The 70781-nt window shown below is 48.3% G+C and overlaps 1 protein-coding gene and 2 long non-coding RNA genes across 6 annotated transcripts in view; 1 reads left to right on the plus strand and 2 right to left on the minus strand.

Annotated features, from left to right (window-relative positions):
- Window positions 1-6751, minus strand: part of LOC132230247 (uncharacterized) — a 6891-nt gene extending 140 nt beyond the window's left edge. The window contains exons 1-3 of the long non-coding RNA XR_009451837.1: window positions 6695-6751; window positions 1541-1721; window positions 1-857 (exon numbers count right to left, since the gene is read on the minus strand). The exon at window positions 1-857 is cut by the window's left edge and continues 140 nt beyond it. This is a non-coding gene — a long non-coding RNA (uncharacterized LOC132230247). The remainder of the gene's footprint in view (window positions 858-1540; window positions 1722-6694) is intronic.
- A 4573-nt stretch (window positions 6752-11324) lies between these two features.
- On the minus strand, window positions 11325-39016 carry LOC132230246 (uncharacterized). 4 transcript variants are annotated; one of them, XR_009451836.1, is made up of 8 exons: window positions 37971-39016; window positions 33836-33911; window positions 27555-27651; window positions 25920-26169; window positions 24465-24546; window positions 18757-18862; window positions 12443-12602; window positions 11325-11396 (listed from the first exon to the last, which is right to left on the minus strand). It is a non-coding gene; the product is annotated as an uncharacterized LOC132230246 (long non-coding RNA). The 4 variants fall into 4 exon arrangements; XR_009451835.1 differs by lacking the exons at window positions 11325-11396; window positions 12443-12602; window positions 18757-18862 and having other exon boundaries at window positions 23877-24546; XR_009451833.1 differs by lacking the exons at window positions 11325-11396; window positions 12443-12602; window positions 18757-18862; window positions 24465-24546 and having other exon boundaries at window positions 25627-26169.
- A 155-nt stretch (window positions 39017-39171) lies between these two features.
- Window positions 39172-41679, plus strand: HES1 (hes family bHLH transcription factor 1). The gene is made up of 4 exons (XM_059687423.1): window positions 39172-39515; window positions 39651-39746; window positions 39987-40074; window positions 40755-41679. The coding sequence occupies exons 1-4, from the start codon at window positions 39408-39410 to the stop codon at window positions 41303-41305; spliced, it is 843 nt and encodes a 280-aa protein (XP_059543406.1). The 5' UTR covers window positions 39172-39407; the 3' UTR covers window positions 41306-41679.
- Window positions 41680-70781: the final 29102 nt, after the last annotated feature.

Here is a 70781-nt window from a genome sequence, read left to right on the forward strand (position 1 = left end):
CCAAAGCAGATAAATGAGGTTCTAAACTTAGGATAATAAGGCTTAACAGTGAGGCGCTTTTTAAAAAGTGAATCATTTCTCAGTTCTCCTTTGCTAATCTCTCTTGGTAACATTAATTATGAGTTTGTGCAGCGTGCCCCAAGGCGAGCTCGGCTTTCCCAGGACAATTAAAGTTACTTAATTATTAAAAACTGTGTGTGCTGCTGCCCAGAGAGAAAGAGGCCGCCGGGCCCAGCTCCCCAGCCCCCCTCAGGAGTGACCGGACGCTCTGTGGGAACTCGGCTGCCTTCCCTCGCCATTGTAATTCTTTCAATATAATCTATGAAAATCCCCTCTCGGCCCCTCCCACCTGCGGGAATGATTTAGAGGCTGCTCCCCCGGCTGCCCAGTGCAGCCTGCTGGCTCCTCAAGGCCTGGGGCTGGCCTCCGGCTTCTCCAGGCCAGTGCCTGGGCCCCGGAGGCCAGGGGAGAGGACGGGAGCTCTGCCTGGTGATCACGCTGGAGCAAGGACCTCTGGCTGAGGGACATGGGAAAACGCTGAGCCCTTGGCTTTGAGTGGGTTCCTTGCTCCCATTCTTTCCCTAAAAACCGGTGAAGGAGAAGGAGGGGGTGCCACGGTCAGGATGCATTTACAGCAGGCATTACCGAGGGCAGACGCCAATTTAGAACAGCCTTTTTCTCTGGATGATTCTTTGGTTGTGGGAGTGAAGAAACTGCAGGGGCTCCTGTCTCTGCTATCAACACCCAGAGAGACCTCGGCCCAGTCGCTCCTGCATTCTGAGCTCTGGCTTCCTCGTCTGAGGCTTCCTATGATCCCAGCCTCTGAGTCCTGATAGTTTGATGAGCCCAATACTTGCCTAGAAAAGAAAAATTACGTTTTCCATTTTACTTCCTACTCTCCTTCATTCATTCATTCATTCATTCGGCAAGCACCCAGTCTGTGCCAGACGCTGTTCTAGCTCTGGGGATAGAGGAGAGAACAAACCACAGAGGAGCCTCAGCTCTCCTGGTGGCAACTATTCGAATCCCAGTCATCATCCGGACACAGGCGGACACCAGGACAGAGAAGGGAGGAGGCCGGTCCCAAGGCCTCCCAGAAAGTCACTGTGAGACTCGGGGGCTTCCAGCACGCTGCTGGCCATCTGTCTGTTTTACTCTGCTTCGCTCCTTCTGCTCTGTTTAGCGCCTTCCCACCCCAGCTTCCCCCCGGGCTCCAAGTCTCCAAGGAAGCCTATAGTCCCACACAAATATGCTGGCCACGACCGTGACCCTCCCACATCATTTTACATTTGTGAGTAGCCACATTTTTTAAAGGTAATTTTAAAAACAGCTGACATTTATTTTCACATGTTTTATTTAACCAGTGTATTTAAACATCATAATTTCAACTTGTAACAAACATCTAGCTTATTCATTACTAAGATATTTTAGATTTTCAAAATGAAATCGTCAACATCCAGCGAGCGCTTGGCAGACGGTGCATCTCAGTGTGGCTAGCCATGTGTCAAGTGCTCAACAGCCACGCGAGACTAGTGGCTACTTCACCGGACAGCACAGGTGTGAGGTGCCTCCCATCGCTAAGTCTCCATCAGTCCATAGTACTCAATCCGATCCAGGAACAGGAGTGTGGGTTTGCGCACACAGCATGGCAAGGGGAAGGCTGGAGCGTGGCTTCTTAGATATAGTGAGCATTTGCCCCATTATGCTGACACTAAGGAATACTATATAGCCAAGGAAAACAAAACAAGGATACTCTTTTATAGACTCCCATGGAAAGAGTGCCAAGATATATATTAGGTAAAAAGGCAAGACACAGTGTCCAGTGTATGGAATTCTACCACGGCAGGGAAGTATGTATTTGGTTGTATGTGCATCAACTATCTGCAGAAGGGTTTGAAAACCAAAAACATCGATAGGGAGAACTGGATGAATGGGAGGCCGAGGTGGGAGGGGGACTTTTACCTCATGTATGGTTATACTTTTTGAACTTTGAAATCTGTGGATGTATTACTTATTCAAAAATTAAAATCAAAATGCTTCGGTGAATGGGCACACAAGGCCTGACCAGCACAGCACTTGCCCCCATTCCCCATGGCAGGGCGTCAGGGGGAGCAAACGCAGGTCTCTGCTGGTACTGCTGCTCCAAGATAGGAGGAGGCAGGCTTGGCAGAGGCCCAGGGCAGGAAGACGTGATACCAAGTGACTTTAAAGGGCTCTTTTGTTTCTGGAAAGGCAGCGGTTTCCACTCGGCACCCCTGCCCCCCTCTCATGCCTGCTGTCCCTGGGATCCCTCCACCACCTGCTGTAAGGGCATCATTTCTCCCCAGAAGAGCATCTGGGCTTGAGGTGGGGGGGGGGGGGCACTGGCTGGGAAGGGATGTCATCCTCTCTTCCCAAAGGATGTCATTCATTCCAGATGTCATTTCCAGAGGCATGATGCCACCCTGCCAGCTGCCTCTAAATCTTGGCATCTCCAGCCTGAGTATGACACAGAGCAATGGAACTAAGACAGCAGAGCGCGAGCGTGTCCGCGCATGGGAGTGTCCACTGGTGCACATCTGTGGCCCATGCCCTGGCATCCACTCACTCATTCATTCATCCCTTCGACAAGTCTTAGCTGGGCATTTGTTGCACTCCAGTCTCTGTGTTAGACCCTTGGGACAGAGCCAGGACCAAGACAGCTGAGGTCCTGCCCTCATGGAGCTCATAGTCCAGCAGGAGCACAGGCATTACATTCAAAACAATTCATTCCTACTTGTTGTGAAAAGTGGCAGGAAAAGTACCTGAAATTGGGGCGCACAATCCAGTCTGGGAGGCCAGGTAAGGCTCCTCAAGAAGTAGCTTTTAAACAGAGTCTAAGAAATATATTAACTTAGAGATGTGACAAGTAGGTCTTCCATGGACAGGGACCCCACTGGTAACTTGCTCTGTGTCTTGAATAAACCACATTAAAACCCTGTATATTTTTTACCCAGATGATCCACTATTGTTAAAATTTACCCCATTTTCTTTATCAATTGTTCTCTCTCTCTCTCTCTCTCTCTCTCTCTCTCTCTCTCTCTCTCTCTTTTTCACACACACACACACACACACACACACACACACACACACACGCACAATTTCTTTCTGAGCAATTTGATGGTACCTAACAGACATCATAGCCCCACAGGAGGATAATCCTGTGCCCTTTCCTCCCAGGGCAGTTACTGAGGAGCACATGAGAGCCTGCGTGAGCAAACCTTGGGCACATGGAATAAAATCTCTATTATCTTCTTTGGACTTAGAAATAAAAAGTAAAGTGTTTTCCCAGAGAACTGCCCAGAGTCTCACTTCCTCCAGCTGACAGCCTGCTCTTCAGCCAGGCCTGGGTGTGTGGAGATGTCGGGGCAGTGGTCAGCTGGCTCAGGGAACTCCCTAGGCAGCTGTGGCTGGCACAGACCATGCTCGCCCACCCCAGGGAAGGGCTCCTTCTCCTTGATGAAATGGAACCGAGCCAGCACAGAAACCCTCTCCTGGCCGGTTGGCCCTGCATTCAGGAGCACAATGGTGTTGGTCCTCTCAGCGGGTTTAGAGAGCCATTCCCTTAATGAGAACGATAAATTCACAAGAAAAGGCTGGTTGCCAAGCACAAGCAAGGGAAGTGCTCTGCGGGCCTCTGGCCCCAGGGGACCACCCCTCTGAGCGTGGGACCGGCACAATCAACTCCCAGCACAGACCAGGCCCAGGCCTACGGAGTCAGACGCCTGGGCTCAGGGCCTGGCAGTGTGTTTATTTTTAAAGCTTCCCAGGTGACGATCTGCCAGTTGAACAACCACTGGCCTAGATACCTTCCGAGGTCCTTCCAGCGCTGAGATCCTTTGATGGTGTGACTGGGAGAAGAGACTGGAGTAGAAGGGTTGCAGACTCAGCTAAAGGGCATGCATTCCTCCCTTGCCCCCCAGGAATGGCCTGAGGACACTTTCTCCAGAGTAGAAACCTCAGGCGCTTTGCTGTGAATCTTGGAAGGGAAACGTGTGCCCCAAGTTGTATGCAAGGATGTCTCCCGCTTCTCTTATCCTTGGTTCACCTGAGCCATCCCTGATGGAGGCAGAGTTCTGTCCTCCAAACTCAAGTTCTCCCTGGAGCAGGGAGGGGGAGTAGGAAGCAGAATAAAATCAGTGCCGCAGCCAGTTCTGCTCTAGCTTCCCTGGCACAAGCTGGCTGCTGGCGTGGGCCACTCAAGGAAGCACAGCTGTGGGCAAGGCCAGGTGCAGTCGGGCGGCCTCTGGGTGAGCCCCAGGGCCCAGCTGCCCCCGCCCCCTGCAAGTCAGGGAATAACACAGGCTGGTCCTGACTCATTCAGCCCCTCTCACAGCAGGCCTGGGACTTCCCCTCTGGCTGCCCTGCAAGCTTCTCCCCCCTCCTCCACCTCTACTCTGTGTGGCTAGCTTATTTTCTTTTACTCTAGTTACCCACACCCCTCCATGGGGTCACTCTGCCCCACGCTGGGGGCTTCTTCTTGAGTTCCTAGGCAAACATGGGGCCCTGGGGCCCTGCAACCTTATCCCTCCTATCATTAAACCTCGAAGCTCCCAGGGACAAAAATTGTGTCCAGGTCAGTTCCCTTCCCCAGTACTGAGCACTGCCCTGGGCAGATCGCAGGCACTAAGGACACAAGAAGGGAAGGAGAGAAAGGCAAAGAGGGAAGGAAGGAGGGAGAAAGGAAGGAAGGCTGTAATAAATTGGCAATAAAATCCAGTTCTTAATTGACCAACTGCATCAGATCTCTCCCCAGGGCCCGTTCCAGGAAAGTTCCTTAGTCAAACCCAGTTCAGAACCACCACCCCTCCCATCCTCATCACTCCAGGTCTTTTCATGTGAGGAAAGAGTGTGAACTAAGCTAAGAGTGTGAACTAAATGGATTTCAAAAAGGTTTGCCAGATATAAGCCGCCGCCCACATAGCACACAGAATGAATAACTGACTGATTGAAAAAATAAACATCTCTGACGGTCCAAATCTGGCTTACTCTTCAAGACCTGGAGGCAAAAGCCACCTCCACAATAAAGGCTTCCTGGATTTATCCAACTGGAAGCAATCTCTCCCTCCTCTAAAACTGCACAGCACCTCACCCATCCTTCTTTGGCTGACGGGCTACCGTCCCCTGACTTGTGAGATAACCATTTTGTAGGCATGACTGTGTGATAGAAAGGAACCAGAAAAGGCTTTGCAATCAGACCATCCCAGGTTCAAATCCCACATCTCCCTCTTATTAGCTATGCAAATGTGAAGGAGGTGCTTAATCCTTCTCATGCTCAGTTTCTTCATTGTAAAACCAGAATAGTAACTATATGCAGGGTTGTTGGGGGTGAAGGACGGTTCACAATGTGGTAGAAATCAACAGAGTTGACACTATTTCCATCTTTCCTTTCTTTAAGGCCCAGAGAGGGATTTCACTTCTCTACCCCTCCTTGAAGTTACCTGGTAGGTGTGGCAATGTGACATCCAGGCAAATATGAACAGAAGTATGAGTGTCACCTCCAGGATGAATCATTTAGAGACGGGTGCACAGCTCTCTGGGCTCTCTCCCCCTGCTACAGTGAATCATAAGGGCTCATGCTGAACGGTGACATCATAAGATGGTGGAGCACCCCTCAAGTTGTCAACCACGAGCAGACCCTTCTCTAAAGAGCTACACTGAGACAGTCAAAAATAAACTGGTACTGCTTCCAGCCACTGAGATTTGGGGGTTGTTTGTTACCACAGCATTACCTGATCTATCCTGACTAACACAAGACATAATGTCTCCAGGACCCTTGGCATGGCTCTAATACATACGAAGTGCTTAATAAATACGTCAAGATTAAAGAAATAGACACATGTTTGAGGAAATGAACAAATGAATGAACTAGTAAATATTCCCAGCCTGGTGCTGCTGTCTCTGCAAAGTTTGTGACAACTCTCTTGGCTCCTTTACAGTGAACAAACGCCTTATGCAAATGCTGCTGGTGGCTGGGTTACTGCCTGGGCAATGGGAATGGCAGCCCTTTAGAATGTGTTTTTCCCTCCTTACCCAGGGGAGCCATGTCACCTATGCAGCTCCACATATCTCCCTGGGCCCTACACTATCACCTCTAACTGGGATGGCGAGGGGGTTCAGGGCAGGGTCCTTGGTCTAGGCGTGTCTGCCATGGGAGATCCCATCTGGAGTCAGATAACCCTTGAGCACTCCTTCGGCCTCCTTACCACCTGTGAGGCGCATTGCATCTGGAAGAGGAGTCTGAGGAGAGGGGTCCGATGGAACCCATGGCTGTGGTTCTGCAGTCCTAGAACCAGACAGTCCTTTGAAGGGGGCTGCTTAGCACAACCAGGACTGATCCAGGGACCATACACAGACCTCACCCCAGAATGGGGCTGAGAACTATGTCAGGTCAAGTGCACCAGCCATGTAGCCTACCAACCATTTCCACATCAGTATCTGCTGCGGTCCAGCCAGCAACTTGGTTACCTAGATTAGAATCATTATTGTGCCCATTTTACAGAGTAGGAAACTAAGGCCCCAAGCAGGGAGATGAATGTTTTGCAACAATCCATAGCATCTAGAGGAGGTGGATTCATTCACCGATGTCAGGAGCTTGCTCAGGACTTGCCCTCTGCCCTCTGGAGGGGAGGCTAGAGCCCTTTTTGATTTCATGTTACTTTAAGGACATCCTTACTGCAGGCAAACAGCGTGTTCACCCCCCAAATCCTCAAAGATTGCTTCCCAGAGCTATAAAAAATACAAAGAAGAGAGAGAAAGAGGGAGGGAGGGAGAGAGAAAGGAAATGTCAATCCAGAAACCACAGCAGCCAGGAGTGGGGAGATGGGGAGAGCATTCTCCTAAAGCCCTGGGCTCTGGACCCCACTGAAACGGGAGGTGTGTGCACCAGAGGCAGCAGAAGTAATGCATGGGTGTGTGATCAGTCACTTGCTAGTGGATTCCAGGCCATGGCTGGGAACTAGCAAGAGTTAAGTCCGACGACAAGGCGACTGGAGCTAGAGAGCAGTCACCAGGTCAGGTGGTGGCAGGGTGGGTGCTAAGAACAGGTCCAGAAAGCCCAAGGGTACAGGAGCTTCTTCTCCTGGGATGGGGTGTGGTCTGAGGACAGGCGTGGTGGCCACACAGGCTCTGCAGGGTGGGGCATTTCTGGCTGCAGCTTCCTTTTCTGGCTGATGAAGAGCTGACATGAGGTTCCTTGCGTGCCCAGCTCTGACACTGAAATGCTGTTCATGAACTGAAAGCCCTCAAGTCTCCATGTCCAGCCCACTCGGGCCGATCACATCCAGCTTCCCAGCAAACCAGCCAGCACCGCCCTGTCACTGCACCGCCGTTCAGTCCTCACCGCCAGCAAGGGGCACAGCCCAGTTCTGCGGTACTGATGGGGAGACTGAGGCAGGGCATGGTAAAAGCACTTTCCTGAGCACTGCGGTTTTTCAGGGGAGAAGTCCACGTTTGAGTCCAGTCCTACCTGGCTGCAATCCTCAGGCTATTTCTCTGCCACGTGCTGCTCTCAAGCTCACAGTGAAGATTCACCCAGAGCTCCACGCCTGGGTTTTGTCTCTCTTTTTTTTTTAAGTTGACTGCCTGTGCTAACAGAACTAAAAGGGACCAGAGATAAGGGGAGGCTCTATCTCTTCCCTCTGCCCCAAGAGAATAAACACTGGTACCGAGGGCAGTGGTGCAGAACGCCATTTGCCCCAATGTCCTTGCCAGAGACAAACAGATAACCCTTATTTGCAAGTTTGGTTAAATATTTAACTCGCCACCAAGGGCGCTGTCCCGTACAACCAAGACAAAGTCCTTGCCTATCGCTGGGGACCTCAGAACTGAGAAGAGAAGCCTGAGTATCTAGATCGGTCTTTCCTGCCACGCCCAGGAGCCCTGCACAGGGCCTCCCTCGCCATCAGGAGTGGCAATCAGGCACCACACGCAGACACTGGCGGCCCAGACCAGCAAGCCAGAGCTCAGCCCTCATGCCACCGGAACGTCTCCTGACCTACCGGCGAACTCGGTGTACACCCTGGGCCTGCCCTGCTCCGTGCCTGCTTCTGCACACACCCACACGGTGTCACCCACTCTCACTCCTGTCTCCTAGCTGTGGCCAGGCAGAGCTGAGACAGAACCTCCACTCCCTTTCTGCTTCCCATGGGAGTCGCCTCTTCCAGGTGCATGAAGGTTTCTGCTCTCTGGGCCTCAGGGTATCTCTACTCTGCAGACTGCTCCCTGACTGAGAGCCACGTGGCCCTTGGCTGTGACCACTATTGTTGTGGACACAGTGGGTTGGCAGCAAGGAGCAGGGCAATGACAGGTCTCAGTGGTGCCGGAGGAGGGCATTGACCATTTCCTAATTGTGCTGACATCTCCATGCTCGGTTACCATAGGTGCCACTTGCCTCTCCAGCGGGGTGGGGAAAACAATGATATAGCTGGAAACCTACTTCCCTTTCTTAACTGACCCCACTACTCAGTGTTACATTAAAATCTTATGAAGTAAGACATTGAGGTTGGCCATAAACCTCACCCGTTAGAGCAGTGGTTCTCAACCTTCCTAATGCCGCAACCCTTTAATACAGTTCCTCATGTTGGGGTGACCCCCAACCATAAAATTATTTTTGTTGCTACTTCATAACTGTAATTTTGCTACTGTTATGACTCGTAATGTAAATATCTGATATGCAGGATGAATTTTCATTGTTACAAATTGAACATAATTAAAGCATAGTGATTAATCACAAAAAAACAATATGTAATTATATATGTGTTTTCTGATGGTCTTAGGCGACCCCTGTGAAAGGGTCGTTCGACCCCTAAAGGGGTCGAGACCCGCTGCATTAGAGCTAATGAAGAATCTTTAAAAAGAAAAACAAAAACAGGGAGAAACCAAGATGGCGGCATAGGTAAACACCGGAAATTGCTGCCTCCCACAACAAATTCAAAAATACAACTAAAAGACAAAACGGACATCATCCAGAACCACAGAAAGGCTGGCTGAGTGGAAATTCTACAACTAGAAGGAAAGAGAAAAGCACACTGAGACTCAGAGGAGGTGCGGAAGTGTAGAGGTATGGAGGCGTACGTGGCAAGGGCTGGCAACTGAGGACGTGGCTGTCTTTTTGAACCAGGAGGGAGTCACAAGCCCCCGACTGCTCTGAACTCCAGTTCTGGGGGACCTAGACTCATATGGGGAGAAACTGGACTGTCTGGCAGCGGGCAGAACTCAGAATTCAAGGGCGGCTTTCTCTCAAAGGTGCTTGCAGCTATTACCGGGACACTGAGATGCGGGGCCCCTTTGGGCAGGGCTGAGGATCAGCCATAGCTGCTTTCTCCGCCCTGTTGATTCCCTGCGACCCCGCCCCACCCAAGCTGCAGCAGAGGCTTTTGCATATGAATGCCCTGGCCCTTTGTAATCTGAAAATTACCTAACAAACTGCAGCTGGACCAGACAGACCCAGAACTTCCAAGAGAAGGTCCAAGGCCCCACAGCAGCTTGCAGTGCTTCACAGCTGGGCCTCATCTGGGCACCTCCAAACCCCAAACAAGGAAGGGGAATCTGCTGATCTCCTCGTAGCTCCTGCTGGGTAGCCTCAGGCAGAGGCTAAATTAGCACCTCCTTAGACCCAAGAGCCAGTGTACCCAGTGGTCAGAGTGGGACCATCCAATTACAACTCCTGAGATCCATAAGGGACACACTCAGGGGGCAGACTCAGTGAACACCAAAGCTCCACTGAAGCAAGTCTTGCCTCATAAGGGTGTCTTCAGCACAGAAGTTCTCCCACTGTAGACACAGCTGATTCTCACAGCCAATTGGCCTGGAGGTCAATTCCTCCCAGTGATACCTACAACAATCAAGGCTTAACTACAACAAGACTGTGCACAAAGCCCACAAAGGGGTGCACCAAGAGTGTCCACCTCAGGTAATTGGGGAGGCCGAGCCACTGGGCCCTATAGGACACCCAGCACACAAAGCCACTCTACCAACACAGGGAAGCATAAAAAATGCGGAGACAAAGAAACAGGTCACAAATGACAGAAATGGAGGAAAGCAAATGACTGGATATAGAGTTCAAAACCACACTTTTAAGGTTTTTCAAGAACTTTCTAGAAACCACCGATAAATTTAGTAAGACCCTCAAAAAGACTGGTGAGGCCGCTGATAAATGTAGTGAGATCCTCAAGAAATCTAATGAGACCCTAGAGGTTATGAAAAAGGATCAACTAGAAATTAAGCATACACTAACTGAAATAAAGGATATTATGCAGAGTTCCAACAGCAGACTAGAGGATCGCAAGAATCAAGTCAAAGATTTGAAATACAAAGAAGCAAAAAACACCCAGCCGGAAAAGCAAAATGAAAAAAGAATCCAAAAATACGAAGATAGTGTAAGGAGCCTCTGGGACAGCTTCAAGTGTACCAACATCCGAATTATAGGGGTGTCAGAAGAAGAGAGAGAGCAAGATATTGAAAACCTATTTAAAGAAATAATGACAGAAAGCTTCCCCTACCTGGGGAAAGAAATAGACTTACAAGTCCAGGAAGTGCAGAGAACCCCAAACAAAAGGAATCCAAAGAGGACCACACCAAGACACATCATAATTAAAATGCCAAGAGCAAAAGACAAAGAGAGAATCCTAAAAGCAGCAAGAGAAAGACAGTCAGTTACCTACAAGGGAGTACCCATACTACTGTCAGCTGATTTCTCAACAGAAACTTTGCAGGCCAGAAGGGAGTGGCAAGAAATATTCAAAGTGATGAATGCCAAGAACCTACAACCAAGATTACTTTATTCAGCAAAGCTATTATTCAGAATTGAAGGTCAGATAAAGAGCTTCACAGATAAGGAAAAGCTAAAGGAGTTCATCACCACCAAACCAGTATTATATGAAATGCTAAAAGGTATCCTTTAAGAAGAGGAAGAAGAAGAAAAAGGTAAAGAAGAAAAGATACAAATTAGGGACAAAAAATACACATCTATCAACAAGTGAATCTAAGAATCAAGTGAATAAATAATCTGATGAACAGAATAAACTGGTGAATATAATAGAATCAGGGGCATAGAAAGGGAGTGCACTGACTATTCTTGGGGGGGAAAGGGGTGGGGGGATGCGGGAAGAGACTGGACAAAAATCGTGCACCTATGGATGAGGACAGTGGATGGGGAGTGAGGGCGGAGGGTGGGGTGGGAACCAGGTGGAGGGGAGCTATGGGGGGAAAAAAGAGGAACAACTGTAATAATCTGAACAATAAAGATTTAATTTAAAAAGAAAAAGAAAAACAATAACAACAAAAAGAAAAACAAAAGAATAAATGATGTCTTCTTAGGCAGTTGGCAGTGTAGACAGGACAACAGCTCTCTGATGGCCCCAATGCAAGACTGGAACCTAAAAGAAACCAGACGATGGGCCTAAAAGAAACTAACCGGCAGCAAGGCCTCTCCCATCTGTACTTACCAACCGAGTCAGACCTCAGAGCCGCCAGAGGATGTTTTCTTTCTTCTCCACCTGGTTCATGCCTACAAAAGTGCGATGCCACCCACTCAGAGAAGGCTCTCCCACCTCACTCAGCCCTGAACTTCAATCGGAATTGACGGCTTCCCCCCTTATTCCCTGTGGTGAGCACAGCTATTTCACAGCCCTTACCACATTATCTTGCACTCAGTTCTTTTAAAAAGCAGACTTTTAGAATGCGTCCAATTGTTCATAAACAGAGAACACATTTATAACCCAAACCTGCCTTATATAGCTGCTCAGCAAATGTTTGCTGAATGGGTTAGTGAGTGATGATAAAACACCTTTACAATTATAAACTACTTTTTTATTTGGTCCTCACATCATTCCTCATATGGGAAAAAAACACACACAAGTATTATTATCCTCATTTTACAAATGAGAAAAAGGCCACAAAGTTCCTTGTCATTCACTCATTTAACTAATTAATGTTTATTATGTGAAGTTTCAGTCGATAGAGGTACTTCTCAAACTCGACTGTGCACATGAATTTCCTGGGGAGCTTGGTCAAATGCAGGTTCTGCTTCAGTAGATCTCGGGTGGGGCCTGAGATTCTACATTTCTAACAAACTCCCAGGTGACACCCATACGGCTGGTGCAAGGGCCACACTTGAGTCTTATCTACCCAACAGGTGGCTGAGAGAAAGAAACCAGCCCATCAGCTCAAGTATATAGCAGGAACTAGTGTCTTCTTCAAAACCTTAGAAAGGAGGAAGGATAGCGAGCATTATACCCATTTTACAGATATGGAAACTGAGGGTCAGAGAGACTAATTGATTTCTCCAAGGTCTGATCCAGCCCTTCTGACACCAGCTCAGTGCTGTCTTAACTATCATCCACTGCACTGCATGCTGGGAGGATTCAGAGATGAAGGTGCCCGTCCAGTCCTCAGGAAGACGACAAGGGAGATGCACACCCACCAGGAACTGTAGTGCGAAGTCGACTGAGGGAAGAGCCAGAGTCCAGAGGCTGGTGAGCACATGCCAGCCAGATTTTACCCCCCAAACATGGCACATCTTTGTTTTCTACCCACAGCCCAATTAGACTGCTGATGGGGGTCTTCTTCCATCAACCCAATCCCTTTAAAAGAAAGAAATAAAACAGTGGCTTTAGGATTTTTCTTTTAATCCCTCAACCTCTTCAGTGGAAAGCACTGCCCTTCCGACCTGTTGATGTAATTGCCATAATTGAAGATTCCAGGCCCCCATGTGGGTGGACAGGGCCCCATTCATCCATCGGGTCAGTGAAGTGTAAACCTGCTGAGTCCTTCAGATGCCCTGGCCGCAGCCTCCCCTTCCCACCCCCCTCCAGCCCTGCAGGCTGGGCTCCCCATGAGGCCAGGGCAGCCAGGCCCAGGCTGGTCCCTCTCTCGCTCTGGGAGCAGTGCCTAATTAAGGGGTCTGTTCTCATCTCCATGTGGCCGACTTAAGGCCTCCTGACAGTAATGAGAGCCACACGTGTGCGGCTGAGGGGGTGGGGGGCGGGAAGGACGACTCCCCTGCTGTCTTAGCACCCTATTAAACAGCAAGTCACACACACACACACACACACACACACACACACACACACACACACCATGCAATTCTGCAGTAATCACCCTCAGATCTTCAGAGCTACAAGGAACTGCTCCGATTCTGAAAGAGGAAGGAACCAAAGACAAGAAATAACTTGCCCAAGGGCACACGGCGAGTCAGTGTCGCTGGACTCAGGTGCCCTCTTGCACCTCACAGCACAGACTTCCCCTTGGAGGGTGGGGCGCTCCAGTGCAGCCCCAGGGGAGCAGATAAGGGGTGGAGGAGGGGGGAAGACAGGCTCCCACTCCCTCTTCTGGGGCAGCCAGTTTCAGGGGCGGCCACAGCAGAGCAGAAGGAGCGGTTTAACCTCTGAGGCTGGGCCTGTTGGCCTCTCTGAGACACCCTTTGATCACACAGCAAAGCAAACCTCCGAGTGGGACATACCCTGCAGGGTGGATCCACACCTAATCCTCTCCCTCCCAGGGTGAGAAGGAGCCAGTTTTGCAAACCCTCTCCCTCCCCCATACCCTCTCTCCCAGTCCTGCCCCCCAACAGCACGTAGTTGGTTCTCAGTAACTATTCATTAAGTATAATAAGTCAACGTTTCTCCCAACTCATTGTCATGTTAGGGCATTATTTTAATCACAATTTTGCTTATAGAGAGGGTCCTGAGGTGAGGTAGTGCAGAAATGCTGAGAAAAAAAACCAACAAAACCACATGGAGAAAACATCCGGGATACTGGCTCATTAATAAAGATGGGGAATGAGAGGGACAGAATATGTCAATTGTATCTAATTCCAACTTGGGGCATCATGATAAATCCCAAGAAAAAGCCAATAATGTCGTGGGCACGAACAATGTCACCTGGAGACCAGGCTTCCTCCAGACTCCACCTTCTGAGCATCTCTACTCCTATGCTCCCTCCTTCTCACCTCCCCAACCCCTGCACACGAGCTATCAGATGGATGGATCTCACCATCTGGATCATGACACTCCTGCCCAAAAGCCTTCGATGGCTCTCAGTTTCTTCTGCATTAATTTTGTGCTGCTTGGCTGTCAGGGACCTCCTCATCGGGTTCAGCCTTAACTCAACAGCACAGTTTCCCACGCTCTCTAGAGTCACGTGGGTCTCCTCAGCTCGAACAGTACAGGACAGGGGCATGGTATTTGGAGCCAGAAGACCTGGATGGGAGTCCCAGACCCACCATTCGACCTCTCTGAGCCTCATTTCTCATGGGTAAATGGGGATGATAATAGTACCTGCTCCGTAGGGCTGGTGTGAGGATTACGCAGTCCAATAGATGTTAAAGTGCTTTACATACTGTAAAGGGCTAAAGCCAGGGTCGCCAAACCACGGCTCGCGAGCCACATGCGGCTCTTTGGCCCCTTGAGTGTGGCTCTTCCATAAAATACCACGTGCGGGCGCGCAAGTACAGTGCGATTGAAACTTCGTGGCCCAAGCGCAGGAGTCAGTATTTTGTGGAAGAGCCACACTCAAGGGGCCAAAGAGCCGCGTGTGGCTCATGAGCCGCAGTTTGCCGAGCCGCAGTTTGCCTACCACTGGGCTAAAGGAATGACAATTGTTCATATTGACTCATGATTATTCTCACCCCCAGCACTGCCTTTGAAGTCATGACTCTCACACCCAGTCAAACACAACTCAAGCCTGGATGCCCATAGAAAATCATGCCTGATAACTGGAGTTCTTACTGACTCTAGCTTTTAAGGCCTCTCACCCGGGACCTGTTTTGATCTGTTGACTGTGTTTAGCACATGTTATTTACTTGTATATAATATAATACAAAAATTTAGGCTGCTTAAAATCAAAAAATAAGTTCACTTAAATGATAGCAAAGCTCAAGATACAAGGGGAGGGAATAATCAGAAACATCACGGAGGGCGGAAAAGGACAATTATGCTAGACATCTGGTTAAGCTGGCTACCGCAGTTCAGTACCCTTGGGGGCAATCCTCCTTTTCTCTTCTCCACCTTTCTGTCGAGGAGAGACTTGCCTGCCCCAGGCCACAAAAGGGGAGAATTGGCATGGAACTTTCCATGTCTCTCCTCTTAGAGAGGAGTCGCTGATGAGATGGGTGAGGTCCACATATGCCAGGAGGGGTCACTGAGTCAGGGGCGCTGTGATGCAGTCACTGCCTGTCCTCCTTGGTCTGATCAGAGCAGGGCAGGCTCCTGCTCTCTGTCCCCCTGGACTTCTGTGATAGGCCACCTGCATGGGGAATCGTCCCTCACTGCCCACTGCCACCACCACAAGCAGGATGGTCTCCATTCTCCTGCTGCGTCCACTCTACCAGCCTTCTAGAAGCAGGCCTGTAATCTACTCCTTGCAGTAGCTTGAATATGTGGGCTCAGCATCTGCTTGGCAGAGCAGGCAAGTCCCAAAGTCTAGTTCAGGGAGGGAGTAGGAGGTCCCACCCCATTCTCCATACAGGGGTTAAAAGAGAACCCGACCTTTTGGAAGCTTACCTCATTGTCAATTAAGCTGCTACTTTGATGTGTATTTGGCTAGTGGTCCTTAAGCCTGTTCTCAATCACTCCAAAAGATGGTTTTAAGACCTTACTTCTAGAAAACATGAATATGAACTATGAGCTTCTTGGTATCCTAGGAACCATTATCCAATTTTAAGAAAATGGAAATATGGCTGAAGTTGAAGAGGAATATCTTGTTATAAAGGACTCTGAATAACACAATGGATGGGATCATCAATGATGGTTTAGCAAAAGATGCCAAATGTGTCTTTTTTGTTTTGTTTTATAATAACCTATAATAAAAGTTAAGGGCACAGTATTAATTTACAATACATAGTAAAGAAACTAAACTAATATAATTCAAACCTATTTCTTTCTGTTGACCCAATCACATACAAGGATGGGGCTTAATTTATTATTTCAGTTATGTTTTCAGCAAGAATAAATAGCAGGCAATTTAGAATTAAACTCATGCATTCCATATACTATGGAAATAAAACCTGGTATGGCCCTTTGGAAAACAATTTGACAATATGTACTGAGGGTCTTAATAATGCTTCTCTTTAACTAGCAATTCCAGTTCTGGGAATTTATCTTAAGAAAAATAAATATTTTAAAAGTTCTATACTTAAATATATTAAGTAAATCATGGTACATAAATGAAGAAAACTATGTAGTCATTTGAAATAATGTTTATGTCGCTATAACATTAAACAGCAAACACAGATGATAGAATTATGCATATGCAATGATCATAACCATGTAAAAGCATGGAAGAAATAAAAATATCAAATAATTAGATCAGTTCTCTTCTTTCACCTATTGCTGTATTTTTAGATTTTAATGAACATAATAAAATAAACTTTATCGTTCATATATATATTAGCTGCCTATAGATGCTCATACTTTAGCTACCAACCTGGCAGACAACAGACCAGGCATTCTGTTACAAAACTTAAGAGCTGTACTTAAACTGCCTCACCCAGATGAAAGGGCATCTCACTTCCCCCCAGAAGGGAACTCTCTGTTGCCAGTGGGCCAGATCCACCTTTTTCTAAACAGAGGAGCTCTGGAGGTGACTGAACACATGTGGCCATCTCAGTTCAGCTGCAGATGCCCTGAGGGCAAGAGACAGATTCTCCCACTTCTTCTATATGGTCCCCAGTGACTGACAGCAATTTGTCACCTTCCAGGAGAGAGTTGTTGGTTTGATTGGTTAGATCTGACAATCCATCCAGCTGGTTCACTAAGGACATTGTAGGTATTCAATCCACAGTTACTGAATGACTGAGTGATGAACAGATATCAGCTCACCTTTTGACTGGGAAATACCGAAAGAATGAAAACCCTGGATGCTTCCAGATCCAGGTCCCACCTGACCGCTCTGCCCTTCCTGGACCCCAACCCACACTCCCCTATGGCCTTGTACAGACCACGACTGTACACTTGAGCCATTCTCCCAGCGGTGATGCAATTTGTTTACTCATCTGACTTCTCACTTGACTCAGATCCTTAGGACAAGGTTTTGCATTTTGCTCAATTTTTTAAAAACATATTTTTAATTGATTTTAGAGAGGAAGGGAGAGGGAAAAGGAGATAAAAACATCAATGATGAGAGAATCATTGACTGGCTGACTCTTGTATGACCCACACCAGGGATGGAGCCCACAGCCTGGGCATGTGCCCTGACCAGGAATCGAACTGTGACCTTCTGGTTCATAGATCGACACTCAACCACTGAGCCACATAGGCCAGGCTTTTCATCATTTTTTTTTTTTATCAGCCTCTCAGGTTATTAGCACAGAGTCTGGGACACAATTCATTCAACATGACATATAACATGGGCTTTAGCAAATGTTTGCAAATGAAGGCACGAATAAATGCAGGACAAGGATATCTCAGGTACCAAGGAGCCATCCAGTCCTGGGCCAGGTGGACCATGAGGCATGGAGGACCATGGGAGAACGAATATAACTCACCACATTTCCTTGAACTCCATCATAATGGGTTTCTCTTCCCTGTGGATCATAAACACCACGAGGCCAGGGGCTGTGTCCGTCTTATTCACCCCAAACTCCAGCAACACCTGCAATGCCATGGAGGGGACTCTAGGGATGGCAAGGGGACCCCAACTTTCAGCTTTGATTTCCTCCAACTGTTATTACTCACTAAACAGAACAGCACATTATGGGAAGTGTCGCACAGCCTGCCCCTTCACTGTCCTTCCTCTTGCTTTTTGTTGAGAACTGAGAACTGTTGGAAATTGGGTGGAGCTCTCTCTCCACAGTGGAAGATTACCTGGAGCTGTAAGCAGGAACCACACAGGTCCCCCACAAACAGAGCCTCAAAGGAGAGTGCTAATCCCCAGAGCAGGTGGCTGAGCAACAGGCAGCATAAACAATTCACCCCAGTAATCTCCTCGGAATGGAATTGTGCAGCATGTCTTCAACCCTTCTTATACAAACAACCTCCTTTAAGAGACAGGGACAGAAAAGCGATTTCCTAAAGTTTTGAGACAAAATCAGTTATGCGACATGGAGCTCTGTCCTTGAATTTTGCAAAAAGATATAATAGGCTCAGCTTTACCGCAGTGCAGTCTCAGTTATAAATGAGTTTAGCCCTAGCTGGCTTGGCTCAATGGATAGAGCGTCAGCCTGTGGGCTGAAGGGTCCCGGGTTCGATTCCGGCCAAGGGCACATGTCTGGGTTGAAGGCTCGATCCCCAATAGGGGGTGTGCAGGAAGCAGCCAATCAGTGATTATCATCATTGATGTTTCTCTCTCTCTCTCCCTCTCCCGTCCTCTTTGGAATCAATAAAAAATAGACATAAAACAATGAGTTTATTGTCACGCCCTGGAGCTCTGGGCCTCTCTGAGGGCCAGACGTCCTTCTTCACTTGGACGCTCACTGGCGTGGCTCTCGCCGGAATATCCTTTGGGCGGCAGAGGCTTTAAAGCTCCTGAATTGGACATTCTACACCTTAGTACCTGGGACTCAACATGCATATCCCAGGGCCACTCCGGAGACTCGGGCTCCGTTGGCTTGGGTGGCAGTCTGGAATCTGCAAATCTGCAAGCTAACAAACTCCCCAGGTCATTCTGATGCTGAGGACCCAAGGCCTATGCTTTGAAAAACCGCTATTTTAGTCCCAGGACTAAAACTCTTCTCTGGGTTTCCCAGGCCACTGGTGGAGCTGTCCTCTTCCCCATGACTCCATCCACCCCCGGACATACCTCTCCTTAGGCACAAGTCACATTAGTGTCACGGAACTGTGGCCTTGTCTCTATTTCTCCAGCATGTCACACAGTGCATGGCCTGTAGGGGGTATTCAGGAAATGTCTGTTGAATCAATGAGTAAATAAGTCAATGAGTGAGTGAGCAAGTGAATGAATTTAACATCAGCACCGAGTAAGTACAGCCTTTTTGGGTTCCTCCCAATTCTTCCAGCTCTAACTTGAGGAAACCGTGACTTGCTATTTGAGACCATTTTTCATTCTGTGTCCTTGTGGCAATCTCTCAGAGACACTAAAGTCAGCACCAGTGGTGGAAAGCAGTTGCACACATGCAGCCTAAGGGAGCACGTCTGGTTCTCCACTAAAGCCCAAAGATGGGTGGATCGAAGACGTCCATCCACAGGCACTGCTGCTGTGGCTCCCAGGCCAGAGAAATGGCACCAGACCTTCTCTTCCTGCTGGAAAGCCCTAGGTCAGATTTGGGGAAGGAGTGTGTTTGTGTATGTGGGGCGGGGGGAGGGGGGCGGGGGTGGTACGGGGGGCGGGGCGGGGGGGGGGCGGTAGTTTGCCCTTCTCCACCTCTACTGCTGAGAAAAGCTTTGGGCTAGAAATCCAGGTTGGGATGTTAATGGTGAGTTTTGAATCAAAACACAATAAGCTCCTCATTCCTTTCCCATTCACATCGTCCATTCTTAAAGCTGAAAATAAAAGGCCCTGCCTGTCTTGCGTCCTGCCAGACTGCCCCAGGCTAAATCAAAACCTTAAGCTGCTGCCATTCACCTGTGCTCCTGTGCTCTGTGCTGTAAGCAGGTGACAATGATCAGGTTGGGTGCTGAGGACAGTGTGATGCAAGTGGGGCTGGTGATGAAAGAGTTGCTGACAGACAGTGCAAGCAGACACCATGGGAACAGCTTGGGTTATGAGGTAATTTGGTCCAACACGTAGGCCCTTCTGTTTTCTTTGCCTTGACATTCGATGCCCCAACAGTTACTCAGTAACCAGAAATGAGGTGGGTCCTATGAAATTCCTGAATCTCCTTGGGGATGGAAGGGGGCTGTATTTCTGTGATCAAATGCACGAGAGGAGAAGCCAGAACTGGAAACCTACCCCAGGACAAGTGGATGAAACAAAACTTGGGGAAGATACTCAGAAGCAAGGGGCACCGTTTCTGAGGAGAGAAGGACAATGACTCTGCATAACGTTTAACTCAGACAAGCATGCCCCGCTCTTCGGGGGAAGTGAAACGCGCTCCCAGACTGATGCATCACTCCAATCTCTGCCACCATCGTCACATGGTCAACTTCTTCCTCTGTGTCTCTTGTTTTAAGGACACCAGTCAGATTGGATTATAAAACCACCCCACTCTAGTATGACCTCATCTTAACCAAGTACATCTGCAACCACCTTCTTTCTAAATAAGGTCACATTATGAGGTACAGGAGGTTAGGATTTCAACATATATTTGGGGGACCACAATTCAACCCATAAAAGGTAACAACTCCCAACAGCTGTAATCAGCCCAGCTCATAAAAGGAAATCCCAGAGCCCACACAGTCTACCTAGCTCCACTCAGTCCTGGGAAGGCCCTTAGCTAGGGATACATCTGTGATTCCCCCCCAAGATGGAAATGAGACATTCATTCATCAATTCTTTCAGCAAATATTTACTAAGCACTTATTAAGTGTCCTACACACACTGGCTATGGATGAGAGAAATAAGACAAGGTCCCAGTTATTGATGAAGAATTTTCAAAGGAAAACTGTTTAGTTTTGTAAATCTTTGTTCAACTGTCTCCAGCCTATACCGCTTAAGTATGAGCAGTTTGAGAGCCAGGTAACCTGGCCCAGGTGGCCTTTGAAACAGGTCCCACATATTCATAATTATTTGTGGAATCGGGCTGCAAGGAGCCTTTGGGAAAAGAAAAACAAACATTCAAGTGGCTAAAGCACAATGTACTACAGGTGAGAGGAGAAAAAAATTCAAAAGCCAGGGAGGCACAGGGAATACTCTTGAGATTTTAGAGCTGGAGAGAATTTTTGAGAGCATCTAGTTCAGTGGTTCTCAACATTGGCTGCACATTAGAATCACCTGGGAATCTTTTTAAAATCCTGACTTCTGGGCCTCATCCTCCGGAAATTCTGTTTCTTTGTTATGGGGTGGGGCCACAACATTAGTAACAAAGAAACAGAATTTCCGGAGGATGAGGCCCAGAAATCAGGATTTTAAAACGATCCCCAGGTGATTCTAATGTGCAACCGAGGTTGAGAACCACTGATCTAGTTGGTGGTTTTCAAACTTAAACACAAAAACCAATGGAACTGTTTTTTTAAAAAAACAAAATGGTATGAGAATATGCGATGTGTGAACAGGCGAAAGCCAAATGGTCCTGGTAGAAGGGTGAGAGGGTTTGCAAGTGCCCCTCCCGCTCAGCACCCCAGGCTCTGCCCGCACTCCCTGGGAGGAAACTCCTCCCAGGCATTGGTTGGAAACCGTGAGACTACTCATGGGGACACTAAGGCCCAGAGAGGAGGCAATGAATGTGGTCCTCAGGGACATACACTGTGAGTCTACGGCAGAGGCAGGACTAAAACTCGGTCCTCCCCTGACTTCCAGTCCAGAGCTTTGGACACTCCCTCATATTCTCGGGGTCAAGTGGACAGGAAGATGGGCTTCCACCTCCTGGTCGCCTTCTCACCCAGACTCTGCTTTTCTGCAGGCTCCTTCTCGTCCCCACACTGCTTTCCTGGCAGGGCCTATCCAGTGCTGTGATCCTCTGTCCCTGGAGGCAGGGGCAGGGACTCGGTGGCTTTCCGGTTCCTTCCAGCCAGTGGAATTAGTCTTCCTTGCTCTACAACCCTGGTGAATCCTTCAAAACTCCCCGGGACTTGCCCCACTCTATCCCTCAGTGGAGGAGAAAAATCAAGGTTCATGAGATACAAATTGGAAGTGATTTCTTCACAAGTTTGTTCTAAAACCAGCCTTTTCTGATCCAGATGTTTGACAGAGGCAGAAGAAGTTGGGGAGATGCATAGACTTCCACAAAATATTTCCACCTCAATTTGGGACAGCTTAGGAGTCTATACCCAAAGAACAGCCAACACCCAGCTTTCTTAATCCAACCAACTCAACCCTGGGAGAAACTTCCAAGGAGACCAGGTCTGTTCATGGCGTGTCCTGTCCACAGTTGTGGTCAATTTGTCCTCCATACATTGAAATTGCTCTCCAAAAACTCACTGCAACCTGGGGGGATGTTGACTCTAGAGACACTCTCCTGCCAGTCAAAGGAAGGGCAGTAGTTTGGAGAAATCTTTAGAGAGTGGTGCCTCTAGGAGGAATGACGGGCCTTGATGTGTGTACTCAACACCTCTGAGTTCAAGTCCAGCCTCTGCCACTTACTACCAGGTGACTCAGGATCCATCTCCTGATTACTCTTGAACCTGTCTCGCCCTGTAAATTGGGGGTTTACCCACAGTCATTCAGCAAACACTGACTGAGCACCTACCATGAGCCAGGTGCAATGCAGAGCTGTGATGAATGCTGCCCCTCCCTGCTGCACAGGCTGGTGTGGGGATCATCGGACTGTTAGGAATCTGAAAGTCAATGGTGGTGATATTTACATGTTGTTTCTCCTCCAAGATCCCGATGGAGTGGGAGACATTTATTTCCCCAGCGTGTCCTTTACTCCTCCAGACCTCTTTCTCTGATTTTATGCCAAAACAATAGGATTCGATCTTACGTTTTTCCTAACTTTCCATCACACCACCCATTTTGAGGGCTGAGTTGGCATCTGAAAAACCATGATCCCTGCAAATAGGTATTCTTCAGTTTTTCTTAAAAAATAGGACTTTGCCTTATTCATCCTGCATTCCCAGGAACATAGTAAATATGTGCTTAGTAAATATGTTGAATGAATGAATGAATGGGAAATCTTGCCTCCAAAGAGAAGAATTAATGAAATTAGAATTAAGAGGAAGAACAGCTTTTTTGAGTTTATTTTACCTATTTCCATATAGATCAGCATTCTCTTTAATACTGTCCTGGCTGCTGTGACTGCCTCCACGCTGCACGTTCCCTTTCTGGCTATAGCATAAAAACCCTTCGTCCTAGAGGACATTGTATGCTGTCCAGCCGCCAGTCCCAGCTTCAATCTTCTGACATCTTCCTGTTACACCCGTTACACAAAAGGGAGTGAGCGATGCGTGTGTCCCCTGCCACCCTCATACTAACTGCCAAGGCCGAGGGGAATATTTTCATCCAGCCTCTCTCCCCCTTTCTTTTTCTTTTAAGCTTCTTCTAGTGATAAAAGCTGAAGCAAATTGAAATTGGCAGCTCTGTGGTCTTCAAGCAATAGGAAAAGTACCAGAGATCATGTGAACCACACTTTTGAAAACTTAAAAAAAAAAATCTAATCTTGCCTCAATAAAAAACGACATCATGTCACGGTAGTCGGCAGGGGGAATGGCTTGAAAGTTGCTGGCAGTGACCCAGCAGAGTTCAGGGGTTCTGCTGGCTGCGCCGAATTCCCACGGGAAAGGTGGAGGGAGAGGGCTGCCTTTCAGGTGAGCCCGGGAGTGGGGTGGGGGGTAAAGCTCCCCCTGAAACTCCCTGTAATCCCCTGCATTGCTGTAATCGCAGCTCGGGGGGGGGGCTGGCTTCCTCCAACCCTTCTCCCACCGGCCTTTCTTCCTGATGTAGCTTTTGGCTGTGTTCCCCTGGCTGGCTTTGAGGGAGAGGCGACAGCCAACCTGGGAAATCTCAATGACAACGAATCTCCCTGTGAGGGCACAAAACCAGAGCCAAAGAAGGTGGTACCAACTGCCCAATTCCACTGAGTGTGGTGTCTTTGCAAACTCACCCCTGTGTGGTCTGAGCCAACGACAACAATCAAAATGGCAGGTTGGCTGTGCTGAGCCAGCCCTTCTGCATGGAGCTGCCACGGCCCCGGGAAGTGCAGAGCTGGGCTGGTTTTCACGGCGCCCCAGTTTACCTGCAGTTGATAGTGACTGTCTACTACCAGCCACTGACTGTTCATTAGTGACTTCCGAATGGGTATTTAAGGGACAGGTGAGAGTGACTGCCTCTGGGACACCGCTTGGGGGATGGGGCCACCCATGGAACCGTTACTTTTTTAAAATGTATTTTTATTGATTTCAGAGAGGAAGGGAGAGGTAGAAAGAGATAGAAGCACCAATGATGAGAGAGAACCATTGATTGCCCCACACTGGGGATTGAGCCCACAACCTGGGCATGTGCTCCGACTGGGAATCAAACCGTGACCTGCTGATTCATAGGTCGATGCTCAACCACTGAGCCACTGGGCTGGAAGGGTTACTTTTGTACTGCTTAAAATTTCTAACCAGATGCATTTTGATACATTCAGTCAATCAGTAGATAAAGAGACAAAATTCATTAGCAGTAAATGACCGCTCAGTGATGCCTGTTTCTCCCTGTGCTCCTCATCTGACTTCTTGGGCTGAGCTACACAGGACCCCCAGGGACACAGATTGGACCAACAAGAGGAATTCTGGAATTTTAACTTTACTTGAAAGATTGGCCAGAGGGAGAGGCAAAAACAGTTATTTTTACATGAAAAAAAAGTACGGATATATGTGAAGTATAATGCAAAATGTGCTTGGATAACTAAGAGGAAACATAATGTTTTCATCCCACCGTATGCCATGTACCAACAAACCAAGCACCATGCCGACCAAGCGCTCGGTGCCGGCTCTGTGTTCCAGGGTCCCTGAGCCGCAGGGGCGTCTGAGAGCCTGTTTGTCTCCGAGGCTGCACCTGTGAAGCAGAGTCTAGTTAGTGTCAACAACCAGAGGGAAGGTGTTCCTAGAGGGGCTGGGGGTGGCAAAGCTGAACCTTAAAGGAGGGGAAGGCTCTTGTTTGGCAGAGCAGGGGTGGGAGACTGTGAGCAAACGGTGGTGGGCTGGCCTCGGCAGAGGTGGGCCTGGGGCAGAGAGAAGTGGGGGTGCAGAGAAAATGAAGGTAGACCCAGATAAAGAAGGCTCCAATGAGGGACTGCAGAGCTTGGACTCCAGGTGGCCAGCCTGCACTTCTCAATCTTGTTCCTGAAGCCCCACTTCAAGGTGGGAGAGGGAAGACAGATGCCCTGGGCGTTCAGGAGGTGGCCAAAGCTGCTGAAGACCTTTCTTAGCAGGGTTAGTTCTACTGTCAAAACACATGCACAATCCAATCACCTCTTTGCTACCATTCTGGTCCAACCCACTTCCATCTCTTACCTGGATGATGTCATAGCTCCCTAAGCAGGGTCTCCTTGCCTCTGTCCTTGCCAACCACAGAGCAGATTTTTTAATAATATGAAGTCACATCATGTGACCTCTTTGCTCAAAATCTTGCAATGGCTCCTGCCTTCCTCAGATCAATAGCCAGGTCAGTAAAATTTCCCCAGGCCTGCATCAGCTCTCTCTCACTCCCCTTCCCACTTTGCTCACTTGGCACCCATCACTCTGGCCACCTGGCTTCCTTAGAGCACTTACGCTGGATGCGGTCCTGCCTCTGAGCCTTTGGACTTGCTATTTCTTCTTTGGAGAAAGCTTCACACACTGGCTCCCTCCTTTGCTTCAAGTCTTCTCTCTAAGGCCTTCCCTAACCATGCAATTTAAACCTGCACCTCCTGGCACTTTCTATCTCCCCTCCCTTCCTTGATTTCTCTTTGCAGTACTTGTCACCATTCAATATACTATCAAATCCACTTATTTATTTTGCTTGTCTATCTCTTCATCTAAAATTTAGGCTCCAAGAGTATGGGTTGGGGGGGGGGAGGGGAAGGTTGGGGGTTAATGGGGGGGATGAGGACACATTTGTAATACCTTAACTAATAATAATAATTAAAAAAAGAGTATGGTTTATTTTTTATTTCTGCTTTACCACAATGTAACACCATGCGACTCCTCCTTAAGAAGAGTTGCAATTCATAAATGTAGAAGGAATGAGGGGAATAACATGACTTTTAGATTGCCACAATATTCATTGCCACAGGTGAGATCCTTTGAGAGATTTAGTAGGCAGAAGTGCAAGCGTAATAGCATATTTGCATTGCTTTGAAATATCACACACGTACACCCCCAAAAAACTTTTAGGAAATACAAAAGTTGTAACTTGATCATAGACAATCCTGGAGAAACGATCTTAACCTTGTGATCATGTTTAACGGCAGTGAAATACAACGTCAGGTACGTCTGGGTGTTCTTCCCAATAATGCAGCTCCTCAATATTGCCACGAGGAAATGTCAGACAGACCCAGTGGAGGACATTCTATGAAACAACTGACTAGGACTCTTGAAAGTGTCATGAAAGACAAGGAAAGATGGTGGAGCTGCCACAGAGTGAAGCAGATGAAGGAGATGAGATAACTAAATACACTGTGGAAGCCTGGATAGGGTCCTGGAACAGAAAGAAAACACAATCTATTAATGGAAAAAATGGTGGAATCTGGATTAAGTCTGTAGTTATAGGATTGGAGCAGGATGATTTCCTTAGCTTTAATGATCACTCCATCATTGTATAAGATGGTAACACCGGGGAAGCTGGTTCAAGGGTTAAATGAGCCCTATGTACTATTTTTGCACCTTTTCTATAAGTCTAAAATTATCTCAAAATATAAAAATATATTTAAGCGTCATTGGGGCAAATTTGGAAGTCTTTTTTCACCGGGCTGTAGGCGTTGGGGCAGGAAGAAGGGGAAACAAGTCTAGGCGTTATTATTAAACGGGGAATGTGGAAGAAGGGTCCACATAGTTCAGACAACAAACCAGTCGCCATCTTTTGACGCCTCCTTCCCCATCATGGTCCAGTGGAGGCCTGGTAGGTCTCGTAGCCTCTTGAATCCCTTCCCTTCAGCCCAGAAGCCCCACTTTAGTTAAGGCAGGGCTCCAGCTTCCCCTCTGGATGACAAGTCAAAAGACATATCAGAAGAAAATGAATGCATGTTGTACGGAAACGGAGTGGGAAAGTTGGCTCAACCCTATCAGTAAGTAAAAGGAAAAAAATCCACAAAACTCCAAAGCCCCAGTCTTGGTCATTGTACACAACCTTTCTTCTCCAAGAGAAAGTGGTGGACCCCACACAGGGTTATCTACAGTTTTTAGTCAAAGAATTCAGCATATTTGGGTGTTTTTTCATCTCCCCCTTTCATTTATTGTTTCAGGGTAAACACTCGTGATTCATAAATGCCTTACGAGTGAATCAGTATTCTCCTGTTCAAACCAGCAGAGGCCACATCAAACAATAGCCCACAAGGTATTATTAATCATTAAATAGGCACATAGAAGACCACTCAGGCGAGGGAGCCATTTTTCTTTTTCTTTTTTTAAGGGAATTAACAAAGAATAAACCTTGACTTTGGCCTATTTGGAAAAATTTTTCTGGGTGTTTTTGGTTTTTTTTCTATTAAAGTTTTAGTCAACTTCAAGGCTAAAAGGACAAATATTTCATGTGGGAAAATGCTCCTTCCTTTGGGGTCTTCCTTTGGCTATGAAACAACGGCTTGGATTTCAAATGTTAGCACTCGTTTTTCCACATTCACCTGCCTAAGGAAAACAGATGTGCTCAGCCATAGTAAGTAGGTACAAGAGTCCCCGGTAGCACTGCTATGCGGTAGCCACAATCTGGGTGCAAACTGGTAGGGGAGGAAGCTCAGAGCACACACTCTAACCAAAGAGGAAGCTGTCATGTCAAGCATACCTTGAGCACAGCCGTCCAACCATCAGGCAGCCTCCCTCTGACCCTGCTTTCTCCTTTATACTCTAGGTTCAGAGACGGGCTCCTACCTCTATGGAAGGCAGGTCAATGGCATCACCTTCCACAGATGCTGAAATGCTAAAACATCAGTGACTGGAGAAGAATATTTCTTCTCAGGAAGCATCCCTGACGAAAAGATAACAGAAGAGATGGATGAAGAAACTAGCAGATGCCGTCCTGGGCCCACAGAAGTGGGATGGCCACATGTCCCAGCTGATGCCAGTTGTCCTGACATAACTGTTAAAAGCATTACCTCCTAACACTCAAGAGTGTCCCAGTTTGGACCACAAATTATATGCTCATCGACAAGAACCTGCTGGAGCAGGAAAGACCTCAGACAGTCATCTTCCCCACCAATCTTTATCTCATATAAATGCGGCTGGGGTCCCTGGAGGGCCTGTTCACATTACTCTCTTGGGTTGTGTCCCTCTGCAGCCACCCCATTCCTTCCTGGCGGGGGGGGGGGGGGGGAGTCACCCACACATCTTGCTGATGCCCCTGCCTCCACCAGAACTCTGCTTTCCGTGGGCCTGAGGCTCATTGCAATGATCAGGGCCAGGCCACACCAAGCTCTACATGGGCCGCAGACAAAGTGCATCCACAGTGCTCGGGTGGTAGAGACCCTCCTCCCTGGGAAAGGAGAAGCCGCCAGATCCCTTTTCAGGTTTCTCCTGCTCCCACCGCCTGAGATTCATAAAACACTGGCTGACGCTTCTGCTTTGTCAAATACTCATGGACCAATTTACCACAGTGGCTGTCCGTGTCTTTGAGAATATTAACATCTTGTGACTTTTTTCAGATGAATGAGGGTACCTATGTTACTCGTCCAAGACACATACTGGTATATAGCAATGCTAAAAACAGCTGAAAAGTTACATTGTATTTACAATATGCCAGGCATTGTTCTAAGCACATTATATACAGTGGTTCTCATAACGAACCTCTAAGGTAACATGAATGTCTCCCTACGTAACCGGTAAGTGAATTGAGGCACAGAATGGTCATGTCACCTGGCTAGAAAGCGAGCAAGCTGAGACGTGAACCAGGGCGGTCAGTCTCCAAAGTCTTTACTTTTGAGCCACCTGCTACAGTTTCTTTTCTGAACAGATATAGAGATATGTGGTCAACATTCCTATAAGAAATGATCACCCGGTCAGTCAAATCTCAGCTGTAAAACACTTCAAGTTCACAGAGGAAGGTGCTATTTAAATATGAGGCCATTTCACCTCGCTTTTATAGCCCCCTTTATCAATATCACTCACCATCGTAAAACAGCAGGTGTGGCGGGGTGCTCGATGAAAACAGGTGGTTTTGTGTGTGGTGTTTACACCTATTGAACTCAGTGTGTCTGGGCATGATTACTCTCTACTTCTTGGTCATGCACTCTTCCATGAGGGGTGGCATAAAGAGAGTGAGGGCACACACAGAGGTAAGCCATAGTCCTCCTCACGGGGACCTGCCCGCTTCAGCGACTGCCCACCAGACTCTCCTGTCCCAGCTGTCCTCCTTTTTAGTTCCCTTCCCACTTTCCAGAAGGACCTGGGATCTCCCACTGGCCTCTTTTGCCGTTGCATCTGCTGCCCAGTGGTGGAACCTGCCTGCTTAAGTCTTACTTATTAACTATACACAGATATGGCAGACTGCGATTACAGTAGAATTATTTGGGAGCTCAGTATCTCACTTCTTCCCACGAACCTTACCCTGGGAATTGCTTTGTACTTTCATATGGCCATGTGGTGGTGTGTCTTTAATAACCATCAATAAAGATAGGCCTGGGAAAACACGGACAGCCACAGATTCCTCTAAATTCACCTGACTGCAACAGAGCAGGGCTGTCCGCAAGGGTATCCTGGCTGCCCAGAGGTAGTCACCGGGAGTGGTCAAAGTTAACCCAGCTCTGATTCAGCAACCAAAGAAAATGGGAAAATGTGCTAACCCTCTGAGGGCTCCATGACATTGCCAATAAAATGTACTTAAGTCAAAGTTCATTTATGCAATTATTCTTCAAATATTTGAAGGTTAATTCAAGTTAAGTTCGGGTCATTGGAAATTGGGTGGTTTAAACCCCTGACTGTATTGTCTGACTACCATCAACACAGGCTCACCAGGCACAAAGAAAGTAAGCCAAGACTCCTCCCATCTGTCTAATGACAGGTACTTCTAGACACACCATCGAGGTCTGTCCCAGGTGCCAGACTTTGAGGGCAGATGAGGAGGGTGCAGAGGGTGGAAGAACCACCCCGGACAACGATTCAACTACTTGAACGCGGTTACTGGGCCCTCTGTGACTGTGGGAGCCCAGCGAGGTGAGGTCCCAGCTGGATACATGTGTGATACGTGCACAGCGTGGCGATCTCCTCGGGAAGCCAGTAACACTCTGGCACTTTCTCGGAGCCCTCTGTGGGTCAGGCAGGCGGCCGCACACCAGCAGGTCACACAGCGCTCCCCTCCCCTGCTCCTCTGGCATTTCAGTCAAGGCTGGCCATGGTCGTCTGACCCCGCAAAAGGAGAGGTTCTTTTCTCTTCCTCACAGAATGTCTCGCCCAAGCAGCCCCTGAACCGGGTCCAGGCCATGGTTTTTATGTGATGCTGACGACAATACAGACAGCCCAGAGCAAAGCTAACTAGTGAGGAGAAGGGATGTGGAGTCCAGAGTTCTACAAGGACCCTCGGTCACAGGCCTGGTCTCCCTTGCCGAGGGCTTTCCAGGCAATCCCCCTGAAGGCACTGGACGCTGAACTAAGCAGCTCTAGCCTCAGCCCAGGGGAGACTACGACCACCACCTTTCCATGCCTTTCCTAGAACCTGCTCAATCACCTACTTGCTCAGTGAGATCTCTTCTCCTGACTTTCCTCCTCCCCCGCATGCCTCCCCCAACTTCTGACCAGGAGGAAGGACCTTTCATTTTTGCCCCAAAGATGCATCCTCTGGATTACTAATATGCTACACCAAATGGTCCCATGTCCCGGTTTCTGGAAATCTTATTGTCGCCTGTGGCTAAGAAAGGAAATGCGGTTCTCTCCTGGCCTCTAAGCTCCCTGCCCGGCCTTGTCTCTCTAGAGCAGGGGTGGGAAGGTCAGGCCCAGGGCCATATAAGGCCCAAGAATTATTTGGCCTGGCCCTGCCAAGGCATTAGGGGTGAGTTAATTAAATGTTTGACTGAATATAGCAGGCGAATTTTTAAGCTGATAATATTATATGGCCCACAAATGATGTGATAAATATCCAAATGACCCTTGGCAGAGAAAAGGTCCCCCACCCCTGCTCTAAAGGTACTATTTTTCAGAAAACTCATCTGTCCTATACCCTGTGCCCCCAGTAGCCCAGGGCCCTGTTGAATGTCTCCTGCACTGACCACTTGAATCCTGTCTCTGCCCCCATCCTCCCACCAAAGTCTTTCTAAATCATAAGGCTATATATAATGACAACATGTCTCAATGGACTAAAAAGTGTCTTGTCAACTGTCAAGTACAACAAAGCAGGGAAACAGGTACCTCCAACTCCATGGAAGAGACCAGAAGGCCCCAACCGTGCCAGCACCCACCAGTCTTAGGCTGCGTTTGTGGCGGCTGCCCGAACACCTTCTCTCATGCCCTAAGCCTGATATCCAAAAGGAAAATACAGGGTGGGCAAAAACAGGTTAAATTACCAGCCATCATTACCTAAACGATGAGTCATAAGTAAGGATACAAAATAATAATAATACAAATAAATATAATAATTAGTAAATAATATGAGGATGAACTGTTTCATATACTCACAGCTATAAACTTACTTTTGCCCACCTCTGTATATATTTCACATGCAAATACCATTTACTGACCACTGGGAAAACCTCTTCTATTTCTCCCCTTTCCCTCTGCTAAATGTGAGTCAGCCAGCAGCTCAATGTGATCGGGCCCCAAGGCCTTCACTATATCACCAGCATCGCACCTTCTCTCGGCCTAACACAAGCCTCGTATTGACAGAACACAGATTCAGGGCTGGAAATAGTCTCTCCCCCAACCTTCCTTTTAGAGCACAAATAAAGGAAACAGGTTGGCCATTATAAGAAGGGATGACATGAGGCAGGATGATTGTCGTGTGTGGACCCTCTAAGTGGCTTCCTAGCTCCCGGGACTTGGAAATCAAGATCCCTTCTTTTCCAGAGGTTATGGAGTGATGAGCATATCCAAGAAGAGAGTTACAACGCAGCAAGCCTGAAATTTACCCGTGCTCTGTGCTGGGCATATTCTGTCATACTACCCAAATCACTCACCAGCACACAGCTGGAAAACCCGTCTTTCGTGGTAATGTTACTCACTTGCTGTAGATGGCATTTCAAAATGTTCTCATATAGAGATACAGCGGGGTGGTTTTCTGGACTGGTGGGCAGGAAACCTGAGCCTGTTCTGGCTCTGCTATACCCTCTCTGGGAGGCGGCTTGACCTTGGGCAAGTCACTTCCTCCTGGGCTCAGTTTTTCCAGGGCCGTCAATGAGGGGGCCAGTTCAGCTGCTTTTTAGGTCCCTTCCCCTGCCTCCTCTCTCCCTTTGGCTCTAACGAGAGATAATGCAAAGATAACAATGATGGTGATTTTAATTAAAATGTTATATACATTTGTCCCATATTACTTTTAGGCTCACAATTTTACCTAAGTAGTTTTCCTGGCTAGCTGAGTTTTGCTTTTGTTTGTGATTTTTTGAGAAACTTGGTCTGATATCACCATCTGAACAGCTATCAGCAATCCAAACCAACGCATGTCCTGGGTTGAAAGGGGTTAGGCTTTGCCTCCCTTCCTGGGCCTTCCAGAGGCCCCCCCAGTCACCAGCCAGGGTAAAGTTCTGAGCCTTTTACACACAAGGGTACAAGTCAGATCCCTCGGGAACGACCTCCTGTGTCCCGGGCTTGCAGGCTTGCCTCACTGCAATGCTGCTCAGAGGGTAAAAGGTTAGCCAAGAGCACATTCAGAGCCTTCCAACCATGCTGCTGAGGCCAGGCCGAACGTGGGAGTTAAGGGCGCCCTGCCCCCACCCCATTGGGAAAGGCTTTCTTGGCAACCATCCTTCTTCAGAGCCCATTAGAAAGCGCACATTCCCGTGGTCTCTCTGGCTCTAGCCGAGTTTTCCAAGAGGAGGTGGGGGTGGCGGAAAGCACTACAGGCTGCCGTTAGCCAATGTTGAAAGCTTCTGTCTTCCACCTCCACCCGCAGTTAGCAGTCCAAGGTCCCAGCTTGGCTGGAAACCAACTAAGCAGTTTTGTTCAGAAGTAGCGACTTATTTTTATCAAAGGTGGAATGCAGAGCTGCAGTTGTTTGTAATGCCCCTGCATGGCAACCAGGACTCTTGCTCCAAGCTCTAGGGAATCCTCTTCTCTGCCTGGACACCTGGCTTTCTAGCCTATCCCTTTGCCATCCAAAAACTGGGTGCAGAGCAACTCCAGGGTCTCCGAATTAAGACCCAGAAAAAGTTCTGGAAATTCAAAGTGTCTTTATTAATGTGTCCACTTTCAATCCAGGCTTTGGTGGGGACAGCCCCCTATAAACCCACCCTAAACTGACCCAGGACCACAACACTGGAGTGTGATGGAAAGAGCTCCCAGCTGGTGGCTAGCCCCCACTCTGGCTTACGGTGCTGTGGACCCTTGAGCCAGTCCCTTGCCCTCCCTGAAGCTGGGTATCCACTTGTAAGTGGAGACTGTCTGGCTCAGTTCCCTCAGTCTTTTGGGGTCACAAAATGTTTTGAAATTCTGCTGAAAGCTATGGACCCTCACCTCAGGGAAAAAAAAAAAAAAAAAGCACATCCATTCATTCTTTCAAAAAGTATTCATGGAGAACAATTTTGAATTCCATTTCACGGGCTTCATAGGCTCTCTGGGAGTTCATCCATGAACCTAAGGTAAGAAGTCCCAGTTATGAATTCTGCTGTGACGCGCATAGATGGACTCTTGTCTAGAAGAACCATAATAATGATTCTAGTAAAGGATCATAAAACTACCAGTCAGGCAGGTGCCAGAAAACAAAGGCAGCCAGGCAGACATTATGAAGGTGATCTCAGGCTTCCCTCCCCTTCCTGTCGTGGTGCCCCCACCCCGCACGCGCACAGGCAAACAGGCAAGCACCGCAGGCCTGGAATGTGCTGTTCCTGGGCACTGGGACTGCGGGGAGCCGGCTGCAGCCCTGGAGAGGCGACAAACATCTCTTCTATCCTGGACTTTATTTTTCTCACGGTCTCTGAAAGGGCTGCGATCAGGTGATATGTGTGGGACTGCTCCTGGTACAGGTGCGGAGCAGGTACCAAGGGGAGGAGAAAATCCGCCCAGTGTGTACTTACTCAAGACTCTTTCAATAGCTCTCCCAGATAGCTCTTGGCAGGGCAGCGACCACGTCTCTGGCAGGCTGCAGGGAATCTGAGTGTGAGAAAGTCAGTCAAGCGGAGGAAAAGGGGCGGGGGGGGGGGGGGGACCTTCAAGTCCTCAGGCAAAATACCTTTTTTTCTTCTTCTCTCGCTCTCTCTCCTTTCTGTAGCTTTAAACCAAACCCACAAATCATTCAGATACTCCAGGACAAAGGGGAGTCTCACTACATGTAGCTGCATTATTTGTTTTAAGGTTTAAAGCAAACAGGTGAAGCAATAAGACAGAGAATAGCCCTTCTTGGGGGCAGAAAAGGGGCAAGAGGAAACACAGCAGCCTCTGGTCCTAATAACGGGGCATGATACAGTAGCAAGGACGCCTTGTGAGTTGCTGGTCTCACAGTGGGATCAAAGACGTGACCGCTGATGAACACGGTCCAATATTCTCTCTGCTTTGGGTGAGAAAGGAGGATGACTGAAAAATAAAGGCCGTTGCGATCTAAGAGGAGCCTTCCAAAGCCAAAGTCTTTTCTCGAGTTTAGGAGCTTAATTCTCCATTTGGGAAAGGGGTGGAGAGTGTGTCAACGTGGTGCTATTTTCACTGCCCAGGAAAAGGATACTGAAAAATAGTCTGTGAGCACATTTGCAAAGAAGCTTTCTTCTTAAACAGTTAGGGTGGAGGGCCACAACTTCCTGGGTTGGTTTTTATCTTTGTTTGTTTGGCCCAAACACAAATTCATGGCAAATTTTTGGTTACTTAATTGACCCCTCTGTCTAGCTAAAAGTAAGTGTGTGTGTGTGTGTGTGTGAGAGAGAGAGAGAGAGAGAGAGAGAGAGAGAGAGAGAGAGAGAGAGAGAGTTAGTTAGTTGCTCATTCTCCCAATCTAAGCACTCCTAAAGTAGCCAGAAACAAGTTGCTGATTAACTGACTGAGGAGGCTGCTGTAGGCACTGCAGTGAGGCCCTAACTTGACTATATTCAACACTCATTCAACATTCTCCATGTACCTTCAGGGTGCCCAATCCTGAGGAGATGGAAGTTAGACCAAAAATAAAAGACTTTTAGGCTAGAAAGGACAGGATTGGTATACCCAGCTAGTTAATTAGGGCCCAAGAGCAGACAGCAGTCAATAGCAGAGCTTCCTGGAGGAAGTTACTGACTCTCATAAATTTGGGGGAACCTAGAAAGGGTTAACATGCTTCCCTGGAAGAATTTAGTTCCTTGGAAGAATCTGGGTCAGAGTATTTAGGCAGTTTTTAAAAATTGGATGCTGAGCAGAAGCATTTTAAGAAGCCTATAACGTCTGCAAGGCATAAAGGAGGGTAACTTCATAGGCTCATCACCTTTCACCAAGGGGATTTCAAACACACAGGAAAACACCACCATTTTCAAAAGCAACAGACAATTTTCTGTCATCATCACTTTTCCATCTCTTTAAAATAACAAAACAAAGTACTACCCCATTGGCCCAGGTTGCAGGTCAACAAAAGGAGACATTGTTCATCATTTCTTCAGAACATGATAGGGCACAGCCTGCTCTGCAATGTTAAGAAAACTCTCTCTCTCTCTCTCTCTCTCTCTCTCTCTCTCTCTCTCTCTCAGAGAGTAGCCTGAGGGGCAAGAGTGAGTAAATCAAGCCTGCAATGAGCTAAGGTTTGGCTGCAGATTTGAGGGCTGATCTGAAAGGTGGAAATGAGGCTTGGAAGGTAAATATGGTCAAAATCACAATGATTCCTTAGTTAGACTCCAGGCCACAGGGGGTACATTAAAGGGAAGGCAGGTTTCCACTAAACTTGGATCACTGGACAGTGTGCAGTCAATGCCCGGGTGAGCTGGTTCTGGGCAGGTGCTTCCGGGAGAGTATCAGCCTACACCTGTCACTTAGGAACCTCCTTTACTGGCTTGAACCTCCTAACTGGGCTCTCTGCCTTCAAATCCTACAACCCACTCTCCACACTTTTGCCAGAGTCATCTTTGCATAGGAGAACCTTAATGTCCCTTCTCTGCTCAAGAGCATTCTATAGCCTTCCATTGTCTAAAGATAAGTCCAGAGTCCTTCATCTAAGGGTCTTGTGACATAGCTTCAAGCCTCCTCCTTCAGTCGCTTCTTATACTCCTCCCAGTCACACACCCTGGGGTCCAAATCATTTCCCTGAATGAGGACCGCAAGTTTGACAGCCTATGACTTAAATGCCATGGGTACTTCCATCCTCCCGGCCCCATGACTCACCACATTTCCAATGCCCCTCATCCTATTTTTTAAGATACAAAGCATAGGCCACTTCCTCCAGGAAGTTTTCCAGGATACCCCAACTTATGAGTAATTTAATCATCCTAAACCTCCTCAGCATTTTACTTCTATCTAGACCAGTAGTTCTCAACCTTCCTAATGCCACGACCCTTTAATACAGTTCCTCATGTTGTGGTGACCCCCAATTTCATTGTTACAAATTGAACATAATTAAAGCATAGTGATTAATCACAACAACAATATGTAATTATATATGTGTTTTCCGATGGTCTTAGGCGACCCCTGTGAAAGGGTCGTTCGACCCCCAGGTTGAGAACCGCTGATCTAGGCATATAACTGTCTCTATTGAACCTAGGACATACCAGAGAAATATACTGGGAAATAGACATTAGTTGCCCTTATGAGTATAGTTCCTCTAGTCTGTGGGCTTCCTGGGGGTAATACCTATCTTAGGCATCCCTGTATGCCCAAATAGACCAATACTGTTGCCCACACATGTGTGCCCTAGTGTTTCTTTTAGGTTCTCCTGATCTCTCGGGCCATCATCTAAGCCCCAAGAAAAAGGAACGGTAGAGGAATGCCTGGTCATCAATCAGAAAATCAGGGTCTGTCTGCCTCCAGAGTGGACTGGAAACTCCTTGTAGGCTGCCACTGTCTCTCTCAACGTGGTAATCCGGGGGATTAACACACTGTCTGGCACAGAGTGGCGTTCCCTAATGGAAGGAAGAGGGGGGCTTGCACAAGGTCACCCAGAGTCAGGAATCGCCTCCTCTCAGCCGGGAGGAGATCTGGTGAAATCATTTACAACATTATCTCAGTGGGGAGCTGGGAGGAAGGAAGGAATGAAGTGTCTGAGAAATGTGTGCCAGGCCTTCAGCGGCCTCCAAGCCTGGGGAAGGGCGGGGGGAAGGGGGGGCGACATCAAACAAGACGCCTGGGCTGCCCCGAGCCGCCGGAACAGCGCGCCGAGCGCCCGGGCGGCGGGAAGGGCGGAGGGGGTGGGGGCGAGGGGTGGCCGACCCGGGCAGGCGAGCCGGAGGGAGGGAGGGAGGGCGGGCAGGAGGCGGCCGGCAGGCCGGGGCAGTGCGCGTCGCCCGCCCCGCGCGGCAAATCCCCCAGGGAGGCCGCCGCCAGAGCCCTGGCGCTCCCGGCCCGGCGCCCGCCACGTGGCACCCGGCGGCGGCGGCGGCGGCTCCTCGCGGCGCGCGGCCCGGCCAGCCGGCAGCACGCAGCCGCCCGCGCCGCCCGCCTCCTCCCGGCCGCCCGCCGGCGGCCTCCCGGGCGCAGTAAGGGGGAGCCGCCCGGCCGCCCTGGACCCCGGGAAGAGGCGGGTGGCGCGAAGCCGCTCTAACCGCAGTCGCCGAGCGGAGGCAGGAGGCTGACCCGGCCGCTTCCTAAGTGCGGTCAGGCATCTCGTGACCGCGGCGGGCGCCCGAGGCCCCGCGGGGGGAGGGAAGGCGGGCTGGCCGGGGCAAGGAGCAAACAAGAAGGCCCATCCCCGCCCACCCCTCCTCCCCCCCCCCCCCCCCCGGGCTGTTGCTGGTGAGGCTTTCGCCCGAGTTAAAACCCCAAGCCTGAAATCAGGGGTGGAGTGGGAAGTTGGAATCGTTCCCCACTCTCCACCCTGGGGCTCGCGCTCCCCGCCCCGAAGGGCTGACCTTGGCCGGGGGAACGCGGGGGAGGGGGGCAGTAAGCACAGGACTCGGCTCCCAGCCCGCCCTCCCGCGCCCCCTCGGATTCCCAGCCCAAGGAGGGGGCCCCCGGACACACACACACACCCCACACGCAGCGCGCGCCAATGAGCCCTGGCCAGGGGCAGGGGGCGGAGTTTTCCCAGGCTCGAGCACAGCAGCTGCTATTTACCTTCTTGGCTTCTCCTGGGGACCAGGAACCAGCCCCCGCGCTCCGCCGCCCGCCGCCGCCCCCCGCCTCTCTGCCCCCGGGGCGCGCGCACACACACTCACACACGCACGCACACACACATCCTCCCGGCCCCGGCCGCAGCCGCGGCGGCAATAAAACATCCTGGCACGTGCTCCGGCTCCAGGCGCGCCCTCGCCGGCCGGCTGATGTCAAACTGCAGCTCGGCTGGTGTCGCTCTTAAAGGGCCCGCCTGCGCCTGGTGCTGAGGCTGCGCCGCCGCCTCCGCCCGCCCGCCTGGCGAGGAGGAGGGGAGAGGCTCCTGCACAGCCCGCCACCTCTAAGTGCCACCGAACCGAGCGAGAGCCTGCGGGTGGAAAGGGAAAGGGTGGAGATGGCGCATCCCTAAGGCATTGCCATCAAAGTCCTCCTTGTTCATCTTTCATTTGAAATTCTATTTCCTTTCTGCCCAGTTGGAAATTATTCTGATTATTTCCAGGGGAAGAGCGGGATCCAAGCCCCAACTCCTGAAGAGGAATGAGGGGTGAAGATCAAAAACCACCTTGCTCTGAACGACCTGCAAATGTAAGGTGGGAGGCATTTTTTTCCCTTTTCTGCATGACAAAAGGACATTTTTTTTTGTTCTATTTCTGCATGATCGACTTTCACCCCCACCCCCCCAATGTATAGTCTGAGCGGGAAATTGCTTGGATGTTTCGGTAACTCACACCCTTGCACACGTTCCCCCTTTTAACCACTGCAAGTATAATCTTTTACCCTGTCCTTCTAAACCTTTTAAAAATATTTTTCAAATTAACTTAGCGTCAAAGCAGCTCTATTACCCATTTGAAAGGAAATGAAGAGCAAAGACCGTAGCCCCCAAAGAAATAAACTAAACTAGAGCAAAACCAATGCGGAAAAAATCCTGCCTAAAGCAAAGCCCAGCAGGGATAGTATCAAAGGGTTAAAATCCTTTTGATTGACGTTGTAGCCTCCGGTGCCCCGGGCTCAGGCGCGCGCCATTGGCCGCCAGGCCTTGTGCCTGGCGGCCAATGGGGGGGCGCGGTCCACGAGCGGTGCCGCGTGTCTCCTCCTCCCATTGGCTGAAAGTTACTGTGGGAAAGAAAGTTTGGGAAGTTTCACACGAGCCGTTCGCGTGCAGTCCCAGATATATATAGAGGCCGCCAGGGCCTGGGGATCACACAGGATCCGGAGCCCGTGCTGATAACAGCGGAATCCCCTATCTACCTCTCTCCTTGGTCCTGGAATAGCGCTACCGATCACCAAGTAGCCATAAGATATTATAATAAACGCTCAGCACTTGCTCAGTAGTTTTGTGAACGTCTCGAATAAAAGGGACATAAAACAGTTTTTTCGTGTGTGTGTGAAGGACTCCAAAAATAAAATTCTCTAGGGATTTAAAAAAAACAACAACAGAAAATGCCAGCTGATATAATGGAGAAAAATTCCTCGTCCCCGGTGGCTGCTACTCCAGCCAGTGTCAACACGACACCGGATAAACCAAAGACAGCATCTGAACACAGAAAGGTAAGGGCAGTACCTGTATCTCTCTGAAGCCCCAAGAAATTAAGCTGGGGTGGGCGGGGGGTCTTTTATCCCTTAAAACTCCCTTGGTGAAATGGCAGATCCCATGGGAACTAAGGACTTTTTATTTCTTTACAGTCATCAAAGCCTATTATGGAGAAAAGACGAAGAGCAAGAATAAATGAAAGTCTGAGCCAGCTGAAAACACTGATTTTGGATGCTCTTAAGAAAGATGTAAGTGGATAATGCTGCTTTTTTAGCTTTAATAAATGAAATACTATTTCTCGGGTACTACGTAAGAATGAAATCTTCTCACCGGCGGATCTTCCCCGCCAGCATTGCGTTCTTTGAGGCGGGAGGGCCGGTCCCCTTCAGTGGGGGTCTGGGGAGGTCGGCGCCATGGGAGGGACCCCCAGCACTCCGAGGCTGCCGGCGGGGGTCTCACTTGCCTTCCTTGCCTCCTCTTCTGTGCAGAGTTCGCGGCATTCCAAACTGGAGAAAGCAGACATTCTGGAAATGACAGTGAAGCACCTCCGGAACCTGCAGCGGGCACAGATGACGGGTGAGGGCGGCTTGCCGCATCCCCCTCTGCGGGCGTCCCTCTCACCGGGCGGTGATTTCTTCCAGACTTCCGCCCGTGGTTGTGAGAGGCATTCAGCTACATTTTACTGCCTTGGCTCACTCTTACGTTCCCACGGTCTGGGGCTTATTTATAGCCACAACTCCAAGTTGTTACTGTTCCGGAAAGGGAGGGAGAGTGGTTGCAGCGGCGAGGGCGGCGGGCGGCTTGGCAGCGGGGAAAGCGGGTGGGGGCCAAAGGGCTTAGAACTGTGGCGTTTTGAGCTGCGTAGAGCCTGGAGGTCTTGTGCTTTAGCAGTCCCTCCTCCCCCATTATAGAAGGGGAAATGAGGTTCGGATGGCCGGGAAGGGCATTACCCAAGGTCACATCGCACGCGCTGTGTGTGTGTGTGTGTGTGGGTGGTGGGGGGGGGGGGGGTAAGATCTAGGGCCGAGATCGGTTTAAATCCAGTGATTAAGAATGGAGAGAAGGAGCGTCTTGGCTTAAGTCGCCAAGCTAGTGTGGAGAAGTGGATGGTTTTACTAAACCCACCCACCCTGACTGGAGGCAGTTCTGCGGGCCCAGTGGTCAGGAAGGCAAGCCGCGGGGACCTCCCAGGGCGGAGGCGGTGGCCTCGGGGCCAGGGCCTTACGGTGACCTGTCTGTCTCCTTCTGGTCTGCAGCCGCGCTAAGCACAGACCCGAGCGTGCTGGGGAAGTACCGCGCGGGTTTCAGCGAGTGCATGAACGAGGTGACCCGCTTCCTGTCCACGTGCGAGGGCGTTAACACCGAGGTGCGCACCCGGCTGCTCGGCCACCTGGCCAACTGCATGACCCAGATCAACGCCATGACCTACCCCGGGCAGCCGCACCCGGTCTTGCAGGCGCCGCCCCCACCCCCACCAGGACCCGGCGGGCCGCAGCACGCGCCATTCGCGCCGCCGCCGCCACTGGTGCCCATCCCCGGGGGCGCGGCGCCCCCTCCCGGCGGCGCGCCCTGCAAGCTGGGCAGCCCGGCCGGAGAGGCAGCTAAGGTGTTCGGTGGCTTCCAGGTGGTGCCGGCTCCAGACGGCCAGTTCGCCTTCCTCATCCCCAACGGGGCCTTTGCTCACAGTGGCCCCGTCATCCCAGTTTACACCAGCAACAGCGGGACCACCGTGGGACCCAATGCAGTGTCGCCTTCCAGCGGACCTTCGCTCACGGCCGACTCCATGTGGAGGCCCTGGCGGAACTGAGGGGCTCAGGCCACCCCTCCCCTCAAACTCAACCTCTCTCTCTTCTCTCGGGACACTAAACAGGAACTTGGATGCTGGGAAAGAAGAGAACTTTTGTGATTAAGTGGTTACTTTGTTTTTTTAATTTCTAAAAAGTTACTTTTTTTTGTAGAGAGCTGTATTAAGTGACTGACCATGCACTATATTTGTATATATTTTATATGTTCATATTGGATTGCGCCTTTGTATTATAAAAGTTCAGATGACATTTCGTTTTTTACACGAGATTTCTTTTTTATGTGATGCCAAAGATGTTTGAAAATGCTCTTAAAATATCTTCCTTTTGGGAAGTTTATTTGAGAAAATATAATAAAAGAAAAAAGTGAAGGCTTTTATGTCTTAGAGCTGATTATTCAGAATATGTAAAAAAATAAAGGCACTTGGCAGAATTTGAATTACATGTAATCTGAGAATTCAGGAACTGGCTCTGTTGTTATTCAAAGAACATTTTTAAAAATCCATCAAACCTTTCACCATGAACTATATTCCATTTAATTTGCAAGAACCTATGCAATATGGCTTCTCTGATCAATTTGTGATAAATTCCTTAAAGAATTTCAAACAGTTAGTTATAGTTGGCTAGGCCATTCAGGGTACCTGCTCCTTCTGAGAAAGGTTGAACAGGACTGAATTCATGAAGTTAATGGATCTAGTACCATTGCCTGGGTCACTTTAAGGGAGGCTCCTGCAGCCCTTCCCCCCTGGGGTAGCTTACCAACATTCAAAGTAAAAACTCTTAACCAGTGCAGCCTCCAACCTTCAAGAGTTGGAAGTCTTCCTTTAATTAGTCAGCCCTTAGGTTCAGCTAGACATTCCCTCGCACCAGCATCCAAAAGTTTGAAATGCCTCTCTGCACCCTCTTCAAGCAAGCTGAGAAGGTCAACAGATTCCTTCTGCCAAGGGACAGCTAGTTAGACTCCCATGTGGAGCCCAAGTCCAGATGATTAACACCAGACATATGTTTTTGATAAGTTTCTGTGCTTGGCTCTAATAGAGAAAGCATGTGGGGGCCGAGCTGGCAGGCACACAGGCCATCTTCCCCCTTTTAATACAAACAGCAAGCGACCCCTTCGCTTGGTCATGCCCCATTTCCAGGCAAGATCTGGGCTCCAGATAGGAGCAAAAGGCTTGTCTCGGGTTTCAGCTCACATAACCCTCCTTAACAAGTCCTAACTCAAAGCGGACAGCTTTAAACTGTGCCAGGATCTGCAGGGAATTTCTTCCAAATCCCATCACAAAGGCTTGTCAGATTTTGTCAGATTTGGCCAGGTGTTTGACTGCATCCAGGTGTTGGGGAAATGAAAACCACGAGCCCTACGAGACCAGACACATCAGCGGCGCTGTGGGTCTGGCGGGCGCGCCCTCCTCCCGCACTGCAGGCCAGTCCTGCTCCTGGCCAGGCCCCTCCCGCCAGCCTCCTCTCACCACCACCCGCCCCCTTCCCCCGCCCTTCCTTTAGAAGGGCTTCTGGGAGGAGAAGGATGAGGCGGGAGAGATCAATCTTTGAAGCCTTCCTAACAAAGATAAAACCAACGATTTTCTGTCTTGTTTCAAAAGCTTTACCTCCTCCCCTGCCTTCTCTGGCCTTTCCCACAGGCCAGTGTGGAGAGCAGCAGCTCTATCAAAGGGATGATCTAGCAGACAGCGGTTCGTTTCCTATTCAGATACCTCCTATCCAACTTCAGACTCAGAGGAAGAGATTTAAAAGATACTTTTAAAAATTTGGCTTCTACTTGCTTCATTTCGTGTATGTGAAAAGGGCCCAATACACCCTACGCCCAAATAAATACTAGTACACACACACACACCCTTCTTCATCATAAATTTCCAAGATTTCCCTCTTGTTTAAACACAAACATAATAATAATTGCTCTATCAAGACTCCCAACCCAAGCTCCAATACTTCATTAGGTAAACTTGTCTTCTGGCCCCACTAGAAGTCCTTAACTGTCCTGGCAGGAACAATGGAGACATCAGTCCCATTTTTATAAAAGTACATTTGTGTTTTTAAAAATTCTACATTGTCTCCTCCCTCCCTTCCCCTCCCCTGCAATCTCTACACCAACTTTAAACTAAGTCTCTGTCTTTCCCTGTGCTAAAGGGAAACAACGGGGGGAAAGGTGAATTTTTATTAATATCAACAGTACATAGGTATCTTGGGGAGGGTAGTAATAATTTTTTTAAAAGAAGTAAACGTTTGTTCACTTGAAAATAAAAGTGGTATTTTCCCCTGAAATATGGGTTTAGATTACTAGATGAGGCATTTGTTTCTGTACAGTATGGACAAGGGGAGACCCTGGGCTCCGATGCCCGTTCTGCTACTAAACTCACTGTGTCACTTTGCACGAGTCACTTCCCTTCTCCGGGACAATTCTACACCCGTAACGTGAGTAGGTTTATTCCTAAGACTTTGCGCCGTCCTGCGCCCAGGCTGATTCTGGAGCAATCAGTGCGGGGAGGCGAAGCTTCAAAGACCACTTCAGTCTTGCCCCACCCTCACCAGGATCCCTCGGGCTTGCCTACTTACACCGCCTTGGGGCACCCCCAGCAGCCCTCCTCCCGCCCCCGGCGGCGCTGATGGCTCCAGGAGATAAGGCACAGCCCCCAGCTCCAGGTAGGGATGCGGGCCACGGGCCTGGGCCCCCCGCATTGGCCTCTCTCTGGAGACCCTCCCGGGCCCGGCCCTCTCGGACCCTGGCACCGGGAGCGGGAAAGCCCCTGAACTGGAAGGGGGGGGGGGTCTCTCCAGGTCAAGAAAGGAGCCTCCCCTAAATGGTGACTAAGCGCGACTCGGCGATGCGCACCCTCTCGCTCCCCCTTCCACCCCACGTGTTTCTGGAGTGGGGACCCAGGGGTTAAACTGGACCCCCTCGGCGTCACCGCCGTCCCGGGAAACCTGTCATTAAAGTCAATTAACTTTTCCCACACCCCTTGGCCGGTAACTACTCGCTGCTAGCTTCCTCCCCGGCTCCTAAGTGCAACCAGATGGGCGGCCGAGCTGCCCCCGCCGCGCGCCCGCCCGCCCGCCCGCCGGGGCGGCAGGGGGTTCCAGGGAGGCGGCCGGGGCCCGCGGCCGGGCGGGAGCAGGCCAGGGCGGCCACACCGGGCCAGCCCCGGCGGCCCTGCGGCCAAGGTGGTTTGCTTAGCAGGCCCGGCTGCTTTCTGGCAGGAAATGAATAGCTCCCAGATGAGCTCAGGCAACCTGAGAGGTCGTGAGAACGGCGCGAACCCCCGCCTGTGCAGCCGGCAGCCTGCCAGGCCGCGGGGGGAGCGGGCGGCGGCGGCGGCGGGAGGCCGGGAGGCCCGGCGGGCGGGCGGGCGGGCGGGCGGCGGCGGGGGAGGGAGGAGGGAGCCGCTGACACACGAGCCCGCGCCCGCTCCCGCTGACAGGCAGGCAGCCGCCCGCGCCCGGCCGCCTCCCCCGCTTCCCCCGCCCCGGGCCCCAGCGCCTCCCAAGCAGCAGGCCTTCGCCGCAGAAACGCGGCCGCCCGGCCCGCCGGGGCCTGGGGGTGGGGCCGCCTGCCAGTGTTTTTCCAGTTCTCCCGGTAGCTCCCGGCCGTGGTTAGCAGCCGGGAAACTGGGCCGAGGCCGGTGTCAGGGCACCGGAGGCCCTGGCGGCCTGCAGAGCCATGCCCAGCGGGAGGCCGGGCGGGGGCCGGGGCCGGCAGGGCGAGTGGGGGCTGGGCGGGGGCATCTCAGCCCACAGAGGCGTCCCCCAAAAAAGACAGTCACCAGGCGGCCACCCTGGACTCCTTAAGCAATCAGCCTCGTTTCCCAAAGCCCAGCACCTACTAAGTGCGCCGCAAAGCTACGGCCAGCGCAGGAGAGACCCGGCGGGTCCCGCGCGGCCCCTGCGCGCACAGCGCTCTCGGTTTAGCCAGAGATACGCACGCCAGTGACTCATCCCGGGCGTGGGGCGGTCAGTGCCAAAACCGAAGCTTGAACAAAGGGCATCTCAGCGCGGAGATTAATTCTGATTCGAGAGGACACCGGGTAAGGTTTGCAGAGAGTTGGCACTTGAAGTGGAGAGGTGGAAGATGAGTTCAGCAGGAAGAGAGAGGACTAGGGAGGTGAAGGAAAACGAAGGTAGGGCCAGTCTGGGGACATTTCAGGAAGTTCGCCCGTGGTTGTTACATTTCACTTTTCAAATACGTCCATTGGCTTAGAGGTAAAAAAAAAAAAAAAAAAAAAAAAAAAAAAAAAAAAAAAAAAAAAAAGGAGAGAGAGAGAGAAGGCTGCCTTGTCTGCATCAGTCCTGGCTTAGTGCAGTGTAGTCTGGGGGGGCGGAGGGGGGCATATAAAAGCGCATGATCTGGTTTTGGATGCTTAGGTTGTAAAACCAAGGCAAATTATTACTTCACTTCTCTGTGCCTCAGTTTTGTAACTCTGGGCCACATTTGGAACTTAGGGCTCTTCGGGTGGTCTTTCATAGGGTTGTGAGGATGAAATGGGTAAACGTTCATAAAGCATGAAGAATGGTGCTTGGCCCTAGCGGGTTTGGCTCAGTGGATAGAGAGCCGGCCTGCGGACCGAAGGGTCCCAGGTCCATTTCAGTAAAGGGTACATACCTCATTTGCAGGCTCCTCCCCTGGCTCCTCCCCACCAGGGCCCTGGTTGGGGCCCTTGCTCCATGTATTTCTTTCACATCGATATTTCTCTCTGTCTTTCCCTCTCTCTTCCACTCTCTCTAAAAATCAATGGAAAATTATCATCGGGTGAGGATTTTTTAAAAAAAATGGTGCTTGGGACATCAGTCCTCAATACATGTCAGCTGTGACGATTTTTAAGCAACCACGGTGAAGTTTGTTCGCCAAATAAGAAACCCAGTCCTGGCCTTTGCCCGGCGATTTCAGGATCGGCTTGTAATTGCACCAGGCCTCATATGAAAGGATCACTGCTTCTTCCTTGGTTTCTGAATTTCAAGTATTCACTCAATAATTACTGAGTCACACATTATGGGAATAAGGGAGAAGAAAGACAGAATCTCTGTAGCTATAAAGCTCACAGTCTGGTGGGAAGACAAACCAGTTAAAAAAAAAATTACTCTGTGTTAAATGCCATAAAGGAGTAGTGTGCATGGTGGTACAAAAGAAGGTCACAGGTCATGACAGGTAACTTCTTGGTCCTCCAAATTATGATGAATCTTTGTGAATTTTTGTGACCATATTCCTGGGACAGTAAAGAGTCAAATTCCACCTAAAAAAAGTTATTGTCAAATGGTTAATTTCTAGATTAATTATTTTACAATGCTAATATTTTCTGAGTCTGCATCATCACCTTGATGAGGTCAAGGAACTCGACCAGAACCACAAAATCCTGGTTTCAAATAGGCCACTCCCTGTGAGATGCTGAGCAATTCCCCATAAGTCACTGGGCTTCAGTTCCCTCACTGATAGGTGAGAAGGCTAGACCGGAAGTCCTTTTCAACTCCACAGTCAGTGTGATTCTCTTTGCTCAGCATGCTTCTCTGTGCCTGGTACAGTTTAACATGTGCTCTATGGCTATAAGAGCCTACATGGGGCATATTTCAAAACTTTCAACCAAGTCCTGGGGTGATTTTACAACCAAGTATTTATCTACAGTTAAAGATGTGAAAACAGACCTAAAGGATGGGCATTGTAATCCCACTGCTGTAAGGAAATAGGTCACACGTTAGATGCTTGGAGACCTGCCCTGTTAGTGACAACTATGCCCCCCATCCAAGGAGGCTGCATCTGATGGGATTTGCTCACAATGTCTGGTTATCTTACCTGGAAAACAGACTAGCAAGAGTTAAAAATATCATCACTTTCCCTCTTCACCCTAAAAAATGTCTTCCCACCCTGTCCATTTTCTCACTTCCTTTATTATTATTATTATTATTATTATTATTATTATTATTATTACTAGGGGCCCGGTGCACGAAATTCGTGCACTGGGTGTGTGTGGGGGGGGGAGTGTCCCTCAGCCCAGCCTGCCCCCTCTCACATACTGGGAGCCCTTAGGCGTTGACCCCCATCACCCTCCAATTGCAGGATCGGCCCCTTGCCCAGGCCTGACGCCTCTGTCAGAGGTGTCAGGCTTGGACAGGGGACCCCCATCTCCCCCCAATCACTGGCTCTGGCCCCCGCCCAGGCCTGAGGCCTCTGGCCCAGGAATCATGCCTGGGCAGGGGACCCCCATCTCCCTCTGATCGCTTGCTCCACCCCCTGCCCAAGCCTGACGCCTCTGACCCAGGCTTCAGGCCTGGGCAAGGGGACCATCATATCCCCCCAATCCCCGGCTCAGCCCCCTGCCCAGGCCTGATGCCTCGGCCAGAGGAGTTGACCCTCATCACCCTCCAATCACCAATCACCGGATCGGCCCCTTGACCAGGCCTGAGGCCTCCGGCAGAGGTGTCAGGCCTGGGCAGGGGACCCCCAGCTCCCCGCGGTTGTAGGCTCCGCCCCTGCCCAGGCCTAACGCCTCTGGCTGAGGCGTCCGGCTCGGGCAGCGGGGACCTGCAGCTGCAGCGGCCTCGCGATCGTGGGCTCCGCTTTAGGCCCAGGCAAGGGACCCCTAGCTCCCGGGACTGCCAGCTTCGACCGTGCCCAGCTCCCATTGCTGGCTCCACCCCTACTTCCTGCTATCACTGGCCAGGGCGGCAAAGGCGCCTGCCCCCCAGCTCTTAGCTCCCCCCTGGGTTTCCGATCACTGTCAGTGGCAGGGGGCTTCTTCCTGCTTTCCCTTTCGCCTCCCTGCATTGTGCCTACATATGCAAATTAACCGCCATCTTGTTGGCAGTTAACTGCCAATCTTAGTTGGCAGTTAATTTGCATATAGCCCTGATTAGCCAATGAAAAGGGTATCGTCATACGCCAATTACCATGTTTCTCTTTTATTAGTGTTGATTTTGCCCACTTCTTTTCTGAATGGAGAATGTGATTTGTTGGTTATCAGGACTCTTTCCACCAAGGAAACATATTTCCCCAACGGGCTAGAGTTTTTCCACTGGTACACTGCTGAATTAGTCTGGTTAGATAAGAATGTCAGTCTGAATTAGTGAAAACTCTGAATTTTAAATATTCAACAGGAAAAGCAGGAAACTTTGCAAATACTTGTAGTGGGTCTGAATTCACAGCTTACAAAGGCACTTGCTGTCGTAAAACTAACGCATTAAAGTCATGTAAAGAATGTATTCTCTCAATCAGGTGAAACGTGCCTCTTGCAATATCATTTATACTATAAATCTTTCTTTACAGTAAGAATAAGAGGAGCCATGATTGCAGTCCACGTAAATAATTTCCGTCTAAATTAATAATAAGGCATTACTGTTACTATTCTTTTTATGTCCAGATATATTTTCAGTGGTAATTTATATTTAGTCCAGCAGGGATCAATGCATTTCCCCCCTTAGAATTGCAAATATCACTTAATGATGGTGAAGTTAAAGAGCACTGTTTGTAACTTACTATTTTGTTATTCACTAATGTGATCTGTTTTTATGTTAAACTAACTTTGCTGGTTTAGTCATCAATGTGAGACCTGAAATTTATAAATCCAGTTTATAAAAATCTCCAGCCTAGAAAAATCCTATTGATACTGACAAACACCACCACCCATGACTTCATGTTTTCTGCCACACAGTTTCCCTCTTTCAGCTTTTCCCCTGAGCCATAAAATTTGTCCTTAAGGCATCAAAATGTAAAACAGGAATATTATTCCTTAACAGGGCAATGACAGGGCAAATGCCATGTAAAATCAGTTTCAGAAGCCACTGCCATATGTGACATTTCAGAGTAAAAGTAAGTGTAAAAGTGTTTAAGGCATTTCTTCATTTTAGTGAAGACCTAATAGATATTTAGGGTCAGGGGTGGGATACAAAACTTGTGGGAAGGCTTCCCACGCCCCAGATTTAGGAAGAACAAATACTTTTCAGCACACAAAGTTATTTTTTCCTGTCTTCTGCTCCATAATTAGGACCCATATAATTCTTTTTTTAAAAAAATATATTTTATTGATTTTTTACAGAGAGGAAGGGAGAGGGATAGAGAGTTAGAAACATCGATGAGAGAGAAACATCGATCAGCTGTCTCCTGCACACTCCCCACTGGGGATGTGCCTGCAACCAAGGTACATGCCCTTGACCGGAATCGCACCTGGGACCCTTGAGTTCACAGGCTGACGCTCTATCCACTGAGCCAAACCGGTTAGAGCCCATATAATTCTTTTCATACAAACAGAATCTTGCAGGAGACGATGGATATTTCCCTTAAAATTCTACAAAACAGAGTAATTGTGGAATTGGCCATTAATGCTTTGCAGGGGAGAACAAGTCTCTAAAGAACCCTGAAACCAAAGACTCATTGGTGTCATTTTTGTTTTCTTGTTTTGGAGTTTGGGAGAGGAGCAAAATGGGGAGGCCCAGATTGGAGGGGGAATATCCTATATAATAAAAGCCTAATATGCAAATCGACCAAACGGCAGAACTACCATACCAGTCAGTGGGGGGTGGGGCCAGCAAGTGGGTGGCGTCAGGCCAGCCAAGGCGGGTGCCAGTGGGCAGAGGGAGGGGATGGCGATGGAGGGTGAGGGTAGGGGGGTGGCTCACAACCAGTGGCGCTGGTGCCATCCCCCATTTGGCCCCCTGGTTGCCTCCTGCAGAGGGAGGCAAGACTGCAAACATCCCCCCAGGGCTCCCAGGCACCCCCCCACCCCCACCCCTGAGTGCACAAATTTTCGTGCACTGGGCCTCTAGTAATACATAATCATGTAGACAATTCTGAAACTACTTTTGTGTGATCTCTTTGAGATTTTATTTTAAGTTCAAAACAGAGAGTATGCATCCAAAGAAGAGACATTTTGAAACAGTTTGATGCTGGGAACAGTTCAAAAGAATAACTTAAAATGTTGTTCTTGCTTCAGATATTTGCACAGCTCCCATATCAAAGACCTAAGGCTATCATCATATTTACACACATACACTGGCTTAGAAATAGAAGTTGAGTTTCAAACAGTTGATTATGTTGAAATATAGCTAAACTGATATTGAGCTGAATTCAACTTAATTTTTAAAAAGCCAAGTTTTTTTTTGAATATACAACCTGTAGCCACAGGTCCAGATCTCAGCTCCGTACTTCCCCTAATTGGATGGGTCCCTCCTCAGACTTTCACTGGACTCCCTGGAAACTTGTTCTGTTTTAAATAAATGCCCCTCCAACTGCAGCCTCAGTATGAACCCCCTCATTGCCTGGTTCTGCCTTTCTTTTGAGCCTGCTGGATTGATGACTTCATTTTCCCACCTCAGGTGTGACTAAGGTGGGGAGCCCTTACAGGGGGATGGGTAATGTGGGTGCCTGGGCTCAGGAGTGGGGTACTATGAGCTGGGGTTTGCATCTGGACCTGGGAGCATGGGTACCATGGACCAGGGAGTGCACACTGGGCTGGGAGTGAGGACACATCTCTACCTCCCCATACCCACGCTAAAACAGGGCTTCTCCTTCCTCGAGTAAAACTCTGTCCTCCTGCCATTCTGATCCTTGTCATCTCCTGACATCTCCCCCTCAGCTTACCTTCACCCGGCTTCCTCCTGCGCTCCTTTCTCAGGGCCTGTGCTCTGGATCCATCCCTTCTCCTTCATCGGGGAGGTGGCCCACAGAACACCTGCTTTTAGTCCTGAATTTTCAACCTGCCTTACCTTTTTGCCTTGTTTCTTCAGCTTATAAACACATTTATTCCTCTACAATCTTTAAGAGTCAACTTCTCCAACCCTCTACTTCCCTCTCTACCTGCAACTTCTCTGCCCCTTTCTCACCAAGGCTCCGGAAACCTTGCTCAGAGCTGCACTGCCTCACTTGTCTCTCGCTGCCCCCCTCGAGGCCGGGGTTCTTTAACCCCATCTCTACTGGCATGCTCTGGCCAGGGCAACTCAGAGAACAGACCAGATGATTACTTTCCTGTCATTTCCTCTGTCAGCATGTGTAAGCTTTTGACCATGTGCAAACTCCATCCTTGCAATTCCTTCCTTCCTTAGCCCCTGTGGCATCTCCTTCTCCCGACTGCTTCCAACCTTTCTGATGACTTTTCAACATCCATCATGGATTCTTCCCCTCTACCCACTCCGTTAAGGTCACAGTCCCTGAAATTCTATCCACGTCCCTTTCCTCTTGTCACTCAGCCGCTCATGGCAGTGATTGGCGTCTTCATGATGAAGACCAGCAAAGCTGGTTTGTTCAACCCAGAATTCTCTCCTGAGCTTCATACCATGGACCCTGCTGCCCACAGGACATTTCCACGTGCAAGTCAGTGTGTTTCCAACTCAATTCATGGCCCCGGTTCCCGTCTCTATGAGGTACCCTTCCCCTGTTTCCCAGGTTCAACGTGTCCCTCTCAGCCCCATGACCTCTCCCATCCCCACATCTTACAGATCACCAGGAACCAGCAGGTTTCGCTGTCTTCTGAATCTCAACCCCCATCGTCATTGCCTTTGTTCAGGAGTTTCGAGTTTTTTGCCTTCACCTCCTCTAAATGGATCTCTTCACCTTCAGTCTTGCTTCCCTCCAATCCATCAGCTGTGACATATCCAATCATGTCTCTACGAGAAAACTTCCAAAGGCGTCCTATTATCTCCCAGACCTCCGTTCTCCCTCACCTCCCACCTTCCTGCCCTTCTCACCTCCAGGCAGCACCCCAGACCTCAGTGTGCCTGCTCGCCCCACCAGGGCTTCACTGAGACCAGCCTTCCGCCAAGTGCCTGGGGACTGTTCACACCGCACTTGGCCAGCCTGGGCGTTCTGGTTTGATGAGTGGACAGAAGACCCAGGAAAAGCCCTGACCGAGTCTTTTTCTCCCAACTACATCCCTTTGCAAAAGGCTGGGAAGATCTCTCTGTGAGTAAACACTGATTGGCCCCCAAAAGCTACCCAGAATTCCTTAGCAGTTTCCCAAGTACCCCAACAGCACCCAGCACAGAATTAGGCTGGGCGGGAGCACACGGGAACTGTCAGGGTGGCTGTGTTGAAGGAGAATGTGGGTGGGAGCTTGGTTTTTTCCCCTCTTCCCATTTTCCAAATACTCTGTAAAGTGGTTATGCTACTTTTCTAGCTGAAATGTTTATGTTTTTAAAAATGAGTTTTTGACAACAGCTTAGAGGAAAGAGTTCTCTTTTCTAAGTGCCAGCTATGCCAACACTCGGTACAGTCTGGCTCAGCATTTAATTATTATGTTCCTGAGTCCTGAGTGTCTTTGTTGGGTCTCTCGCCGCTAGCCTGGCACACAGAGGCAGTCTGATGCTTTCCTCTGCTGAGATCAGTCCAGGGCCTGCCTGGCACATTGGGCTGCTCAGAGACACTGCTGGGCTCCTTTGCTCATGCAGCAGATGGAGGGCAGCCCCAGGGCTTCAGCTGGTGGGCTTGGCCCTGCCTGACCACTCTCTTCACCAATCATGATGGCTAATGAATGTCTGCCAGTAAGTCTCTGAGTTCAGTTCTCTGGTGGATTAAGGTGGAGGCAAATTTGTTGCCGTTTCCCCAATAGAGAGGAAGAGGGTTTTTTCTCCCCCTTTTGATTCTGGTCTGGCCCTATGACTGTTTTAATGAATCAAAAGCAGCAAAGTTGCCCCTGTGCCACTTCCAGGCCTGAGCCTCAAGAAGAGCTGGCAGCCTCTGCCTTTGCACCCTGGGGGAGTCCTGAGCTGCCAAGTAAGAAGTCAGCTACACTGACGGAGAGACCTGGGGGTGGGAGGAGGGAGGGGCAACCACATCAAGAGGAAGAGAGAGAGAGGCCTCAAGAGTACATGGAGCAGCCAATTGGCGTGGCTCCGTGGTTGAGGGTAACCTATGAACCAGGAGGTCACGGTTTGATTCCAGGTCAGGGCATATGCCCAGGTTGCGGGCTCCATCCCCAGTTTGGGGGCATGCAGGAGGCAGCCAATCAATGATTCTCATCATTGATGTTTCTATCTCCCTCTCCCTTCCTCTCTGAAATCAATAAAAATATATATATTTTTAAAAACTACATGGAGAAAGGACCCACCATCGCAGCATGCCAGCTGAGCCTAACCCTCCAGCAGCACCACCAAGGCACCAGCACCAAATATGAGAGGGAACAACTTGATGTTGCAGCTGGTGGAGTCCCGAGATGACTGCTGCACAGCCAGTGGCATATGGAGCGGAAGAGCTGTCCAGCTGAGCCCAGTCAACCTGCAGAATGATGAGAAATAATTGCCTTATTTTTTAAGCCTATCAAACTGGCTTGCAAATAAAACCAGCACAACCTGTTGATAAGACAAACCTTAGCTTACTTTTTACTGTGGTAAGGGGAAAACAGCATGCGGCAAACTTCGTCAGTATCTCCAAGGAGGGAGATAAGGTCAGAACATATTGATAACTAGAAGCTTGGTTTAAGGCAGAGACATGATTAGAATTGGGCAAGAATCACCACATCACAATCCAAGATTGGTGGAAACAGCAAGGCAAGGGATTTTTACTGCAGCAATTCAAAGAATCTTACAGCACAATCTGTTGACGTTTCCCATTGAAGTGTTGATGAGAAGTTTCTTTAATGAACAATCAAACCATTTCCCTGGGCAGGAGACTCCTGAAGAAATAGTCATATTAATGAAGGCAGAGGAATATTAAAGTTCTGCTAATAAAGACAGAGAAAGAGCACAGAGTCCTGTTAAAATCAACAGTAAGATGTGGTTTATGTTCTCATGTCCAGGCCGAGTGTGGGGCTGGCTGATTTCGGTTCTCAAGCGCTAAGTTTGGGGATGGTTTGTTATACAGCAGTTAACCACTGAGACACTCCCCAAACCTTCCACTTCTCAACGTTTCTGTATTTCCCCATCTATTCATCAAATATTATACACCTGTCATGTGCCAAGCACAGGGCTAGGCACTGGAGATACAGAGGAGACAAAGACAGGGGCCCTGCTTTTTCAGAGCTTCAATTGTAGTCAGGAAGAGATAGACAGTAAAACATTAAACAAAAGCATGAACAAGGTAATTTCGATATGAATGAAGGGGTCTGAGGAAAATAAAATAGGGCAATGGAAGTCCTCCTGAGAAGATGCGCTGGGTGACCTGTGAATGGTGGAAGGCCCCAACAAGCCAAGCTCTCAGCAGAGAGCATTACAGGCTGGGGCACAGCCAGGGCAAAGCCCGTAAGGCAGGAAAGAGCACTTTCATGCCTGAAACATGCAGACCAGAGCAGGTGGGGCCCAGGATGAGGCCTGAATGGCTGGCAGAGGTCAGATCACATAGGGCCATGGTCATGGTGAGGAACTCAGACTTGAATCTAGGGCAATGGGAAGCCACTGGAGCAGCGCAGCCCACTAGAAGTCAAATGGGAGCAACATATGCAATTTTTAATTTTCTAGTAGCCACATTTTTTAAAGTAGTTATTAACTAGAATTAATTTTAATATTTTATTTACCAAATAAAATATATGTATCCAAAATATTATGTCAACATGTAACCCATATGTAACATTATCAATGGGATAGTTTACGTTCTTTTTCGGTGCTAAGTCTTTGGTTTATGTGCACATCTCCAATTCAGACGAACCACATTACAGTGCTCAGGAGCAGTAATGGCCAGAGCAGCATGGAGGGTCTAACAGTCACCATCCTCAGAGCTTTCATTTCTCTCTTCCCTCATACTGACCTGCCATCATTATCCAAGAGCTTGCATAATTCCATCTCAATACTGCCTCCTCTCTTCCATCATCTTTACCCCAGATCAAGTGTCTTCGATACTTGGTACGTCAGTTATTGCTACATCCTCTGATTTGGGCTTTCTGCCTTTGCTCTAACTCCACCAATCTCTCCCCACCAGGCTACTGATGAGCTCTGCTAAAGCGCAGCTTCCATCCTCTCCCTTCTCCCCTTCAAAATCTTCCATAGCTCCCTGCGCCCTGCAGTTCAAACTCCTTTGGAAGCCTTACGAGACCCCCCCCCAAATAGCCCCACCTGTCCTTTTAGCCTTCTTTCCCACGGCCCTCTTTAGGTAACACAGTTAAAACCCAGGTCCCAGCTTGGTCCACATCATTACGCTTGCCCCCAGTGACTCACAGAAGTTATGTTATTGCCCAAAATATCATTAAACACCATGGATTAATTATACTCAAACATTGGAAGCTTTCAGGATTTGTTTCTGCTTATTATTTTTCTTTAATAGTAATTTTCTTCTCTGTATAGTTTTTATTTTGTAAAGTGGTTTTTTTCTAGCTTTTACTTGATAGTTTTTATTTTATAAAGCTTTTTAAAATTTATTTTAAAAGCAATTCCAATGACCTGCAATGTTTGGATATGAGTTGCCTGCTTGTTGCTTGATTTGTTTGTTCTTGTCCTATAGCCAACTCTTAGCAAAAGTGAGGTATGGCAACTGTATGTAGACAAGCATCACACGTGTGTGTGTGTGTGTGTGTGTGTGTGTGTGTGTGTAAAATTTTAAGCTAAAATAGACTTAATTGTATTTTAAAAACCTATGACATCACTTGAAATTACAGGAAACACTATAGGATATAACAAGTCCAGGCTGGGAATCTCTAAAATCCTCCTTAACTTTGGTTATGACCTTGGGAGAGCATCTTAACCACCCTCTTTGAAGTGTGGTTGCAGGCCATTCCTCATGTTTTTCTTTTTTCCCTTGGTTGAAACTTGTAAGTAACGGAATATGTAATTTTTGCAGACCCCATTCCAAAAGAGCCATCAAGACAAAATTCACATGATGGCCACATGCCGGTGCATGTCACACAGCTGCTCTTGACTATTTATGGGTGTGAGATATTAACTCCAGAGCTAGGATGGAAGTGAAGGAAGTTATAACTTGCTATTGAAGGAAGCTTGTGCTTGCATCTCTGAAAACTAATATTAAAAGGCCAAGGGCTCATGAGCTTGTTCCAGCTGGAGTCCCCATTCCCTAGATCTTCTCTAGTAACTTGATTTGGCTTGATTTTAATTTGGTTTGGGAGCCTCCTTCAGTCCTTTGCAAACTTCCTGGTTGTTTAATAGGCACATTTTAAAGGCCCTCTCCTTGCCAGACCACCGGTCCAGGGCTCTACTGAGAAAACCTACAGACAAAGCTGTCAAACAAAATTAATTTTAAACTGTAATAAGGAATTGAATCATTTATTTGAGCAAAAAGTGCTCCAGTCGGGAAGACACAGATTCAGGTAGCAACCTAAATTGTGCCCCTGAGACAAAGGGGAGGCCACCTTTTATGGAGAAACTTCCTGCCCAGAGTTCCCATTTTGATCCATTTCATGCAAATGAGGTTTCCAAATTGTGTAGTTCTGATTGGTCCAGGCAGGTTGCAGTCTATTGGCTGGATGTAGCATGGCGACAGAAGGAGGAACTTCCCTACAGTGATGGGCTGAAACATCAGCATAGACAGACGGGATGGTGCAGGAGGTTAGAAGTTCAGTGTGTGGTTTCTCCTGGGGTGCAAGGTTCATGAGATTTACATTTTAGTTTCATTTAACCACAAGGAGTCTTGACAGGTAAATTCTTTCTCAGAGCTCATAAAACTCATGACGCCCCAGGCTGCCTAGAGTTTCGGTCTCCATCTCTTTCTATCCCCTACTAACATTAAACTCTTACTGAACACCTACTATGTGCTATCCTGTCGAGCAGCGGTTCTCAACCTGTGGGTCGCAACCCCTTTGGGGGTCGAACGATCCTTTCACAGGGGTTGCCTAAGACCATAGGAAAACACATATATAATTACATATTGTTTTGTGATTAATCACTATGCTTTAATTATATTCAATTTGTAACAATGAAATTGGGGGTCACCACAACATGAGGAACTGTATTAAAGGGTCGCGGCATTAGGAAGGTTGAGAACCACTGCTGTAGAGAGACAGATGAATGGGACACCCGCCTCTCAATCTCTGGAGCATTTAGATGTAAATAAAGATTTTGTTTGAAGAGGTCCCTTAAGAAAAATGAGTACTTCTTTTAAGGCTGGAGATTCCAGATGGTGTGGTAGGTGAGTGAGGTTGAAGAAGTAGATGAAGAGGCTGCAGGGCTGGGTGTGACTTAGAGAGGGAGGGCAGAGAAAGGCCAGGTTTGACTGGTTTCATGTGCTAATGAGTCACGGCCATCATTCAATGTTGTCCAGAAAAAGCTGCCTCTTTAAATCCCCCGGAGGAGCCCAGATACAGGCAGAAGAGCCTAATCTGGAGATGGGCTCTGCCCCAACTCACCAAGACCTTGACACTCTCACTTGCCCTCATTTAACTCTAGTTTCTTTACCTGTAAAATGGAGCAGTGGGTCATATGGTCCCAGCTCCAACTTGATACCACAATCCCCACAATGCCCTCCCAATAGTCCTGTCCCCTCAGTGAGGTCAATATGTGCAGACAATGTGAGCCATGGAACTATGTATGCCGGATGCCGCAGTTAGAAACTAATGGTTATCATTCATGCTTTGCAAGTGCATGTTATCTGCTCAAGGACACAGAGCCCCTTTCAATCTCTCATTCATCCACCCTTGTCCCCAGTCTCTGCCCACTCCTAATTTCTACCTCTGTCTTTCCCTGCTCTACTCTCCTTTTGGCTTCAATTTTAATCTTCCTTCCTTCCTTTCTTTCTTTCTTTCTTTCTTTCTTTCTTTCTTTCTTTCTTTCTTCCTTCCTTCCTTCCTTCCTTCCTTCCTTCCTTCCTTCCTTCCTTCCTTCCTTCCTTCCTTCCTTCCTTTCTTTCTTTCTTTCTTTCTTTCTTTCTTTCTTTCTTTCTTTCTTTCTTTCTTTCTTTCTTTCTTTCTTTCTTTCTTTCTTTCTTTCTTTCTTTCTTTCTTTCTTCAAAACTGTTTAGCTCCTGCTGAATACTAAGCACTATATGAGGCACCACAAGCTATCCCAACCTCACTCTGGGGCGAACTTTCTAAGTGAAAATGCTGTCAGGCTGGTCCCAGGACTCATTCTCAGCTCTGGAGAAGGTCTTGCCCAGTCTTTGGATTTTCAGCAAATGGAGAGTGGGGGAGTTACCATACATGGGTGTCACACCGTATTTGAGACTCAGCACTTCAAAATGAAACTCAAGATTTCCTCCTCCTCACATCACTCCTTTCCCAACAGTTAACAGAAACACCCTTCCTGTCCCCTCCAGTTAAAGCCATTTCAGTCCCTATGGACTCCTTACACTCCTTACACAGAGGAGGCAAGTGACCCCAAGAAGTGGAAGGGCGAGTGTGGTCCTGACAAGCATCGAGGAAAGGGCACTTGCCCACCAACAGAGGATTGAAGCAGCAGAAGGAAGTTGTGTTGGGAGAGGCCTTAGGCCAGCCGTGGGCAAACTACGGCCCGGCCCGCGGGCCAGATCTGGCCCGTTCGGTTGTTCTATCCGGCCCGCGGAGCCGAAAGAGCGGAGGGTTCTCTTGCTCTCCCCTCCGCTCCTTCACCAGCAGCAGTGTTAACATGGCAACGTCGGGAAACACGGCCGCAGCTCCTTCTTCTGAGTCCAGTTTAAGAACCCATTGAGTTTGCCCACCCCTGCCTTAGGCCCAGGGAGGGCCCCTGCCAAAGCCAGCCAGTAGCTGAATAATCTGGTTTCAGGGTTCAGGGTACTTGACAGCCACTGGCCTTTCTCTCCTACCCCCAAGTCACCTTCTTTCCCCTCCCTGTGGCTCCTGATTTGCTTTGAACTGGGAGGGCCAGTCATGGAATCTAATCGATGCCCAGAACTTGAGGACACCTACCTCCAGGGAGACCCGGCAAGCTCTCCCAGGCATGGACAGAGCAAGCAGGCCCGGGCTGCTGCTGGGGTTACAGCCCTCCCTCCATCCCCAGCCTGACCTGGTGGTTAAGGCCCCCATGAGAGCAGGAGCCACAGCCTTTCCTCCTGTCCTCTGGGAGGCCACGTCTTCCCCTGAATCTTCTTTGCCCTGAAGAGTGTTTGTATTTGTGGTTAAGGAGATGGTGAGGGCAGGAAAGGGATGCTGAACTGCGAGCCCAGGCCAGCCCAAAGGAGTTGCAACCTCTAAGTGAAAGAAGAGAAATCTCTGAGCTGGGGTGGGGAGGGTGGTCTAAAGGCAGAAATGAGTTGGGGCGAGAGTGGGATTGTGAGTATGTACGGAGAGAGAGAGAACAAGACTGATTTACAGTGTCCTGAGAGCCAAATGTTAGAAGCTTCCCTCTCCGCAGCGTGAGCTCGGGCTCAGCGTGAGAATCTCAATATTTCCATCTCTCCCATGACTCCACCGCCCCACCCCTCCCCCACGCCCCTCTCTCTCTTTTTTTCGCTTCAGTGGTTTGCGTGATCATTCGCCAAGTTCTGAGAGCCGCAGGACCCATATCTACTTCAGCCCCAGCTGTAAGTCTTCCTCCCCACTCCAGGCCTTTCACAAATAAATCACTGAGAACAGAGCTCTCCTCACCACGAGCAGCACGCAGGCTTCTGCTCAGCCTCTGCGGCCTTGGATTAGCTCCTGGAAAGGGCCCCTGCCTGGTGACAAGCACGCACGCAGCCTGCCTCTCACAAACACTCAGCCATGGGAGGCCCTGCCTCCCAGGTGACCTGACAGGCTCGGAGGGACCTGGAAAGGTCCGGCTGGGCTGCTCACAGCCACCCTCACCCTCACCTTCACCCTCACCCTCGCCTTCACCCTCGCCCTGGGCTCAGCCGGGTCCAAGGCACAAGGCTTGTCTCCCAGGAGACCAACCACACAACTCAGCGACCTTGAGAAAGTTATTTTAGCCTCTGCAGACTTCCCTTTCCCTGTTTTAAAATAGATCTGAAATTTATGCTGCTTTACTCACAAAGAAGCTGCCTGGAAAAAGAAGGATTTGTTCTGAAGTGTTTTGGCTTCCTGAGAGGAACCCGGGGTTCTGGGAAACCTCCTTGAGCCGGCACAGACACAGGTGTCTACACATGGGTGATGCACAAATCCACCCACATGCTCACGTCACATCCATTCACCAACTGGGCTGCACTCCTGAGGGGCATCATTCTGTGCACTGCTGCGTCCCCCGCAAGGTAGTGCTTGGAATAAGGTCAATGCTCAATAAATACCTGTTGAATGAATACACTTGATAAATAGTTCCTGTGTTCCCTTCTCGTGCCAACCATTGTGCTCAGAGCTTAGGGTCAGCCCTGGCCCTCATGTTGTTCACAGTCCAGGAGGGAGACAGACACGTAAACAAACACAGCTGATATCGGGTGTTACTGGGGACAGAAGAGAAAACAGGGCACAGTCAGGGAGGCTCAGAAGAGGGGCGTTCAGCTCTGCTGTGTGTGCGGGGGGAGAGGGTTGGGGGGCAGGAGAGGAGTGGCAGCTCTGGGCATTGAAGGAAGGGTAGGAGTTCATTAATTGGGTAAGAGGGGAGGTGGTGGTTGGGGGAGGTGGCAGGTAGCTTGTTTTCCAAAGCACAGAGCCCTGGGACAGCATGGCAGAGTCCAGAGCTCCACACACTGTCCCTCCCTCAAGGCTGGACCACAGGAAGGAGGCTGAGTGTTAGGAGATGACGGGGGGCGGGGGAGGGGAGGCAGGAGGCTGGATCCTGTAGGCCAGGCATGTCAAACTCGAGGCCCTCAGGCCGCATGCCTCATTTCTTTGGCCTGTGTTAGCCTTTGAGTTTGACAAGCTTGCTGTAGGTCACTATGTCCCAGTATTTTTGAGTGGTTTCTACTTAACTTCAACATTCTTATTAGATCCTTAAAATGTAGTCATCTTAACTTTTCTCTCTGCTGATTGAGAAACTATATAACCATGATGGATTTATAACCCCCCCCCCACACACACACACACACACACAGTAACTCTGAGACTCCCCCCAACTCTTATGTCTGTCTCCACACCAGGGCCCATAGGTTGGAAAGCGTTACTTAGGGGTACCCGCTATAGTGACATATCATCCAAACTGTTTCGCTTTGGGGACTGAAAGGGTCATTATGAATAATTGCACCAGGGCAACAAGTAAGAACTTAGGGCCATTCCAGGCAAACCAGGGGGCATGGCCACTCTAGCTGAAGATCTGCCATTGAAGGATTTTAGGGGCAAACGATGGGATCAGATTCATGTTATTGAAACTGAGTTTCTTGCCCTCATTTCTTCACAACACAGAGGGAGTAAGAGGATAAGGATGGAGGCCCTTTCCAGCTTTGGCATTCTATAAATCTGTGTTTGGTAGGCATTTGTAGGCTTGAGTAAAATAGAACCTCAAGGAAGTTTGGGGGGTGGACTGCAATTCAACATAAACCTTGAAGATCCATACCAATATCCTGTGTTTTCCGTTGAAACCCAATAAAAGTGCCCAAGAAAAACACTCCCAAGGAAACTCCACTCATCCACCCATCCAAGAAGGGAAAGGCGATGCCCATGAAAACATTCCATTGAAATTGAAGCCTTGTTGCCAATCCACCTCTCCCACAAGTCCTAGCCCTCTCTTCCTCCTCCTCCTCCAGACTGCAGTAGCCTAGGAGAGGTGATCAGGCCTCTAAGAGGGTAAGAGCATGAAGAGGTTAAGTTAGTGTTGTTGATTCAACTCCTATAACACCCTCTCCACCTTAAAACCCCATTTCTCTCAAAAAAACAACAACAACAAAAGAGCACACACTCTCTTAAAAAAATATTCGTGGCTACTCATTGTCTAGAGAATTAAGCACAAAAGCTTCAACCTCCATCTCTACAATATGGAGATAGCCCACTTTCCTCATGCACCCTTTCTTACAATCTAACTGGAATTCTTGCTGAACATACTTTATCCTCTCTACGTGCTAACTCGTGTTCTAGCTACTCCTTACCAAAATTCTACCAATAAATTTCATCTCTTCTATGAAGCTTGTCTTTTCTGCTTCCTTTCTTCCTTTCTTTCAAATTACTTAAACATTCATCTTTCAAGATATGTATATGCTGTATTTCTACATAAAAGTATAATCAATGAGTGTTGGTATCTACCGCTGAATTCTCTTTCCTAAGACACTGGTAACCAGTGTGGTTTAATGAAGTTTAACAAATTAAACAAATAGAGAAAAAGGAATTTGGATAAAATATTTGCAAATCACAGATCTGGTAAGATATTGTGTCCAGATTATATAAAGAAAATTTAAAACTCAATAATAAGAAAACAAACCAATTAAACAATGGGCAAAAGATTTAAACAGGTACTTCATCCAAGAAGAATATGTATGTCAAACAAGCGCATGAAAAGATATATGTTACTAGTATTAGGAAAATGCAAATTAAAAATCACATGAGGTATGCAAACATTAAACACCCACTAAAACTAATTTGAACCTAAAAAGACTAATTATATGAAGTGTTGGCAGAGAGGTGGAGTAACTCCCACACACCACTGGTGGGAATGTAAAATAGTATAACCATTTTGGAAAACAATTTCTTAAAAAAAAGTTAAAGATATGCCTAACGTATGTTCTAGCCATAACACTTCTAGGCATGTACCCAAGAGATAAAAGCAAATGTCCATACAAACATTTATATGTGAATATTCAAGAAAGTTTTATTTGTAATAGCCCCAAACTGGAAACAATACAAATATCTATCAGTAAGGTAATGCATAAACAACTGTAGCATATCTGTACAATAGATCACTATTCAATAAAATAGAATAAATTTTGATACATGTAACAACGTGGGTGCGTTTCAAAATAATTGTGCCGCGTGGGGGAAAAAGCCAGAAAAAGAAGAATGCATCCTCTGTGATTTCATTCATTTATACAAAATTCTACAAAATGCAAACTAATCTATAGCGACATAAGACAAATCAGTGGTTGCCTAAGGGTTGGGGGAGGGCAGCAGATAGGGTGCTGGAGAGGGCTGAGAAGAATCACAAAGAGAGATCCTCTGAGGGTGATAGATATATTTACTATCTTGATTGTGGTGATGGTTTCATGGGTGTACACATATGTCAAAACTTTTCAAATCGTTCGCTTTAAATCTATGCAGTTATCTTATGTCAAGTATATCTCAGTGAAGCTTAATTTAAAAAGATAGACATAGTCTGTCATCCAGGAGCTCAGAGTCATGGTCTCACTGAAGAGGCACTACTCGAAGGAGGAAAGGGTTTTCACGTGTTTATCTATTCTGTTTTGGCATCATCTAGTCCAGCATTCTCCACAATCACGCAACACTTGGCCTAACACACTTACAATGCGCTGCTGTCCCCACTAAGTGTCCACTCCTGCTGTTTGAGCATCTGGCGGGAGGAGGAGGAGATATCTAAGTCTGACTTCTTGAGACTTGCACAACTGATTCTGAACCACAAGTGACCCTCTGGAACAGGATTGAGGGACTTGTCCCCAGGGCCTGAGACCTGGAAGGGGCCTTGGGGGTGTTCTAATCCCACCTTCATACAGTGTAGGAATCCCCTCTATTTCTGAGCAACCACCATCCACTCTCTGACAATGTCTCTGGGATGGAAATTGCCACTGTTCACCGAATATAAAGCAACTAGCTACATTCCAATGGGAAGAAACCGGAGTGGGACAAGAGGGAATGTGAGAGCTGTCCCTGAAACCCATGAGGATCTTTATCCTTTCTTTCAATGTGGTTCCTTGGGAACTCTACATTTGGGAGGAAATCAATTATTTTCAGTGGAGGAGGTGGAAGAAGGAGAGATGAACGGGTGTGAAAAATGCGACCAAACTTGCTAACAAATTCTTCTTAAAGAATGGCATGTCTGACCACGTGGGCCGTTTGTTTGGTTGAAGGGGTTTCTGTGTTAGTTAGCTCCGACTAACTTTGAGCACATCTCTTCATGTCTTGTTGCCTTGGCTTTCCCAACTTTGTGCATTTAGACCCAGAGCATGGCCTGCCTTCCGCCTGATCAGCAACAAGGCTCCTACGAACTTTGGGCTCTGAGGAGAGAAAAAGCTCTGTGTAGAAAGATCAGGACTGTATCATTTTCATTTCTCCTTGACGCTTTCAAGCTTGGTGACTTCAGCTACTTCTCTGAAGGGAATAATCTTTTAAGCTCTCCATCCAATCTGTTCTCAGACAGGAGTTTAAGCTCCCCCATTCGAAGTTTATCAGACCGATCTACAGAGACTTTTCCGGGAGGATGTTTACAAAGGACGTTTAGTGTTGCCAAGAAAAGAGAGACCGAGAATGATAGGGCTTCTGAAGGGCAGTTTCAGAGGCAGTGAGATTTAAGCATAAAGGGACCTTTCTTTCTCTTACTGACAGGTTGTCCACAGGCCAGTGGTGGGCGAAACGGTCTGCAATGGGCATATGGCTTCCCTGCCAGAGAAGGACCCTCATAATCACACGAGCCAGTGGAGTTTGCCTCTTAGGGTCGTCTTGCTTTCTCTTGTTGCAGAGTTGAAATTATTTCAGGGATTAAAGCTCATAGTTCTATTTTCCTCCACTCCTCTGCTTCCTATAGAATCACTTTATTTTGGGGGGGCAGTGAGTGGGTCTTCTTAAAAAGTGTTGGCTTGCTTAGTAACAGTGTCATATCTGCATGACTGTGTAGCAGTAACCATGTAAGAACAAATTACTCTTCTTTAGGGAGAAGGGAATTCTGGAACAGGTCATTTATATCTAATAGACCATGTGATACAGGCACAGAGCATTTTAAATATGGCTTCAGAAACCTCAGAATTATTGAAATGGTGTATCCGTTCAGGTATCTACAATGCTGAAACTTTCCACTTGCAGAAATCTAAATGTGTTTGGTTTATTAAGTTTGGAGTCATTCTGTGAGAAATATGCCCCCTCAACTCTCCCCCTACCCCCATATTCAATTATACACTAATACACAGTGAGGTCTGGAGAACAACTTCATTTAACTATTGCTTTAGGGGCATTTTTGAAAAATTCTAACAAAACAAACATTTCTGCAGCCAGTCTAGGGAAACAGTTTTCCTCTCTGATAAGGATGACTTCATTTTATCCTAGTAAAAGATAAATTTGCATCATCATAATCAAGCAGGAGAGAAATCATTCCCTGTGAGCTGCCTAACAAGTTGTGCAGTTGTAGTTCATTTTAATTAACAAGCTCCGTTTTTGAATTGTTAATCTCTCTTCCTTTCATTTTAGTCAAGTCTAGAACTAAATGGATTTCAACTATGAGTTTCCCCCTCCCCCTTCAAAGAACTATTACATTTCAAGTGTCTTACAGAGAAGAACATGAATTTATCCCATTTGTCATCAGCTAAAGTCTTCAACTGGAGGAAGAACTTGTTATTCATGACAACATCCGTGTGTGATGAAAAAGAAAACCTAAAAAAAGACCTTCTAAAGAACATCCACTGCAAAGCGGGTGGGTGGGAGGGCTGTGAGCAGGGAGGATGGGGAAGAAGGCTGGCTCTCAGCAGGAGATTTCCATGGGCTCAATAAATAGGGAAACCATAATATTACATACAAAGCTCTAGCCTTCAAGTCATGTAACATATTACCATGAAGAAAAGTTGGGAACCAAATGTTATGTTTTATGGCTGTTTTCAGCACAACATACACACACACTTTTTTTTTGTTAATGTCTTTGTCTTTTAGAACAGTTTTAGGTCCACAGTATTTTTTTTTTTTTTAAGAAGAAAACCATGGGTCTTAACATATTGCCAAGAATGACTTCCAAGAACAGAATAGCTGTACGATGATTGAGAATTAAGCAAAATTCTAGAACAGGCGTTGTTTATCCAAGTTACTTCCACCCACCACTGGGTGGTAGTATGATTGAAACCTCCATTCCCAGGTACACTGTCCTCACACCTCCCCCCTGCCCCGGGTCACTGATGTCACCATCTGGGAAGTGTGTGTGTGAGTGTGCGAGTGTGTGTCCTTTGAGTCAGTAGAATGCTGTCCTGATTGAATGTGATCTGCCGCCCTCATGACAGAGGGTATTGTTCTGTCCTTTTCAATCAACAGTTTTCCATCTCGAGGACACAGAGGTGGCTTAGAAAGAGGTCACCCCGGGGCATGTGGCCGGCATGATGGTCCCCGGCTTGTTTTATGACACCAGAAGATATGCATCGTCAGCCCCAGGGAAAGAAATAAAAGTCTCCCAATTAAAGTTTAATCATGCACGCGTCCACACCACTGTCAGAACGAAAATCAAAAACCTTACAGTTGCCTGGTGTAAAGGGCCTCAACCTTTCATCAGCTAGAAGCCCTCCGAGCTACACATTCTGAAGGATTTTTGCCTACCAATGTGCAGCTCTCATGAAATAATAATTCGACGTCCCGTTGTTTCATTAACCACAGCTACTAACAACTACAGCTACCTTTAGTGGAGGCCTTGCTATGGACCAACCCCACCAAGCCTGTGAGGTGGGTGTTCTTATTGTGCCTATTTGACAGATGAGGACACTGAGGTTCAGGGAGATCAAGTAGCTCCATCAACATCATTCAGTGAGAGGTGGATGGGCACGGGCTGACCCCAGACCTGTGTGCAGTCAAAGCGCAGGTGATGCATCACTATTCCATTTGGCCCAGCAGAGCTTCCCTCTGGTTTACTTGAGGTGGTCCCTGTGGTGACCACACAGCCAAAAACAACGAAACAGGGGCATTTTGATGAGACTGCAACCCACATCCAGGCAAATGAGGAATTGCCTTCAAGCTCTTTGAAATATCGAAAATTGCTCACAGACCTCCTCTCTCATCTTCCATGCCATTCACACCTTTAATCATTCCTAGAGGTCCGGGGGCTCAGAGATAGGGACCCACTTGCTAAGTCCCATTCCCTCACATAAGAGACATGCTGAGATTCAGTAAGTCTGTGCGGAAGGTTCATGTGCAAGGACACGGAAAGTGTGGTTCCCAGCCCCCTCCACTGTTGGGGACCCCTGGGGAAGCAGAAATGCTATATGGGCTGAGACAAGACATTACTCCTTACTTCCTTTTTTTCCCCTTCCTCTGCAAAATTGCTTTCCCTGGGATTCTGTTCTTCACTGCCCAGGAAGTAAAGTCTTCATTCTCCACGAACAAATGTCAGATAATTTTATTGTTTTCTATAATCCCTTCGGTTGTATGATATTACGAGCATGCGACCTGGGGCCTGACATTTCAGAGACACCACATGCTGACTGCTCTGGCCATTTTGAAACAATCTGGATCGAAACCTACCGGCCAACAAACACAAAGAGAGAGCGGGGCCATCAATCATCAGCAGACATCCCGGAGGGTCTTTTCTCACACTTTGGTGGGAGGGGTGGGGGGGTGACGGCAGAAGAATGTGAACATTTAAATGGATCTTGCTGGGTCTTAAAGCAAGAATTGGTATCAAAAGATCTTTGACACGAGCTGAATGGATGTTGAAAATAATATTTGAGGAGCACGGGAACCCCACTTCTCTTTCAGGTGAACGGCCTGGAGTTCACTTTTCTGTTGATGGTGAGCGCTGGGGGGCCAGGCCGGAGCCCGGTTATCTCTGCGCCCCCACAGAGCCTAATGTACAGCATGGCACACTGGAGCATTCGGGAAATAGTGGCTTTATTATTGGAAATGAAGCCCAGAATCTACAGGGCTGGCACTGGGAGGAGACTGGCTGGGGGTAAGAGGCGGGCTGAGAAAGGCAGCTTTGGAGACCCTCACTGCATATCTAGGATTCGCCTTCTCCTTGGAGTGACCTTGGGCCCACCCCTCCCACCTCCAGGGTGGCCTCTGGGCTTCCTCTGACGTGCTGGTCCCACCATCTTTCCAGGTGAGGTCTGGAGCCTGCTGAGGGAGGTGGGGCATTAAAAAAAAAAAAAAGAAGAAGAAGAAGACTTTACAGCCAGTAGGAAACCTCTAGAAGGGGGTAGCAGAGATCCAGTGAGTCTTAAGACCTGGCTATAAAGCGCAGTTTTATATGGCAAGAGCTCATGGCTCACCATAGCCCTTTTCCCTGCCTCTGTGGCAGAGAACACATTTCCCCGGGCTCCCCCCAGTAGGGCTGCCTTAGGCCTCCAGAATTCTCCATGCCCATTGCCCAAAGGCATTCCACACAACTGACTTGGAAATTCTACAAGCATTCTGGTTAAATCTATATTTTCATAATATAGTTAGAAATATTTTTAAAAACTAAAACAAGAAATAAGCGTTGACCCATGAACTAGGAGGTCACTGGTTAGATTTCTGGTCCGGGCACATGACCAGGTTTCGGGCTGGATCCCCAGTAGGGGGTGTGCAGGAGGCAGCTGATCAATGATTCTCTCTCATAGATGTTTCTATCTCCCTCTCCCTTCCTTTCCCTCTAAAAGAAATTTAAAAAACATATTTAAAAGAGTGAATTGTTTTTTTAAAAAATACTATGCATGTTCCATGGAATTATACTACATTATCACATCATAGACCACTAGCAGGAATCTCTAACTCATTCTCAAACTCATTTTAGGGCCAACCTCAGAATAAAAAGTTTGTTATCCCTGTATACTTGGAGTGTCCCCTCAGGAAAAAGTTCCCATTTGAAACCTGGAAAGTGTTAACCTAAAAGTAAAAAGTCCAAATGAGAGGCAACAAGTGTTTATTTGAGATCAAAGAATTGCAATCTGGGAGAACAAGTTGAGGCAGACCCCCTCCTTAGGTCCCCCCAGTATAAGAAAGGGACTCAGGGGTTTTGTGGGGAAAAGGGAAGAAGATGAGGTAAGCTGTATTAAAGAAGAGTTATTGGCGCTAGATGAGGTAAATTTAGATTTTATACTTGGTGGATTAGCCGATCTTTGGTCCCCAGGCAGAAGGCTAGATTTCTACTTCATTGATTGGCTAGCAATTCAGTCTTTGGTAAAGAACAATCTCATCCATTCTTACAAATAGGCTATTCTCCTTCTCACTGACTTCTTGGAATGTTGGTGGTTTGGTCCAGTTCAGAAAGTAAAGAAAAACAAGACGTGCAGGAAATTCCTCTCAAATGGCCACTCCGGCTCCACTTCACTGTGGCTCCATTCCTGTCCTCCTTCACAAAAACGAGGCAACGAAATAACTTAGAGAAGTTTATTAGGGGCAGAGACAAGACAACAACTGTCGCCTGTGTTCTCCAATTTCAAAATGTGCTAGTCAAAGCAAACAACCTCTCATTGGGTTTATAATAAACGTCACAAATTTGAGCATACAAAATAAATGTATGCCAGTTAAACACCACTTCTAGTTGTTTTACATACTTAGGTTCCACATTAAATTTCAGTTTTAAAAAGATTTTGGTGTGTCAAAAAGTTTGAAAGCCCCTCCCTAGACCATTAAAGGGAGGTTGCACCTTCTCATTTGTTCCCCAGACCCACTCTTGCATGTCCTGCTCCCCAGGACTTGAAACCTACCTGCCTACAGACTTGTCCTTATTCTGGCAGAATCCAATAGGAGAACCAGGTCTCAAGGCAATTCCACGGAGGCACTTTGCAATGAGGCTGTTGGGGGACATGTCCGGGGAGTTCTCATAATTAAAATTCTTTGCTGCCCTAACTGCTTTGGCTCAGTGGATAGAGCGTGGGCCTGCAGACTGAAGGTTCTATTCCAGTCAAGGGCACATGCCTGAGTTGCGGGCTTGATCCCCCCGGTAGGGGGCGTGCAGGAGGCAGCCAATCAATGATTCTCATCATTGATGTTTCTATCTCTTTCTCTCCCTCTCTCTTCCTCTCTGAAATAAAAATATATTTTAAAAAATAAAATAAAATAAAACTTTTTGCTGACTCCCCACTTTTCTCCATTATGGTGGCTTCCCTGGGTCCGAGGAACCACTTTCTCCTTCTAAACTATAGGATGTCAAGGGTTGGTCCACTACACCCCAGCATAAACTATTTTATCATAAATGTTTTAAAGGGTAATTTTCTTATACACCACAGCACAGTGACAACTGAAATTATTGTTCAACATCCTAGCACATCAGCGCCAACGGGCCCCTTGGAGGGACCTCAACCAATCCCGCATTTCCATATGAGGGAACTGAGGCCCAGAGAGGGAAGTGAATTACACAAGGTCACACAGCGCATGCTCCCTTGACTCTGTGTCCCCTCTTCTCACAATGCTCCACGTTCTTACTTGCCATAATGATCAGCTGTCAGGGGAGAGGGTTAACCTTCATTCTGAAAGACGTTAGTAGTGATTTATATTTTAAAATGTGGCTAATGGTAGAAATAAAATGGTAATGAGAAAGCAACCCATGCTTTCAAAGTGACTGTTCACCAGAGAGAACATTAAGCCTGATTTGATCACACCCATTAGAGATTTCAGCTGAACATTAGAGAGACGTTTCTTGGGAATTTGTCTGATAGATGTGGCAGGGTCAGCTGCCAGGGATAAAGAACCATCACTGAAATATCCAACTAGACAAAAATTTCTCAGCTACAGGTATGCGAGACTTTGAAATGCTACACATAAATCAAACCATTTCAACTGAAGCAGCTATTTTTTAAAAATTCTTTTTTACAGTGTAATCATTTTTACCTTTACTGGCCTATTTCATAAGTAGAGATGGCGTTTTGGGAGGGTGGGTTTTATTTATTAGTTGTTTCAATGTTGGGTTTTATAAGGTGAGACACCTATAGGGAGAGCTGTTAGCCTGGAAGGTAACTTAGAGACTATCTGCTCCAACCCTTCATTTTCAAAT

The sequence above is a fragment of the Myotis daubentonii genome, chromosome 3, assembly GCF_963259705.1.
Source record: "Myotis daubentonii chromosome 3, mMyoDau2.1, whole genome shotgun sequence".
In the NCBI taxonomy this organism is placed as follows: domain Eukaryota; kingdom Metazoa; phylum Chordata; class Mammalia; order Chiroptera; family Vespertilionidae; genus Myotis; species Myotis daubentonii.

What these genes read in the sequence shown, in the direction of transcription:
- HES1 (XM_059687423.1), top strand. Translation starts at nt 39,408, where the DNA reads ATGCCAGCTGATATAATGGAGAAAAATTCCTCGTCCCCGGTGGCTGCT. An exon ending in TGGATGCTCTTAAGAAAGAT is followed by an intron (nt 39,747 to 39,986) that starts GTAAGTGGATAA and finishes TCTTCTGTGCAG; the next exon opens with AGTTCGCGGCATTCCAAACT. An exon ending in GCAGCGGGCACAGATGACGG is followed by an intron (nt 40,075 to 40,754) that starts GTGAGGGCGGCT and finishes TCTGGTCTGCAG; the next exon opens with CCGCGCTAAGCACAGACCCG.